Below are 72089 nucleotides of genomic sequence, written 5' to 3' on the forward strand. Positions count from 1 at the left end.
TGCAATGCGGGGCCGACGGGCAGCGGAGGTGAAGTAGCCGTTAAGCCCTCCCCATACGTGGGCCTGCCCCGAAGAGTGTACAATGCCGGCCAACCCGCAGCGGAGGTGAAGCAGCAGTCAAGCAAACCCCATACGTGAGCCGATCCCGAAGATAGTACAATACCGGGCCGACTCGCCGTGGAAGTGTAGCAGGCGTTAAACACTACCCATACGTGAGCCGATTAAAGATTGTGCATGCAATGCTGGCCGACCTGCGGCGGAGGTGAAGCAGGCGTTACGCACCCTCATACGTGGCACGATTCCGAAAACAGTACAATACCGGGCAGACTCGCGGCGGAAATGAAGCAGGCGTTAAACACTCGCCATACGTGGGTCGGTCCCTAAGATAGTGCAATGCCGGGCCAACACGCGGTGGAGGTGAAGCAGGAGTCAAACAAACCCCATACGTGAGCCGACCCCGAAGATAGTGCAATACCGGGCCGACTCACCGTGGAAGTGTAGCAGGCGTTAAACACTCCCCATACGTAAGTCGATCACAAAGATTGTGCAATGCCGGCCAACCTGCGGTGGAGGTGAAGCAGGAGTCAAACAAACCCCATACGTGGGCCGATCCCGAAGATAGTACAATACCGGGCCGACTCGCCGTGGAAGTGTAGCAGGCGTTAAACACTCCCCATACGTAAGTCGGACACAAAGATTGTGCAATGCCGGCTGACCTGCGGCGGAGGTGAAGCAGGTGTTACGCACCCCCCCATACCTGGGACGATACCGAGAATAGTACAATACCGGGCAGACTCGTGGCGGAAATGAAGGAGGCGTTAAACACTCGCCATACGTGGGTCGGTCCCGAAGTTAGTGCAATGCCTGGCCGACCCGCGGCGGAGGTGAAGCAGGAGTCAAACAAACCCCATACGTGAGCCGATTCCGAAGATAATACAATGCCGGGCCGACTCGCCGTTGAAGTGTAGCACGCGTTAAACACTCCCCATACGTAAGTCGAACACAAAGATTGTGCAATGCCGGCCGACCTGCGGTGGAGGTGAAGCAGGAGTCAAACAAACCCCATACGTGAGCCGATCCCGAAGATAGTACAATACCGGGCCGACTCGCCGTGGAATTGCAGCAGGCGTTAAACACTCCCCATACGTAAGTCGATCACAAAGATTGTGCAATGCCGGCCGACCTGCGGTGGAGGTGAAGCAGGAGTCAAACAAACCCCATACGTGAGATGATCCCGAAGATAGTACAATACCGGGCAGACTCGCGGCGGAAATCAAGCAGGCGTTAAACACTCGCCATACGTGGGTCGGTCCCGAAGTTAGTGCAATGCCGGGCCGACCTGCGGTGGAGGTGAAGCAGGAGTCAAACAAACCCCATACGTGAGCCGATCCCGAAGATAGTACAATACCGGGCCGACTCGCCGTGGAAGTATAGCCGGCGTTAAACACTCCCCATACGTAAGTCGATCACAAAGATTGTGCAATGCCGGCCGACCTGCGGTGGACGTGAAACAGGAGTCAAACAAACCCCATACGTGAGCCGACTCCGAAGATAGTGCAATACCGGGCCGACTCACCGTGGAAGTGTAGCAGGCGTTAAACACTCCCCATACGTAAGTCGATCACAAAGATTGTGCAATGCCGGCCGACCTGCGGTGGAGGTGAAGCAGGAGTCAAACAAACCCCATACGTGAGCCGATCCCGAAGATAGTACAATACCGGGCCGACTCGCCGTGGAAGTGCAGCAGGCGTTAAACACTCCCCATACGTAAGTCGATCACAAAGATTGTGCAATGCCGGCCGACCTGCGGTGGAGGTGAAGCAGTAGTCAAACAAACCCCATACGTGAGCCGATCCCGAAGATAGTACAATACCGGGTCGACTCGCCGTGGAAGTGTAGCAGGCGTTAAACACTCCCCATACGTAAGTCGGACACAAAGATTGTGCAATGCCGGCTGACCTGCGGCGGAGGTGAAGCAGGTGTTACGCACCCCCCCATACCTGGGACGATACCGAGAATAGTACAATACCGGGCAGACTCGTGACGGAAATGAAGCAGGCGTTACACACTCGCCATACGTGGGTCGGTCCCGAAGTTAGTGCAATGCCTGGCCGACCCGCGGCGGAGGTGAAGCAGGAGTCAAACAAACCCTATACGTGAGCCAATTCCGAAGATAGTACAATGCCGGGCCGACTCGCTGTGGAAGTGTAGCAGGCGCTAAACACTCCGTATACGTAAGTCGATCACAAAGATTGTGCAATGCCGGCTGACCTGCGGCGGAGGTGAAGCAGGTGTTACGCACTTCTCATACCTGGGATGATACCGAAAATAGTACAATACCGGGCAGACTCGCGGTGGAAATGAAGCAGGCGTTACGCACTCCCCATACGTGGGTCGAGCCCTAAAATAGTGAAATGCCTGGCCGACCCGCAGCGGTGCTGAAGCAGCAGTCAAGCAAACCCCATACGTGAGCCGATTCCGAAGATAGTACAATACCGGGCGGACAAGCCGTGGAAGTGAAGCTGGCGGGAAACATTCCCTATACGTGAGTCGACCCCAAAGATAGTGTAATGTCTGGATGACCCACGGCGGAGGTGCAGTTCGCGATTAAGGCGCCCACATACACAGCTTCGCTGGTCATCTTTCTTTATAGTGTGGAAGGGCATTGCTTTTTCTGTTTGTTTTCTTTTAAATGTCCTGTAGCATACCGGAATTTTAGGAAATGGGACTGAAATTAGCATCCACATTCCTCAAAGTACATTTATTGCGCCATATGCGTTTACAGTGCGCCTGTTGTATAACTATGAAAAATATTTTGCGTAAATGATGTCTAGAAACGAAATGGTCAAAATTACAAACATTTTTGTGAAGCACGCAAAGGTTGCTGGCAAATTATTGGTTCTTAGGCGCACCCTGTAAGGATTACGAACAAAGGCGAAAATTTTTCGGCAGCATCACCATGACCGATATTACGAAGGAAATGTATGCTGCTCTCGCACGTGTATAATAAATAGGAACGTTGCATATCAATGCACGGTGGTGGCCGAAGCCTTCAAAAAGTTTGTAGTAATAGCTTTATTAGGAAAGAAATGACTCGCCATCCCGACCCCGCGGAAGTGGAGGGCCAGCGAAGCTGGCAGCAAACCACTTTAATGCCGTCGATGGGAATATGAAATGTTTTATTGTACTGCCTAGGGTTAGCACGACACCGTTGTTCAACTTTGCCATTTTGCAGTCTTCGGCGCTCGTCGTATTCACGCTGCTCTTCGAGAGTCTGCGTGGTCTATCCGTAGCGGTCTTGCAATGAACTAAATGAGTTGCTAGGCAGGTCTCTTTCTTATATATGAAGTTTGTGGACGTCACTCACTGATTCGTATGCTGTTGTTGCCCCTTTTCCACCGGAGTAGCTTACGCAACCTTAATCATTACCGAGAAACACACGCGGGGAGAAGGAACGTGCCTCACGTTGTTCACAGGCGCATTTACATCCATCAAGCGGTTTGGACGCTAGTTTTGTGCTTTTCTTCATTGAAATAAATACTGAGCTGTATGTTGTATGCCTGACTCGAAAGGAGATATGCATTTTTTTCCCGCTGCATTTCTTTTTTCTTTTTCTTTTTGCTGACGGACGCGCAAAATCTTGATCAACTATATATAGAGGCTAGTAGCTTCCCTGCGAAACATTTTCTGTGATGCAGCTCCCCTTTAAAGGACCGTGAACCACTTTTTATCGAAGCGGAGAAATGCATTTGGAGGTAAACTTTCCGCAAAAAAAGTACTTCAATGAGTTCAGTAGAAGTGGAGTTATTGGCAATGAAACACGTCATTCGCGGTGCTTCCGCTCCTTCTTCATTGGCTTGCGCTGCGAAGACAATGGCGGAGTGGGGCGTGCCCACAACGATCAGCCTACTGAAAGTCACTAAAGCGCACCGTTCAAATTTGATTTTCGCTGTTAACGCAGGCGCAACAACTTCCGATTTTGGTGTCCTCGACGCATCAAATACGCTTGTCCTGAGCTAGCCGCATGCGAGCTCACCGCAGCACTTCGCGGCGGCCGCGGCATCTACGCTACGTAGGTGACCGCAGCTAGACGCAACTGTAGGACGTATGCGTAGCATTTGCTTCGTGTACGACAGGCATTGAGGGCTCACGCTCATGTGCTTACGTGCTTACACGGATAGTAGCCTCATCCACCTTGCACATTTTGGAGCGTTATCACAAAGTCTGCCAAGGCGTCTAACCACGAGCGGCCAAAAGTGAACGCGCGCTGCCAAGCGTACGTGCTGCCTGACCTTAAATTTCGTATGGTTTGAGGCCAGTTGAGCGTTCAAAACTAGTTGAAATCAGCAAGACTTGACAGCTACAGCACCGATAAGCAGGGAGGTTGAAGTTAAATTCAGACGCGGGTGGCCGTGGTAGAGCGTGAGCAGACACGATAGCCGGCTTTTTTCCGGAAGTACGTTATTGTCATGGAAATTAGAAAGCACATCTTCGTCTACTCCATCCTGTTTACTAAACTGCTTCAAAAATATACAAGGTTTCAGGAGAAAGAAGCGCACTGATCAAGAAACCCTTCTTGATCGACGTCAGCTATTGGCCAATACTAGCCGCTTGTGAGTATCTACTACATTACGAAATCGTCCACGAATGAGTGAGGTGCAGAGTTACGTTGTAAAGACAGCGTTTGAGAGAAAGATTACTTCGCGCTCCCCTTGCGAGGTCCACGCGGCGCATAGTTACAAAACTTTGCTGAGAAGTTCGCAGGAGCGTATGCTATCCGCGGATTATATCTTTCGACAAAGGCCGAGGCGTCATTCAGGGCCCCTTTAAGGACATCTTCCTAAGAATATTTGTTTGGGCGGTGCAAATGACGTCGCCGTGAAGGCATTACTCGTTAACGTCGTGTAAACTAAAGCAAACAAACAAACTTCATTTATTTCCTTCAGCGCGGAATAATTGCTGAGGGCGTATGTAAATGACTCTCTTTCTGAGTCAACGTATTCGACACCTTCATAACAGTGAAAATTCTGCTTTTAACCAAGGAATTGTATGTTACATAATTATTGTTGACGTCTTCTTTGTTGTAGGTAATGCGCAAATGTGGTTTCCTTGCCCCAGTGAAAGCGGACCTCTATGTTACTAAGTATCTCCTATTCTCTTCTTCCAGTGCATGAACTGGAGCGAACCCTGGTATGTAGTATACAGAAACTATGAAGTAGACCCGTTGCATGGTGACAGTACTTATTGCGTCTCTGCAACTGCAATAACGAGTGACCCTGACAACTCAGCCATATGGACAAAGGAAGTGGCTAAGCATACACGGTGAGTGAGGGTAAAAATTCCTGGCAGCAATTGAATAACTGCTCAGTGTCTTGCATCCAATGTTGGCATGGTGTTGTTTTTTTTTTCTTTCAGCCAATGTTGGCATAGTGTTGTTTTTTTTCTCTGAGAAATTAGACCACTGCAAGGTAAAGAAAATTAGACGAGAGCACTTTCTTTCCAAACGCGATGCAGTAAGAAAGCGCGAGCGCAGTTTTAAAGAATCAAGGGACATTGTTCCTTCTTGTTGTATTGCTATTCTCATTTTTTATCGCGTCAGGTGCACTTGAAATGTTGTGGTGTACCATTGCACCAGCGCCTTCCTCCTGGAGCTTTCCACCGCTGCAATCTACTTAAATCTGCTTAGTTTTGCGGTGAAATGTGTTTGCACAAACGCTGTGCTCTTTTCCCAAAGTTAAAAAAGATGTTAATAATTGCTGTTTCTTCAATCAGATGATTTGTTTTAGGAATCGATAAGTATAAGGAACCACTTACGCAAGCCTATAAAACAACATACAATGACCTTGTATTTTTTTGCAACACATGACTTGGTACTTAGCCTTTGCTAATTATCAAGAAAAACAATTTGACTGTGTATTCTTAGAATTGAATGTCATATTATGCCTGGGTTTTGACTGCATTTACATACCGGCGCATACATGTGACATCCCGTCAAGGATCAGAAATGTCGAGCTGCGCGACCGGCTGCACTAATAGATTGATTAGATTGGATGAATGGGGGCCCCAAACGGGGAAGCGGCAAATGCCATAAAGCTCGTCATTTTCTACCGTTGTAATAAAAATTTGTGCGGTTGAAGTATTGCACAGCTGGAAGGCCTTTAACGTGAGAAGGTTCCCTTTTTATGTTTGCACAATAAAGAAAATACAGGTACTCAATGACACAGTCGCCATCGAAAGTTTACGCAGTGTGGACTCGGCGGCGAAGCTTAATTTCAAAGCACCTTGTGTCCTCATTGAGTAAAACTGTGCAAAAGTGTTGTCCACTACAGGCTGTAAAACCGAATACCAAGCTATGCGCTTAGGGTTGGGAGATATCAATCTTTTCTTAGACTCCTCTCTCCATAAACTATTAACGCCGACTATGCGTGCCGAAGACAGGAAGACTGCTTTGTCGTTAATACGCGATGACAAGTAGCTCAGCTTTTGATGATAGAATATTGGAGCGTAGAAGGTCAGAACTTATGGAAAGTGAACAGTCAAGCGACTTCGCGACGCAAATGTAGCGACGTACACACTAAACATTTTACACCCTGAAAGGTGCAAATCAGTTTGTCGCCAGACGAACACACTAAGGGTGCTATTACCTACACCCCACAGTTGTTGTGCAATTAAAGCACCCTAATGTAAGGGTGCCCAGCAAATAAACTAAGGGTGTTAGGGTGCTAGTCCCCGTTAACACCCTTCTGCATGGGTGTTCAAAGAATGTACACCCTTTTATTTCTAGTATGCACGGAAGGCAGGCTCGGCAGTACACACCTTCAGTTACTACTATCTAGAACAATCCACGCGTAACTCTCACGTGTGCCAGAAGGTTCACGTTCGGCTACCAAATACGTCCTCTAAGAGCTGAGCTTGAAGCTTTTATGGGCATACACAACACTCGTACGTGTGGGTCACATTAAATATTAGTAATTCAGGGTGTACACTGCGAAACCTCTCTTCGCTGCACATATAAAAACTAGAAAAGTCCATACTTTTGAACATTTATATCTACAGCAATGGTTATCATGATTTCCAGATCTGTATAACATACAACACAGACTGGCAAAGCATATGCTGCATTTTCAAGGAAACTGTAAATATGTTTAGTACATGCTACAATACAGAGTACAAGCTATAGATAAAGCAAAAAAACGTAAACATGCGTAATCACCAAACACGTTTACATTAACCATACAACTGATGTACCTTCCAGCATCAGCAATTGCATTGCCACATCACTTTGAAATTTTCCGGACCACACGGCTGAAACATCTAACTTATTTACCCTAACCGTCATTTTTAAAGAAGCATGAATATACTGATTTTTTTCAAGCAACTTTACAAGCATATCCTACAGTAAATACTATCATGTTCTGATTTCAACATAAACAATGCATCACGCCGGTTCTATAGGAAACTCATGAAACACAACGTTGGTGTGTACACAAGCCAGCGGACATTGCGTCGCCCCAAATAAAAAACAACTAAAGAATACATACTCTACGGAATCTTAGCGAGATTAGCCATCTCGGCTAGACATCTCATCCGGAATACCAACCAGCTGTATCGTCAGGTGTTTCGCAAAACGGTCGATTCATTACCAGTCGAGTAGGCAGCTGGCCGTTTTCGAGGTAACGCGGATAAATAAGCGCATTGGTCTCCACGAACCGACGTGGAGGGACATTCTCAGGGCGTTTCCTTTATTCAATTTTTTTTTGTGTACAGCATAACATACGCCATGGCGGGATTTTCAAATTCTTTAGGGTTCATACGCCACGTGGTGAAGAGAAAAAATATGCTGAACGAAATTCGCCCAATTCCCTGGTATGAGAGTTATACGGCCGTTTCCACTGTGTTTCCGAATGCCCCCACATAACACACCATTACACCAAGTTTATATTTTACGAAAATTGGGATTATGTTAAGAGCATACTTGGGCCAAGCTTTACGCTCTTGGCTCAGGTATAAGTTCTGCAAGCAATCATTGAACTCTCTTTTCTTCACTATTTTCGGACGAAGAACAAGCACTCACCCCTAGTCACAGATCGGCTCCGTGACTGCTAGCCAATTACGCAGTGCTAATTACCTCGAACGAAAGTTTTGCTTGCACCAATGTGTCCGTGAAGGCGAGTGGCCTCGACCCGATACCAGCTGACCCCAGAGGTGCGTTTTTCTTTGCCACATTTCGTGACTACTTCTACTACCGCCGTGCGAAGGATTGCTAGGCCTAGGCGTGTTCCACGGACGCTAGGCCCAACACCGTCGCACCGACAGCCGCCTGCCATACTCCTCGGCGGCTGCCGCTCGTCGGCTCCGAGATGGAGGCGCCCGCTCAGGCAAGAATGATCGTGGACAATCACATGTGGGTTCAAGTTCAACGAAAAGAGATATCACCCGAGCAATACCACAACGACGCGGGATGGACGCTTGCGGGGCAACACATGTCGAGGCTGCTCCAGCGGACCCCCATCAGCGTCAAATTGGACGGATCCGGCGGGAGCCAAACAAGCACGAGGTCGAAATTCAACACGAACGTCAGAGCATCGGTCACCAAGGCAGCACGCATGCCAGCCATGCCACTGGAAGAAAGCAACATAGTTGTCAGACCCCGAGGGGGACTGGACATCGTCAAGACCAGTACCAGCACTATCGCTGCGGCCATACTCGCTGCGGCCAAGATCACGAGCGAGGAAAGCGCCGCGGACGCCATCTGCCCAACGCGCAACAGAACATCATGGTCATCAGTACACCGAACGAAGACATCGCGTCAAGGTACGCTTAAATGCAGGAAATCTCTATTCAAGGAAATCATACAGGACAGGAAATCTCTATTCAAATCTCTATTCAAACCCTATGAGGTCAGCGCATATCGCACGGCACCTCACGACACCGTAATGGGCGTCATCAGAGGCATCCCCTTCGACGCGAGCGCCGACGAGCTAGATAGAAACTTCGTCAATGAGAAGAACTCGCTAGCAGTGGCGCAAAATGCATTGAAAGCATGACCACTGCGATCGTGGTGTTCCAGGGACCCAAGGTACCGAACTTCGTCCGATACGGAGTCACTCTCATACCGTGCCGCCTCTACAGGATACAGATCGACGTTTGCCAGCAGTGCTGTCGAGTGGGATACCGCAAGGACGTGTGCCCGACCCCCAAAATCAAGACGTGCCTGGCCTGCGGACTCGCGAGCCCTAAAGAAGACCATCGCTGTACCCCAAAATGTAAGTTGTGCGGGGACGAACACCCGACCGGAGACCGAACGTGCAAGGCGAAATACAAGATCCCCTACGTAGTGCGCAAGCGACAATGGGAGCGCCGCCAGGCCGAACGCCAGCTGCTGTCGGAGAGCAATTTCCCGCCACTCGACAAGCCGCCAGCTGCGCGAAAGTCAAGGACCCCATCGGAGAACCGCGCGCCTAAATCCAGACACAGCTGCTGCTGCAAGAGAAGTCTCAGCAGAAAAAGGTCACGATCACGTGGGCGAGTGAGCTGGGTCGACGCAGCGAAAGGGAACAATATAAGGAACGCGCAGAAAATAACCGAAGCCACGAAGAACGAATATATGAACATGGTGCGAGAAGCAAATGAGACCGTAAGACAAGAAAACGCGGCGTTGCGAGCGACCATCAACAACCTCACGAGAGAGATCACCGAGATCCGTCAGTTGCTGCTATGCAACAACGAGCCTCTACAGAGACCCACGCCAAGCACAAGCAAGACCGAGGAAACAACCACGAACGTCCAGGAGACAGCCATAGAAGAACCGGCACCGAAGCAGCGAGCCGTCGAGGCCAAGCGCAGGCAAACAGAAAACGATCGCATAGACAGCCTCGAAGCGAAATTCGAAGCTCATCATCATCATCATTATCATCATCATCCTCGTTGATGAGCTTCGAATTTCGCTTCGAGGCTGTCGATGCGATCGTTTCCTGTAACGGAAACGTTTTCTGAAATTCGAAGCGACATTCACCAAACTCGAACAGCTAATCACAGCGAACATCGCAGCAGTGACAGCATTGAAACAAACAATGGAGATCTACCAAGCCGATAACACGAACAGATTCGCTTACATCGAAAGGCCCCTACAGCCGATGGTAAGCCACCCGACGTTTGCGCCCCTCTTCGAGCAACATCCACCAAACTAGGAAGCCGCGTACATGCCAACGCAATTGTCACGTGGTGGTGACGTTGAATAACACAGTAGCAATACTGTGAACGACAAAACTAACTTTTATTGGGCGAACCTGTGCCCACAAAACAGGCTACACTTATAGCACAACGATAGCGGCGAACACGCTCGGCGATCGTCGAAGATCTGATCAACGGGTCAAGCGCGCCGGCGTTTATACAGCAGTCATCGAATGTTCCAGACTAATCGTTGGGACCCGCATGCCTTCTACAAAGTTCTACACCATTCGTGTCAAGCGATGAAATCAGATAACACAAGGTTCGAAGACAACAGACAGCGGATAGAAGCATCGATAACTTTCCAGAAACTTCGGATACATGCAGGCGCGTCCCGCGCTGTGCGATAACATTTCTTAGGCGGCAAAACGTGTCGCCCGATAAAGACAAGTACACGTGTCAATACCCCCCTCTTAAAAAACATGGACCCGATGCTGCAAACAAACCAAAATAATAAGCACTCGTAGCAAAGAAAAAACAATATAAGGAAAGTTCGTTAGCGTCCGTAAAACGGTTTAAGACGAACCACGTGGACCACTTCAGGTCGTGCGCGACGTCTCTGTAAATGCGAAATGCCGTCTCGCACGACCTCATAGTCCAGTGCGACAATACGTCGGATGACCTTCATCATCATCAGCCTGGTTACGCCCACTGCAGGGCAAAGGCCTCTCCCATACTTCTCCAACAACCCCGGTCATGTACTAATTGTGGCCATGCCATGCCTGCAAACTTCTTAATCTCATCCGCCCACCTAACTTTCTGCCGCCCCCTGCTACGCTTCCCTTCCCTTGGGATCCAGTCCGTAACCCTTAATGACCATCGGTTATCTTCCCTCCTCATTACATGTCCTGCCCATGCCCATTTCTTTTTCTTGATTTCAACTAAGATGTCGTTAACTCGTGTTTGTTCCCTCACCCAATCTGCTCTTTTCTTATCCCTTAACGTTACACCTATCATTCTTCTTTCCATAGCTCGTTGCGTCGTCCTCAATTTGAGTAGAACCTTTTTCGTAAGCCTCCAGGTTTCTGCCCCGTAGGTGAGTACTGGTAAGACACAGCTATTTAATACTTTTCTCTTGAGGGATAATGGCAACCTGCTGTTCATGATCTGAGAATGCCTGCCAAACGCACCCCAGCCCATTCTTATTCTTCTGATTATTTCCGTCTCATGATCCGGATCCGCCGTCCCTACCTGCCCTAACTAGATGTATTCCCTTACGACTTCCAGTGCCTCGCTGCCTATTGTAAATTGCTGTTCTCTTCCGAGACTGTTAAGCATTACTTTAGTTTTCTGCAGAATAATTTTTAGACCCACTCTTCTGCTTTGCCTCTCCAGGTCAGTGAGCATGCATTGCAATTGGTCCCCTGAGTTACTAAGCAAGGCAATATCATCAGCGAATCTCAAGTTACTAAGGTATTCTCCATTAACTTTTATCCCCAATTCTTCCCAATCCAGGTATCTGAATACCTCCTGTAAACACGCTGTGAATAGCATTCGAGATATCGCATCTCCCTTCCTGACGCCTTTCTTTATTGGGATTTTGTTGCTTGCTTTATGGAGGACTACGGTGGCTGTGGAGCCGCTATAGATATCTTTCAGTATTTTTACATACGGCTCGTCTACACCCTGACTCCGTAATGCCTCTATGACTGCTGAGGTTTCGGCAGAATCAAACGCTTTCTCGTAATCAATGAAAGCTATATATCAGGGTTGGTTATATTCCGCACATTTCTATATCACCTGATTGATAGTGTGAATATGATCTATTGTTGAGTAGCCTTTACGGAATCCTGCCTGGTCCTTTGCTTGACAGAAGTCTAAGGTGTTCCTGATTCTATTTGCGATTACCTTAGTAAATAGTTTGTAGGCAACGGACAGTAAGCTGATCGGTCTATAATTTTTCAAGTCTTTGGCGTCCCCTTTCTTATGGATTAGGATTATGTTAGCGTTCTTCCAAGATTCCGGTACGCTCGAGGTCATGAGGCATTGCGTATACAGGGTGGCCAGTTTCTCTAGAACAATCTGTCCACCATCCTTCAACAAATCTGTTGTTACCTGATCCTCCCCAGCTGCCTTCCCCCTTTGCATACCTCCCAAGGCTTTCTTTACTTCTTCCGGTGTTACCGGTGGGATTTCGAATTCCTCTAGACTATTATCTCTTCCATTATCGTCGTGGGTGCCACTGGTACTGTATAAATCTCTATGGAACCCCTCAGCCACTTGAACTATCTCATCCATATTAGTAATGATATTGCCTGCTTTGTCTCTTAACGCATACATCTGATTCTTGCCAATTCCTAGTATCTTCTTCACTGTTTTTAGGCTGCCTCCGTTCCTGAGAGCATGTTCAATTCTATCCATATATTACTTCCTTATGTCAGCTGTCTTACGCTTGTTGATTAACTTCGAAAGTTCTGACAATTCTATTCTAGCTGTAGGGTTAGATGCTTTCATACATTGGCGTTTCTTGATCAGATCTTTCGTCTCATGCGATAGTTTGCTGGCATCCTGCCTAACGGAGTTACCACCGACTTCCATTGCACACTCCTTAATGATGCCCACAAGATTGTCGTTCATTGCTTCAACACTAAGGTCCTCTTCCGGAGTTAAAGCCGAGTACCTGTTCTGTAGCTTGATCTGGAATTCCTCTATTTTCCCTCTTACCGCTAACTCATTATTCGGCTTCTTATGTACCAGTTCCTTCCTTTCCCTCCTCAGGTCTAGGCTAATTCGAGTTCTTACCATCCTGTGGTCACTGCAGCGCACCTTGCCGAGCACGTCCACATCTTGTATGATGCCAGGGTTAGCGCAGAGTATGAAGTCTATTTCATTTCTAGTCTCGCCGTTCGGGCTCCTCCAGGTCCACTTTCGGCTGTCCCGCTTGCGGAAGAAGGTATTCATTATCCTCATATTATTCTGTTCCGCAAACTCTAGTAATAATCACCTTGTAGGGTCCGAAATAGTGTCGCAATAGTTTCTCACTCAGTCCGTGTCGGCGTATAGGGGTCCATACCCAAACACGGTCGCCGGGCTGGTACTCGACGAAGCGTCGTCGGAGGTTGTAGTGTCGGCTGTCGGTACGCTGCTGGTTTTTGATCCGCAGACAGGCGAGCTGTCGGGCTTCTTCGGCGCGCTGTAGATAGGTAGCGACGTCAAGATTCTCTTCGTCAGGTACGGGCGGCAGCATGACGTCGAGCGTCGTTGTCGGGTTCCTGCCGTAAACCAACTTGAACGGCGTGATCTGCGTTGTTTCTTGTACCGCCGTGTTATAAGCGAATGTTACGTACGGCAGGACGGCATCCGAGGTCTTGTGCTCGACGTCGGCGTATATTGCTAGCATGTCGGCGAGGGTCTTATTTAGCCGCTCCGTAAGACCATTCGTCGGTGGGTGGTAGGCAGTTGTCCGCCTGTCCCTTGTCTGACTGTATTGCAGAATGGCCTGGGTGAGCTCCGCTGTAAAGGCCGCTCCTCTGTCGGTCATGAGGACTTCTGGGGCGCCTTGTCGCACCAGGATGTTTTCGACAAAGAATTTCGCTACTTTGGCGGCGCTACCTTTCGGCAGTGCTTTAGTTTCAGCTAAGCGGGTGAGGTAGTCCGTCGCCACGACGATCCACTTATTTCCGGTTGTTAACGTCGGAAAGGGTCCCAACGAGTCCATCCCGATCTGCTGGAATGGTCGGCAAGGAGGCTCGATTGGCCGTAGTAATCCGGCTGGTCTTGTCGGTGGTGTCTTGCGTCGCTGACAGTCTCGGCATGTTCTGACATAACGGGCGACGTCGGCGGTCAGGCGCGGCCAATAATACCTTTCCTGTACCCTCGACAGCGTCCGGGAGAATCCAAGGTGCCCACCGGTTGGATCGTCCTGTAGGGCGTGCAATACTTCTCGACGCAGTCCTGACAGGACAACAAGACGGTAGTTGGCACGCACTGGTGAGAAGTTCTTCTTTACGAGTAGGTTGTTTTGAAGCGAGAACGAAGATAATCCTCGCTTAAAAGCCCTAGGGACAACGTCGGTGTGCCCTTCCAAATACTCGATGAGGTTTTTCAACTCCGGGTCTGCTCGCTGCTGTTCAGCAACGTCTTCTGCGCCTAAAATGCCGAGGAAGGGGTCGTCACCTTCGTCATCTTGCGGCGGCGAGAGTCAATGGGGGCGCGTGATAGGCAATCGGCATCAGAGTGTTTTCGTCCGGACTTAAAGGTTACAGTTATATCATATTCTTGCAGACTTAGGCTCCACCGCGCCAGCCGTCCTGAAGGATCCTTTAAATTCGCTAGCCAACACAAAGCGTGATGGTCACTGATGACATTGAAAGGCCTGCCATATAGGTACGGGCGAAATTTCGCTGTAGCCCAAACGATGGAGAGGCATTCTTTTTCCGTTGTAGAATAATTGCCTTCCGCTTTTGACAACGACCGGCTAGCGTAAGCTATCACGTGTTCATGACCATCTTTTCTCTGCACTAGCACGGCACCGAGGCCTAGGCTACTGGCGTCAGTGTGGATTTCGGCATCGGCGTTCTCGTCGAAGTGCGCAAGTGCGGGCGGCGACTGCATGCGTCGTTTTATTTCTTGTAATGCGTCGGCCTGCGGCGTTTCCCACTTGGAACTCGACGGCACATTTAGTTAGCTGTGTCAGCGGCTCAGCGATACGTGAAAAGTCCTTGATAAATCGCCTGTAGTAGGCACACATTCCAAGAAATCTACGCACTGCCTTCTTGTCGATGGGCTGCGGGAACTTTGCAATGGCAGCTGTCTTCTGCGGGTCGGGGCGAACTCCAGACTTGCTGATGACGAGGCCTAGGAACAGAAGCACGTCGTAAGCGAAGCGGCACTTTTCTGGCTTCAGAGTGAGCCCTGATGACTTGATGGCCTCTAGTACTGTCGCAAGCCGCCTAAGGTGATCGTCGAAATTTTCGGCGAAGACGACGACGTCATCCAAGTAAACAAGACAGGTCTGCCACTTTAGTCCTGCTAACACCGTGTCCATGACGCGCTGGAATGTTGCAGGCGCCGAGCAGAGTTCGAATGGCATGACCTTGAACTCGTAGAGGCCGTCTGGCGTGATGAAGGCGGTCTTTTCGCGATCTCTCTCGTCGACTTCTATTTGCCAGTAGCCAGACTTGAGATCCATCGACGAGAAGTATTTTGCGTTGCAGAGCCGATCTACTGCGTCGTCTATACGTGGTAGGGGGTATACATACTTCTTTGTGATTTTGTTCAGTCGACGATAATCGACGCAGAAACGTAAGGGGCCGTCCTTTTTCTTCACCAAGACAACAGGGGATGCCCACGGGCTTTTCGAAGAGTGGATGTTGTCATCGCGCAGCATTTCGTCGACTTGTTGTCTTTTAGCTTCACGTTCTCGCGGCGAAACTCGGTAAGGGCTCTGGCGGAGTGGTCGAGCGCACTCCTCGGTGATTATGCGATGCTTGGCGACTGGTGTTTGTCAAATCCTCGATGACGTCTAAAAGCAGCCTTTGTATCGTTGGAGCAGACTTCTGAGCTGCTGTTGCTTAATCACGGGGAGACTTGAATTAATGTCGTAGTCTGGTTCGGGAACCATGGTCGTCAGGGTAGATGCGGCGGAATCCGAGAGGACAAACGCATTACTGGTTTCCAGAATTTCCTCGATGTACGCGATCGTCGTGCCCTTGTTGATGTGCTTGAACTCCTGGCTGAAATTTGTCAGCAACACTTGTTTTCCCACCATGCAGTCGAGCGATCCGTCTCGCGACCCAAATTTCACGGTCTAGCAGTAGACGTTGGTCACCCTCGATGACGCCTTGTACGTCGGCAGGCGTTTCGGTGCCTACGGATATGACAATGCTGGAGCGAGGCGGGATGCTGACCTGACTTTCGAGCACACTTAAGGCATGGTGACTACTAGAGCTCTCCGGCGGTATCGCTTGATCTTCCGACAGCGTTATGGACTTCAACTTCAGGTCAATGATTGCGCCGTGTTGGTTCAGGAAGTCCATGCCAAGAATGACGTCTCGCGAACACTGTTGGAGGATAACGAAGGTGGCAGGGTAAGTCCGGTCATGAACGGTAATTCTTGCCGTGCAGATTCCAGTCGGCGTAATGAGGTGTCCTCCAGCGGTCCGAATTTGGGGACCCTGCCATGCAGTCTTAACCTTCTTCAACTGGGCGGCGATGTGTCCACTCATTACGGAGTAATCGGCTCCTGTGTCTAATAAGGCAGTGACTGCGTAGCCGTCGAGAAGCACGTCGAGGTCGGTGGTTCTTTGTCTGGCGTTGCAGTTGGGTCTTGGCGTCGGATCACGGCTGCGTCGTGTTGAACTGAAGCTGGAACGTCGCGTCGTCAAGTCGTCTTTCATCGGAGTAGTCTTGGCTTCCCGACTTCTTCGGGACGGCGGCGTGTCGTCATTAGGTCGTCGAGATGGTTTATTCGTCGTCTTCGTCGGCGGCGGAGGATCTTCGTCAGTTCGACGAACAGCAACCGCACCTCCATCGGTTACTGCTTTTAGTTTTCCGGATATGGGCTCGCTGACCGGCCTCGGGCTGGGCCGGTGTATGGTCGGCGTTGCGGCGACATGTAGCGGCCTGGTGACGGTGAACGGGACGGTCGTCGAGGGCTCCATTGAGTAGCGGCGAGGTAGTCGGCGATGTGACGTGGGCGCTCTCCAAGCTGTAGACGCGGCGCGTTGACGGCGAACCCTCTCAGTCCCAAGTCGCGGTATGGGCATCGGCGATACACATGGCCGGCTTCTCCGCCGTGATAGCAGATCGGGCGGTGGTCAGGGGCTCGCCAAATGTCTGTCTTCCTCGGGTAGCTGCGCTGGGCGACGGGTGGGCGTGCTGGCGGCGGCGGCGGTGGTCGACGGAATTGCGGCGTTGCAGGGCCTTGGCGCGGTCGTGGAGCGGGACCTTGACGGCGGGCGACGACGGCGTAGGTAATCGCTTCTGGCTGGGGCTGCGATGACTGTGGTTGTAACTCGAGAACTCGGGGCGATCGCTGAACTTCTTCTTTGAAAATTTCGGCGACTGTGGCCACTTGAGGTTGCGATAAAGGGAAGATCCTTTGAAGCTTCTCTCGTACGACTGCCCTGATGGTCCCGCGCAGGTCGTCGGTGGCCAGTGACTCAACTCAACTACGGTCGTCGGTGGGCTTCGTATCATTGCGCCGAAAAGTTCCTCCTTTACACCACGCATCAGCAGGCGGACTTTCTTCTCCTCGGACATTTCCGGATCGGCGTGGCGGAGCAGACGGTTCATTTCCTCAGTGAAGATCGCGATCGTCTCATTCAGCAGCTGCGCTCTGGTCTCCAGTAGAGCTTGCGCTCGCTCTTTTCGCACGACGCTTGCAAATGATTGCAGAAAGACGCTTCGGAACAGGTCCCACGTCGTCAAGGTGGCTTCTCAATTCTAGAACCACGTCCTGGCGGCGTCCTCCAATGCGAAATAAACGTGTCGCAGCTTGTGGTCGTTTGCCCAGCTGTTAAGCGTAGCGACCCTCTCATACGTTTCCAGCCAGCTTGCCGGGTCCTCAAATGTGGAACCGCGGAACATCGGTGGTTCCCTGGGCTGCTGCAGCACGATGGCGGACGCTGGGGCTGCCATTGGAGCTGCCTTGGACACAATCTTCTTGGTCTCAGGTAGAAGTCCGTGCTCCGGGGGCAGCTGTTGAAGACGGCGGCTTGCTTGGTGTTCCGGGACGGCGCTGGTGTTGTCTTTGCGGTCCGGGTTTGAATTACGGCTTGTCGGGGGCGTCCGGTACATGAACGTAAAGCACCTACACCACATGTCACGTGGTGGTGGCGTTGAATAACACAGTAGCAATACTGTGAACGACAAAACTAACTTTTATTGGGCGAACATGTGCCCACAAAACAGGCTACACTTATAGCACAACGATAGCGGCGAACACGCTCGGCGATCGTCGAAAATCTGATCAGCGGGTCAAGCGCGTCGGCTTTTATACAGCAGTCATCGAATGTTCCAGACTAATCGTTGGGACCCGCATGCCTTCTACAAAGTTCTACACCATTCGTGTCAAGTGATGAAATCAGATAACACAAGGTTCGGCGACAACAGACAGCGGCCAGAAGCATCGATAACTTTCCAGAAACTTCGAATACATGCAGGCACGTCCCGCGCTTTGCGATAACATTTATTAGGTGGCAAAACGTGTCGCCCGATAAAGACAAGTACACGTGTCACAATCATGGCCGCCAACGCAACACCATCAGCAGCAGGTGTAACAGCGTGGCGGTGGAACTGTCGCGGCTTCGAAAGGAAGAAGGCAGTCCTCCAACAGCACATCGTACATGCCGCGCACAAACCAGACTTTATACTATAACAAGAAACACTAACCGACGCGCCGTCCCTCCCCGGCTACAGAGTGCACAAGGGACCGCCCGACGGAGAGGCCTGTGCACCCTGGTGAGGAAGGGACTCACGTTCGTCGAACACGGGCTGCAAAGCAATATCAAGATCGAGCACGCACTCACCGAAATCATCGCGGGCAAGAAGAGAAAAGGAAGCATATTTCTGCTCAACGTCTACAGCAACCTATCGCAGAGAAAACAGAGATTCAAGACATTACTGCAGAGGGCCAGCACCGCAGCGGGCCGCAACACACTGATCGCGTGCGGAGACTTCAATGCAATGAACCCTGCCTGGGGCTACAACAAGTACACAGAAAAGGGCCGTGACCTGTACCAAGACGCGACTGAACTCGACTTCACCCTCATCACGGACCCAACACATCCGACAAGAATTGGTAACTCCGTGTCCCGGGACACCACTCCAGACTTCACGCTCATCAAGAACGACATCCGGGGCGCGATCACCTGGAGAAACACGGGGACCGACCCGGCAGCGACCAGACCATCGTGGAAATCGGCATACCGGAACACGACACCAGCATCAAAACACACAGATGGATAGACTGGGAGGCCTTTCGAGACGCCAGAAGTCGGAAGAGAGACGGTGACACGAAGGTCGAAGACATCGATTCGTGGAGGGCCAAAATCACCAAGAGCGTACGCGATGCGATCAAAGAAATTGAAGCGGGCCGGATATCGACAAAGTAGACAGCCGGCTTGCGCATCTCATCGAAGCCAAACAGTCGATACTCAATCGCTGGAAGAAACAACGGCTTAACCGCAGATTCAGACAGAAGGTGGTGGAGCTGAACCGTGCGAACGAGGATCACTGCCGCACGCTCTGCACGCAACGGTGGAACGAGATCTACAATGCGCAGACGGGCAGATGCGCAGTGGGAAGACGTGGAACCTGCTGCGGCACCTGCTCGACGAAACCAAGACCAAGTCGGACCGAAAGGACAGGCTCGCCAAGCTCATACATCGGGCGGTCTCGGTACACGGTGCCGACGAAGTCACCAGACGCATTAACGACAAATACCTGCCGACTACACCCACCGAACAACACGCTCTGTAAGGCGGCCTACCTAACGCGATGCTCGATCGTGACATCGACGTCGAGGAGGTACGCGCGGCCCTGCACGACCTCAACAGCCGGTCGGCAGTCGGCTCGAACCTCGTCACGAACAAGGTGCACAAGAACCTCGACAACGGCTCAATTGAGAACCGCTCAAAATACTTCAACAAGTGCTTGAGAGCAGGCGCGCTGCCAAAGCTGTGGAAGATTCCCAAGCCGGGCAAGCCGCCGGACACGGATAACCTCCGGCCCATCTCGCTCACGTCCTGCGTGGGCAAGGCGCTGGAGCACGTCCTGCTCAACAGGGCGCAAGACTATCTGGAAAGCGAAGGGCTGTTCCCGGCCACGGTGATCGGCTTCAGACAGTACCTAAGCACGCAGGACGCGATGCTGCAGCTCAAATACGAAATCATCGACGATGGCGGCAGCGCCCGCGACAACGAAGCAATACTAGGGCTCGACCTGCACAGCGCCTTCGATGTGGTGAAACACTCCGCGATTCTGTCCCAAGTCTCTAAGCTCAACATGGGTGAAAGATCCTACAACTACATCAAGGACTTACTCACGGACAGGACCGCCGAGCTACGAGCAGGCGACCTACATACGCAAGAGAAGAAGCTCGGGAACACGGGCACACCGCAGGGATCGGTCATTTCGCCGATGCTGTTCAACCTGGTAATGATTGGGGTGGCCGAAAAGCTCGCGGACATCGAAGACGTTAGGCATACCGTCTACGCGGACGATATCACGCTGTGGGTGACCGGTGGCAGCGACACTCAAATCTAGGGCGCGGTGCAAGCCGCCGTCAACGCAATAGGAGACCAGCTGGTAGGCACCGGAGTGAGATGTTCGCCGAGCAAATCGGAGCTTCTCATACTCCCACCTATCAAAAACAGCAGAGGCAAGACCAGACAACGCGAATACGAAAAAATCAGAATCGTAACCAAATCCGCCAACCTGATCCCCAAGGTCGGCAAAATTAGGATCCTAGGCATGGTCATCGGAAAGCACGGAACAAACGGCGAAACCATCACCGGTCTCACGGCAAAAGCAGCCAACGCGATTCGACTTTTCAAACGAGTCACTTCCCGGAAGGCTGGAATGACAGAGCACATCCTAATTAGGCTCGTCCAAACCTTCGTCATCAGCCACGTCGTGTACGTTGCAGCCTACCACAGATCGCTCCAACACGAACGTAACAAGATCAACATGATCATCAGAAGAGCTTACAAGACGGCACTGGGCCTGTTCGAGTCCACGAGCACGACCCGCCTTTTACAACTCGGGATACACAATACGCTCGAAGAGATCGCCGAAGCGCAACGGACCTCTTAAATGGAGGGGCAGTCCATGACCAAAGCCAGGAGGAAGATACTGGACGACCTGGGAATAGCACGATCGAAGGAGGAGGAGAGGAAGCTCCCCGTCCCCGAAGAGGTCCGACGCCAGACCAGAATCGACCCCATACCGAAGAACACGAATCCCGAGTTCAACAAGGGAAGAGGAGCGGCGAGGGCCAAGGCTCTCATTGACCAGCACGCCAACGACGAGCACACGCGGTACGTGGACGCAGTCGAATACCAACGCGACGCCTTCGTAGCGGTCGTCATAGAGGCGTCCACCAGCGCCACCAGGACGGCAGCGAGCGTGAGAAGCGCCGGAGCGGAACAAGCGGAACAGGTTGCCATCGCCCTGGCCATCGCCGACGTAGACTGCCACACGGTTCTGAGTGACTCGAGACAGGCGGTGCAAAACTTCGCCAAAGACCAAATCTGCAGGGAGGCCGAGCGCGTACTGCGAGCGGCCAAACTACAAGACAGAAAAGTAATATTCAAGTGGTTCCCGGCGCACGCGGGCAACGCGTCGAAACGCAGTGAGAACCACAATGATACGGCACACGCAGCGGCACGAGAGCTAACCAACCGCGCCCCGGCGACTGACCGTGCGACGTGGTTCAGAACCAAGGACCGCATGACGGACTACAGCGAAATCACGAAGGCCTACCGCCTGGCTCGCAGAACTCGCCAATCCCCGCGCCCAAGGCTGAGTCGAGTGGAGGCGGTACTACTCAGACAGCTCCAGTCCGGATCGCTACCGAGCCCGGGACTGATGCATCGCATGTACCCAGAGACATATCCGACCGATAAGTTCAGAGTCTGCCGGAGGGAGACGGGAGATTACAGGCACATCTTGTGTGACTGCGTTAAAATTCCGGAAGCAGCAAAATCAAGAACGATCCCACCGCTGCTCGAGGCAGCCGCGAAGAGCTACGACCAAGACGAACAGCTTTGGGCCGTCCAGCAGGTCCTTGGGGCGCTCGAAATACAGGGACCGAGCGAGCCGGCAACGGCGAGCGGAGACCTGCGCCAAGTAAGGGCGACTTCGTAGCTGACGTAGGCCCTCACCGGGGCGCGCGAGCGCCCAACTGAAGGCAGAAATAAAGTTGGGCCCAATACAATCCTATCACTATTTTCATGAGCCGTACCAGGCTCGCGGTCGCTTTATCCGGTGTCCTCTGTGAACTAAACAAGAGACCTTGTTTATATTTTGCGAAAGCCGGGGGCTCTTTATGCATCATATGCGGGCAAAGTTCAAAGTGTGTGGGTTATTTCCGGTTTTTCGATAGGTTTTGTGTGCAAGTTCTCGGGAGCGTTATCTGGTTTAGGAGTTGCAGAAAATTTAGCACGCAACCCAGACATAACTACAACGCCGCCAAAGTTGACCGAAGCAAATATGGGCAGAGCAATATGAGAAACATGTGTGCGAACTTGAATTAGGGTGGGACAAGTACAGTATAACTGCCTTTTCAGTAAATTGCGTTTACAAGTGCTCCAGACCGTTATAGGTCTCTGCGGAGAAGCACAGGCTTGATCAACTTCCCTTAGCAAAACCACGAACTATTGAAAATGTTAAAACTAAGTTAAATGCGTCTGTATCAAATGCAACCTCTGAAAAACGTTTCTCAATCAAGCGTTATAGTCCAGGAGTGCCCAGTTTTGGGCTAGTTGGTTAGTTGCATCAATTGAAGTCATAGCGCTGGATTCACAGGGACATAAAAAAACGACAGAACGTAGCGCACGTCCTGTAGTCTTTCATGTCCCTGTTAATCCAGCGCTATGACTTCACTTCATGCAAGTGTTCGAAAGTGTGATGCAGCCGTTATCACCTATGTTTACCAATGTCTGCAAATGAATTTCCGGTATTCGAAGTTTATATTTCACGAAACTGAGGGTCGTGTTCAATGCATTGTGCGGCGGAACTCTAGCGTTCCCGGCCTAATTAAAAGCGCTGCTACTAATTACCAAAGGCTCGTTTGTTGCTCTTTTATAATGCCTTATTGGAGGCTCGTAGGTATGTTTCCCAGGTGTCTTTGGTGATGTAAACATGCACTTTGTTTATATACGTTAAAATTAGAGGCGTGTTATGGGTTATGTATAAGCGAAGCTCGAAGCGATGGGGCTACTTGTGGACATTTCAGTTGCTTACCTCTGCAAGCGATCTGAAGTGTTATGTCTCGTACGAAAATAATAGAATTTATCCTGCTGCCCTCAAAGAACTGTGAAATCAACTGACCTATTGAAAACGAAATAAAAGGACGGGGGGGGGGTGCAAGTAGGCAGAGTTCTGGAGAAGCAACATATGCATGAACAACTACTGTTCTTGTAAAAGTTCTTTAAAAAGGATAGATAGCAATATGTGCGAGGGAGATTTCATACAGACCAGTCATACACGGGAAGTATATTAAACTACGTAAATTAGGTTAACTGAATTTCTTGTTGCAACTGGTTAATAGGAACAGCCTCGCAGGAAATTTGCTTGTGAATCTGTTGTCGTTTTTTTTTTCTTCTATTTACGGCGACGGTGAAGCTGAGATGACAAGATGGCTTCATGACTTGAAGATATCGGCGTTAGCGATACGATGGACGTACCAAACCGTAGAAAGCGATGAACATCCAGTCCAGCTGCGGTTGCAGTAAACCTTAAAGCGGTTACCACTATTGTGATACTTCGCACAATTTTCCCTCGGCTATCAATCGACGTCAATAACCGTATTCTAGCCAACTTGGCTCATTGCGTAGCCGATTGCCTAATGGGTAAAGCTTCGGGCTGCTGTGTCGAGGGACTTTGCGCATCGTTGGTGCAACCTGGATCACTGGGTGTGTAGTACTGCGTATGTGCCGCTCTTCAGTGGACCTGTTCGACGCCAGGTTGGGTCACTGGGAATATTGCACGGCGTATGTGCCGCTATTCACCGACAAAAAATTATTTAAGTTCCTCCGGTGGTGGGGCAGAGTCAAACCCGAACTCTAATTATTCCGACAACCTTGTCTGAATTTGCATTCACACGCGCACCACGCGGAAACTTCGCTCCACAGGCGACAGATGGGCCAGCGTGTCCGGAGGCAAGCGCGGGAAAGCGTCCTGGCTGCAATATATGCGGAGGATACGTGGTGCGTTTAATTAAGCGGTTGCAGTATGCTGTGCCGATGCATTGCTTAATTGCTAATCGCAGTTATCTCGACACTCATCATGAGATAGATTTTGAAATATTCTTTCTTTTTTGTTGCTCCTGTAGACATGTGTGCACATACATGAGCGTTTCTGGGGGAGGCATGCTACCTTTTAGCTGGAACCCTTCCGTACAACTAGACGGCACTGTAGTTATCATGTGTACAAAAGAAATGTAATCACTCAGGGCGGCCAATGTGACCACGAGAAGCTAAGGATACTTTTTTCTGTGTAAAGCTGCGCATTCCATTTCGCGATGTTTTCGTGATAAACCTTAGTGTTTTAAACACAACAAGCAAATAGAATTAAATAAATTCGCATGTTATGCGCTTATTGATTTCTTCTGAGGCTCAGATTTCTTGGCGCATTTCATGCTTTTCATGCTTGAATAAAATGTTCAAATTGTTTTTTATCTCTTTAGGTTTCTCAAAGATACCCTTCTATCTTCACCTGGGTACACGACGAAAAACTTGGTTCACGTCCAGACTGCAGAGCCCGGAAAGCAACCCAGCAAAAGTAGGTTTGATGACGTATGCACAAAAAGTGCCTTTTCAGTGGACGATGAGGTTCAGTGCTTTAAAAAAGTTACATGACACGGACAACAGTAATACGATGATAAAAAAATTATGCTTACTGCGACATTATACAGTGACTGGAAACACCGCCCACTGATGCGGTTAAAATTCGTTTGGCACATGAGACGTTAGAATATAGTTCGAGAGCCAGTTGCCTTTTCTGATTGGCAAATTTAAGAAACTGTCTAAAAAAATCCTTAGAAACTCTGCGAGAAGCAATGTGCACAGCGTATCAGTGTATTTATGACTTTACGTATTTGATCTTATTCAGCATAGATTTGTTACCTGTTGCTTTATCAGACAATAACGAAGGAAACAATATTTATCCCACAATCGTACCTTTTTTTTCCAAGTGGGCAACGCTGACTTCATTTCAAAGCTCGTTTGTAGAATGAGGAATCTGATATTTAGGACATAGAAATCTAGAAGCGAGCCGTCGTAACACATAAATTTTATCACAATTGCTTTTTGTATAGCGGTCCGTAATGATCCTCTCGTACTCAATTATTAGGTGTATTGTTATCTTGTATATTGCTGCGAGACGCTGCAGTCGCGAACGATGATGAGAGGACTGACGAAAACGGTGATCGCCGGTAGTCATGCGCACGAGCTCCATCTTGTATGCCTGTCTTCTGCCCGCTGTATATACCTTGTAACTATAATCGCAAGCGTCTTTTCTCCCCGTAACAACATAATTGTTCGCCTTGCTCAAGTTTCAGCAAAGCAAGGATCCAAAACGCATTACTGGCCTCGAAGCAAGCTTGACGTAGAAGCAAATTCTGTCTCAAACAAGAGGTTATTGACAAGCCTAAATATCTGTCTTGCTCGTCTGTGACAAATTTATGGCAGTTTATAATGTACGTGTTTATGAGGTACCCTTTGTTTATGCTTATTGAAATCGTTAGTGAAAATGAATGCAATAGGCGAGCAAGGTTTCTTTCTTGAATTTTTTGAAGAATAGATCTCTGTGCTACTTCATCAGGACGTGTAGTTGCTGAATTGCACAATGCACAGTCATCCTTTTCCAGAGGAAGTGGTACCGTAATATTTTTGACCAGATCACTAATAAAACAAAACACAAATGACTAAGAGCGTTACAGTGTTCTTCCTGGGTGTAACTATTAAGGGAACGTTTGCAACGATTGTTTGTGGCAATATGAGATATCGGAGGATAAAATTGCGGCAATGTCGCCGCGAGATTAATTATAAGAAACTGAGACACAAAGGAGGGCAACATACCAGTCATAGTAGTCCATCGAAACATACATGGACAGCATGCTTCTGGCAGCCCTGTTCGACCGTTTGATGCCTATTCTTTGTCGCGTATTGCCTAGTCATTAGTAGCGACGCTATCACCGTAATAGATGGGCTGAAAATTAGAAGTTCAGGTTTTGTGGTAATCTTTCAAAGACTGTACTTCTTTTTTCCTGAGAGCAATGTTGTGAGTTTCATTCTCTGCCCGGCGGACGCTTTCAAATGTAGGTGGACAAGCGCTCGTATCTTAAGGGATCATCTGTGGTTGAAATTCATCGCGATCTTATATACACGGCGACCTTTCTCACAGCCGAGATGTAAGCTTCGGCGCATAAAGCCGCTCCAGGTACATTTCATGCGTAGCATTCTTTGGCTAGGATTCCGGGGTCAATTTCTGCTTTGTTCTGTTATTCCTTCCGTTTCATCTCACGAAAAAATCCATACCGCCACTAAGGCTTGAACAAGTGAATTTCCGTGTATAAACAAACTTCTTTACCCTTACCGCCACTTACTTTCGGGCGCACGAACCTCCGACATTTTATTTTGTCAGCCAGCAAAGAGACTGACAGTCAAAATATATATTTGCCTAAACTTCGTCCTTCTGACATAAAATGCCTTTATGACAATGTAAACTCGTTATTTTAAACAAAAACTGTTTTATAAACATTTGAATGCACACCATTAAAATTGCCTGAAGGCAAGATTAGAACATATGACGTCTAGTACAGAAGCGCAATATTGAAAACATGAAGTCACGGAATATTTCTTTCGTCTTTAATTACGCAATGGACACATAATCGACAATTGACATAGGACACCCTTATGTACTATTCCTCGCGGGCAACAAGCGCCTTGACAAGCTTGGAGCGTTTCGATTTGGCCTTACCGAAGGGCAGCTATAGAACGCAGGCGAGAGTTTTCGCGTAGGCCCCGGTGAGGAAAGGCGGAGCAGAGCGAACGCACCTCACATCGGCTCCGTGAATTTTTCACCTAAAAGGCAGATATTTCACCGTAAATGACCTGAAACCGGTACCCAAAGGTCAGTGAAGGAGCCCTGCACCCACCTTCACCTTCTTTCCGAACTTTCCGACCAGATTTTGTGCCTCAAAAGCGCCTTTCTATCTGAAGCGGCGGCCACTGCGCCATAGGCATACTTTAAGCCTAACGCAACGAGCGTCTCGCCACGACAGTCGGTTTGCTCTTTGCCAACGGGCGTCTGTCCCGACGCCGTTTAGCGCCATGGAGCCGTCCTTGGAGATGGCTTACTTTGTCGAGGGAGAAAATATCCCTCCAGAAGAGTTCTCAAGTGACTCAAGGTGGGAGAGTGCACTTCAAGCCCGGAACGATGCAAGCTCCAATACCTGGCGCCGACACTGCTACCGGCGCCACGGGCCGGTTCTACCTGCAGTGCTTCTAGTTCATCCACCCGCCGATGGCTTCACTGAATTCCGGCAAGCCAAAAAGGCACGCTCCTCTAACCAGGCTACCCAAAACGGACCTCAAGGTCATATTCCGACCCGGCAGCGGACTGTGCATACGACTGTGCAACGGCGGAATGCTTCACCCACGCGTGTGCACTGCCACCCGCAGTGACTAAAACACCACCGGGCCGCAGAACAAGCTGCGCCTGAACCCATTCAACAACTAGCTCACGGTCCGTACCCCTGCCGAGGACCGAGCGATGAGGTATCTGTCTGTGTACTCTTTGCTACAAGGCACCGTGCAATATCCACTCCGCGCTTACGTGGCCACCCCTGACGACGCGGTACTTGGCGTCATTTACAATGCGCTGTACAATCAAACTCCAGAAGAAATCATCCAAGACTTGGTAGCCATAAATAAGAGCTCCCAGTACACGATCACTGACGCAACTTGACGTCTGGGCAAAACCAAGTATATTCTAATCACTTTCATCGATGTGCAAACGTTCCCGAAGCAGCTGAACTTCTATGGAACTCTGAATGCCTGCGACTCTTCCAAGCCCAAATTGGAGGCATGTCACAATTGCTGGAGGGCAGAACACAGATCGGACGTTTGTCCGCACCCCGAGAACAACCACTGCCCTGGATGCAGGGTGGAGCAAAAACTCGTCGAACCACCCACCTGTAACGCCAGATGCATCCTCTGACGAGAGGCGCATTTCACGGGGTCCCAAAAGTGTAAAGGGAGGTTTGACCGCACCGGCAAGAACAAATCTCCACTTACCAACGGCAAGGTGGCCTTCGTGACCGAGAAAAAGGCTACCCCGACTGCACCCAACAACGCAGCTCCCGCAGTCGCACGAGGCTGCTCTCGGACCCCCAGAACAAGACGGCCAGGGCCTCTCGCTCCAGGATGCAGTCCAGGACTAGGTCCAGGTCCCGATGCACTATCTGGCGCGGTCGGACCCGAAGCCGCTCCACCTCCTACCCCCCTCTATCTGGGGCCGAAACTCAGTATACGAAACACGTGACCTGGGGGCGGCGGTCTCCGTTTCTCGGGCGGGAGAATAAGGAGGTCAGGGCGGAACTACCTGAATAAATCCAATTACTGCTTAAGCGCGACATGCATACGATCAGAACCGGCTCTCCTTATTCACCACCCTCCGCTAGGGCTTCCTCTGTCAGAAAACCCCCTGCGCCGGAGGCATGTAACCCTCCATCGCAAGCAAAGTCCCCCACCAGGAATCCTTCCAGACGCACCGGGCACAGACTGACGGCAGCGGGGAAAATTCCCAAAACGGAACCATTTCCATGACAGACTTGGCAAACGCTATCCAAAGCATGCAACAAAGCATCATGGCCATGCAGGAAGACAATGCACCCTTGATGGCAAGCATACCTGATAGACTCACGGCGCTCGAGCAACGGCAGGACACCCAAAAAGCAACCGTGTCTCAGATACAAACTCAGCTCAATGGGCTGCTAGCTTCAAATTCTACAGCGTCGGCCTCCGTGGCCGAATCCCTCCATAGTCATCATCACGGCAGCACAACCTAAGGGGCCGTGGTATGGCAGTAGAACTGCCGGAGTTACGGGGCTAAGTGCAGTAACCTCCAACTTCACCAACAGTCCCTGCCCACAGAATCATAGGACTTCAAGAAAAACGTGGGCCCGCAAAACTCCTTAATTACACACCTTTCCAGATAGCCACTTTTGCTTCAAATTTCGCTGAATGATGACGGCGCCTGCAGTCAGCACCTGTTCTTGCACATATTGACGATGATGCCGATACAGAGGTGCATACCGACGCCAGTAGCATTGGCCTTGGCGCAATACTCGTCCGGCGTCGAGGTGAAGTGGAAGGAGCTGTAGCCTATGCCAGCCCCTCACTGTCCCGTGCCGAGGTGAATTATTCGACTACGGAGAAAGAATGCCTCGCAGTCGTGTTGGGGATTATCAAGTTTTGCCTCTACCTCTGCGGTCGTCCCTTCAAAGTAGGGACGGACCACCATGCACTCTGTTGGTTGGCAAGCATGCGTGACCCTTCTGGAAGACTGGCACGGTGGAGCTTGCGGCTACAAGAATTTGACGTCACTATAGTTTGTAAGTCTGGCTCTAAGCACGAGGACGCTGATAGACTGTCCCGCGCACCCATTGATCCTGTCAGTTAGGAAACAGAGGACGATGACAGCTTCCTGCGCGCCATTAGTTCGTCGGACTTGATCAGGCGGCAGCGTGACGACGCTGAGATTCAATCGATGATTGATTATTTAAAGGGCCGCGGCACAGCCATACCACGCCACCTGTCCCATTCGTTGACGTCCTTCTGTGTACGAGACAACGTGCTGTAAAACAAGAATGCCCGTTTGAACAGCCGTGCGTACCTTCTGGTGGTTGCATGAGACATGCGAGACGGCGTCCTCTTCGCTTGTCATGCTTAACGCACATCTGGCCATTTAGGCTTCTCTCGACCACTCGCCAGTGTAAGTGAGATGTACTATTGGCTCGGGCTTTCGACAAACGTAAAACAGTACGCTAAAGGCAGTCGGGAATGCCAGCGGCGAAAGACGCCATCCGTTAAGCCGGCTGACTTCCTTCAGCCAATTGAAGCACTTCGCACGTGTTTCGACCAAGTCCACATGGACAATCTCGGACCGTTTCGTCTTTCTGCCAACGGCAACAAATCCGTGATCGTCACGACGGATTGTTTAACACGCTACGCTGAGACGGAGGCGTTCGCACAAGCCAAGGCTTCAGAGGTAGCGCAATTCTTCGTGCGCCACATCGTACTGCGTCACGGTGCTCCCGCCACTGTCATAACAGACAGAGGGACAGCATTCAGAGCCCAAAATACGGATGAAATTTTTAAATTAAGCAACACCAGGCATCGAACGACGACCGCGTATCATCCACAGAACAACGGACTTACCGAGCGACTGAATAAGACGATCACCGACATGATCTCCATGTACATTGACGTTCAACACAAAACATGGGATCGGATCTTGCCTTATGTGACCTTCGTGTATAACACCACTGTGCAAGAGACGACGCGATTCGCACCATTTCGCCCGCTCTATGGTCGCGAAGTCCAAACGATGCTGGATGCTATGCTGCCGTGTCAACACGCCGACCAATTGACAACTGACGCCGATGAATTTGCTGAGCGTGCCGAGGAAGCTCGGCAGCTCGTGCGGGTCCACATCGGCCAGCGGCAGCAGCCGACGCACGACGTTACAACATCCGCCACAGGGATGTCTCCAACAACCCCGGAGACCATGTTTGGGTGTAGACTCCTGTTTGCTGCGGTGGCGTCTGTGAAAAGTTGCTGAGCCGGTATTTTGGTCCGTATAAAGTACCACGCCGCGTCAATGACGTTAACTACGAAGTGCCCCCGGACATATCATCACAGACACGGACCCGGGCACAAAGATAACCGTGCTCGGACATAGTTTATGTTGTGCGCATGAAACCGTACACTACGCGTTCGTAATATTTTTTTGTCTCATTCACCCTTCTTTGTTGCTGCTTTTCGTTTATTTCGTGAGCTTGCCTCTTTGTTGATTCACTGTGCCAGCAGAGCATTTATTATTTTTTTTTGTACTTTCGCTTTCTCTGCGTTGTGGTGTCATTTTTTATGTTTTTATTACTTACGCCTATTTTACAGCATCGAGACGATGCTTTTGTCTGGAAGAGGGGATAACTCTACATGTAATGGTTCGAGGGCAAGAGTGGGTAGAGCCCGAAAGAACAAAAAAGACCACGCACCTTCCCTGCTCGCGAGCCAACGCCGACGTACGCGCTTTCCAAGAGCTAGCTGCGCTGCGGTTTATTAAAACCCCAAGAGTACTTCTGAAGGCTCGTGACAATATAGTGCATACATACCACTATAATAATTAAATTACGTAGAGCCCCATATTTCAAATAATGTTTAGCACTTCTGCCATGCAGCGATGTGCCGTGTGAGGCAAGGATAATGCTCAATCGTCTCAGACGTTACGAACAATGACGCACAACAATTCCTCAACCAAACACGTCGCCCTGTGTATTCTCTGGACTATACAGCGGTTCGCGCAAGGTAAAGTGCAACATCACCTCGCCATTCGCGTGTTGGACTAAACGCTGAAGAAATTACACATTCGTCGCTAATATCACCACTAATCTTCGTCAGTCAAAGCAAACAAAATGCAAAGCTTCGCTTACATCGATTCCAAGAGTGCGTGGGATCCCCATAATTTGTCCGTTGTCCAGATACACAGCCATCATAATTTAAAACTGCGTGTAGGTACGTCATGTAATATTGTTACGGTGAAGAGAAGGAAGAAGTTGAATTAGACTAGAGGAAGACGAAGTCTGGCAGTTGCCTGACCGCCATATACCTCAGTTGTAAATATACATTATTTTACACTCGTGGGCCTGCTTTCTTCCTTGCAACAATAAATATAATTATGGCGCCTCCTCGAAGAGCTAGCCTGTAGATATTCGAGTAGATTTGCAAGTTGTGCCATATGTGGCATTGTAATGAGGACTTGTATTCGGTACACAATTTTCTTATCGCCGCTTCACGCATTGTACTGTCGTAGTCTGACACCAAATGGCGACAATACACGAAGGAAAATGGCTATTTCCTGTACATTGCCATCAAATTCTGAATTGTATTGCTCTTTTCTTTTTTTCCAGATCCCGAAATTGACTTTTGTATGGCTGCCGTCTTCATCAACTGCAACAGTTGCAAGGTGTTTCGTCACCTCTATGTTGATGAAGGTACTACAAAGCTACCATAGAGCTCTTGTTTAGATAGGTAGCTGATGCTACTGAAAGCAAACATTGTCTCTGGATGAGCTTTTTTGTTTTCTTCAAGTTTTAAATATTCGTCTAAAAATTAAAATGATTTCGCTTTAGTTGCAGTAGTTCTATGGTTGATACCCACCCTACTTATGCTGCCAGTTTCTTCTCAGCCCCCCTTCGGTTAGCCTATGGTGAAGACCAGTATTTCTCTATTCCAGTTCCAAGAATAGACGCGGCAAAATAACTTTATATTTGCACCGGTGATACCATATTGTCTCACTTTTATTGATAGCAGATGACGCATCCCCAACCTAATTCCCAGAACCCCGTTTCAAGCTTTTGATAGTCATCAACACTGCACCGAAGAAACGCGACCCTACCGTGTATCTGACCGCGTGTCGGGCGTCAACTGATTCCTACGCTGTCCGTATAGGGCTAACTGACACTACAGCCTGTGATAACTACGATGACAAAACGATTCAATATCTTCTACGCAAGTGCCCGCGATAGTGTGCGCAGAGGTTCTCACACCTAGCTGGGCTCAACAAGTTGTACAATCGGCCTCGGTCGGAAGTGCCATTTCTGGAATGTAACGTGGAAACGTGGTTGATCATTAAATCAGAAAGCCGCTCAAGTATAACTGTGTTACAAAGCGAAGCACTGCTTAACCATCTTCGCGGATTTTCTGCACTTTCGACGGAATTGAGAGCAGTTGTTTTGTCGAGACGCCATACGCTATCTTCTCTTTATACATCGGATGGCACATCTAACTTAGGGTTGTGCATTCTACGCCAGAAGGCATTACGGTGTCTCAATTTGCGTAGCAGACGCAGCAGGTAGTCTCAAAAAAACTGTGGTTAATTAAATAATTGCATGTCTTGCGGTGGGATGGGGACAGCGGAACAGCCCAATGCTCTACCGATTAGGCCACAAACGCTCTTTCTTCTCTCTTTTGCCTCTTTTGCGTCATACATTACATGCCGGAAAAGACAACATGAGAAAAGTGGACGTTAAACGCTAAATATGGTTTGTTTTATATACATAAGTTCTTCGACATTTGAGAGCCAGTCAGGTATTCGATTTTTTGTGCATCAAGGTGGCGCATGCTGATAATTACTTCCCTAACGCAATCGTACATGCTGTGACTAGGTTTACTGGAGTCATCAAGGCGGCAGCCAGAAGCGTAGCAGCAGCAACGTGAGCTCAGTTGAACGGCCGGGCGAACCGGCCGCGTGACACGGGATGGTGACGTTGATTTCAAGCGGGCCAATCTTCTGACTCCCAGACACGCGATGTCGTCGAGAGATCCGAGTGTGACGTTCTTCTTCATAACGGAAAATATTGACGTCAGCATGCAAAATGCCCAGGCGCACGCGAGATGGGATTTCGAGCGCCAACAACATAACGGCGTTGAAGTCTACATCATCATCATCCTAATCATAATGATGATCATCATGATAAAAAGTGATAATTGATGATGGTGATGATGAAACCTCAATAATTCGATAACTGTCTATTAGCGGATACTTCTTTAAATGTTGGCGGCGTAAGGTTTCAAAAGGACACGTCTTCTCAACAGTGAAAAAGAAAAAAAACAGATAGAGTTGCTTCCGACGTCCAAGCTATTTAAGGGATTTCTTCAAGGACGAAATAAGTGAATCAACCGCATTCTTGTAAGGTTTAATGTGGATATATGAAACGTAAATAGAAAGAAGATAGCGCCTCATCGCGTATTGAACCATTTTACCATTTACAAGAGCTACTGTCCTGGTATTTTAGTGCAATTACTCTGATACTGGGAGAAATATGTCAACAGTGACTTTATACAGCTTTCTACGGGTGACACTAAGTTTTCACTCGTAAATCGCGCTTGAAATAGACTAAAGAAAGCAACAACGTTGTTCAGCAGTACATATCACGTGGCATGTCCTTAGGGAATACAAGAAAGGTGGGTAGAGCTCTCTGGCCTTAAAACTATTATCAAGCGTAGAAAAAACGAAAGTTTCATCCTGAAAAAGAATGAGAAAAAAATAAACAGTCGACACATTTTTTGAACAATATAGGACTTAAGGCAAGACGCACAATCTGAACGCACCGCAAGGAACTAGTTCTGCTTCAGATTTCACGTAAACGCCCATACAGAGACACTGAATATGCAAAGAAATTTTTGTTTATTTGTCCACGAGCGAAGAATGACCTTTAACGCGCACCACAATCTGCCAGCAAAAAATTAATTGTCAATGGTGGAACGCGTGAACATGGAGTTTTCTTATGTTTTAAATGTGCTGTCGCAGCTCCATTAGTCCCGAACCTGTTAAAGCTCAGCGTTACTTGGTGTTGTTTAAAATTTACCTGAAATTCAAGGACACGAATTCACGTAGGAGCTTTTCAGTAGCCGTTACAAATGGCTTTAGCAAGAGAGAGAACATTTCAACGTGAAAAAGAGTAGAGAGGTTGGTCGGGTGAGCTTTTGTCTCTGGCCTGCTATTCTACGTAAGGGAAAGGGGGAAGCGGATGGAAAAAGATACTGTCCGGATGACGATGAAGTGTACATTTAACTGTATACAAATGCGATATGCATACACGCTTTGCGAACACACGACTCCCACGGGACAATGCGCAGGCACCTGTCATGCAGTTTTAGAGTCTGGAGCCTACGAAAATAATGACGGGTAAACGCCACCCCGAGTCTCAGTATGTGTATTCAAGTTGCATGACTTCTCTTGGCCTTTGTTAAATTATGTATGGTTAGTGTTGGTCTAGCTAAAGAAGGTGATCCCGGGCTCAACCCAGTGCTGCAGCGCAACTGCAGGTGCCTAATATTGCATAGGAAAGTAAAGCCATATCCTTGTCTGGAGAAGGCGATGACAAAGTTGCTGTCGGTATGTGCAAGCCTTGCTTCCGTATGTGTTGGCGCAGTGCCTATCAATCTGCAATGGTGGGTTTCTACATAAGCACCATAAAGTTGTCCTTCTCATGTGCTTCCTGATAGAGGAAAGCTATGGGTATTAACAGTTGCTGTTACCCTCATCTCTCCACTGGTTACTCGACGCCTCGCAGATCTGACTTGCGATCTGAAAATGTTATCTACTGACGCATTACCTCAAAACAGCTTAGTCTTAGTAGCTTGTAATGCAAGTGCAGCAATCTTTCTCGGTCAGTGACTGTGAATTAAATTTGCTAAGCGTGTTCTTGTACACGCTTCCGTCATCTCTTGAAAACATTATGCTTGAAAATTGCATAGATTTTTACAGATGTATTTCGTTCATTCCCCCATACCACCTGTCCTGCCTGCTCCTCAGCTACTTGCCACATTGTGTTATGACGTTAAAGGTGGTTACGCAGAGCATGCTGGGAATGAGTGGCAGACGTCAGGGCCGAGGAGGGACGATAGTGAGCTAGTGTTTGGCGTGAGAAGTTGCTGTCGTGAAAAGTTGCATTTTATTTGGACAGGCAAGAGATGGATGGTAAGTGGTGTTGCGTTGTTGGCTGCACGCACTTGACCTTCACCATCCGACCACACAGTTTGAGCAGAGGTCTATGAAGGTTAAGCCTATCACAGTCGCTGAGTCCGTGCGTCTACTGCTGACGGACCTGAGCGACTTACCTATAGCTAATTTAACCATTAGGATGAAGAAAACTGTTTGTGCAGTTCTGTTTTGTACATACGTGGCACTATAACGTAAAACTATTCCAAACTTTTCTGTTCCAGTTCTGTAATTAACTCTCCGCGATTGGTCAAAAACCTTTTTGGACCACCCCCACTTCACCTGTCTGTCACGCGATGTCAGGAAAACCGCGATAGCTCCCCATCTGATATGACGTGTGCAGACGTAGTATGCATGGTTTGACCGAAAAAAGAAAAATAGTTATTTCCGAATCGACGCCTTTTCGCCATTAGCCGCTGGATATTGGTCAAAAGTTTTCGGGCTGCACCCCCTTCACCTGCCTGTCACGAGACGTCACAAAACCGCAAGAGCTCACCGTGTCAAAGTGACGTGCAGGCATTAAAGATACATTAATATGCCAAACAAAACAAAATTTTCTTCTGAATAGCCGCAGGCTTCCCCATTCTAAAAGGAATAAAATATGGCTGCCGCCGATCGCTCAGGCGCTGGGTACTCGCACCTGCCGGAGAGCTCGGGTTTATTTGCATATATAATAAAACTTTTTGCGTGGCCACGTAACGTTTTCGTGCACTTTCGGCACGTTTACGACCTCATTCTGCAAACTCTTCTTTGCTGAGGTTCCATTTTAGCGTCATTCTTAAGCTTCCGTTGCATGCCGCCGTGATTTTCGACCAGCCACCGCAGCCAAGTAAGGAAAAGCGGACCAATCGCAGACGCCGGCACCGCCTTCATCCGGTTGTCGACTTTCAGCGCCGTGGCTCGGCCCTATTGAATCCCTCTCCACTTGAGCGTGCTCATCGCCTCTTGTCAGCCAATTAGATAACACACAAGCTACTCAGTGTAGGCAATGTTATTCGTATTGCAAGAAAACAAAAGGAACCTCCTATGACGAGGAGAGCGTTTGATTGGTCTGTCCAGACAACCCTGCGGGTGACCGCCCAGTGCTTGCGTCGGCGGTTACGCAAATTTGACGTCAGGAGACTGGAATAAAAACATATTGGAATAGTTTTGCGTTACAGGGCCCATGGATTCGAGATAAATCATTCTTCATTTAGTAGCGTGCACACACAGAAAAGCTAGAAGCAACGACACTGCAAGCTGTCCACATCGGTGCGTTGTTGTTCTCGAAGGCTACCACTTGCACTCGCTGGCATTTCCCTAAATTAAATGTGACTACGTACTTTGATTTATTTCGACGTAGTGTTATGCTGGGACTGATTATTTAGCTTCCGAGTTGCACTGTTTGCCTCGCATCCCAAACGGGCAGCAAGCGGAAGTCCCTTCGATACAGCAGCGTAACCAAACGACTCGTCCAGCTGCCACCGGTGCCAATACTGGCACAGGCGTTTCCGCGAGAAAAACTGCGTATTCTCTTAATGTACCATCATTCGCGCAATGTCCTCATCTATGTCTACTTTACGAAACAGTATACTTGTGTGCAGAATGATAAGTTAGCAGCATATCAACGCTGCCGCACAACACTGTCGCGCTCGCCGTTTTAGAAGGCATGTAGTTGCTATCAGCGTGACTCAGAGTTGAGTTGTTGTAGGCTACTAGTGGCATTAGCCTTGCAGTTGCTGCCGGCAACTGCTCCACCGTAGCGACACTTCAAATAAGTAAATCACAACAACTCAACTCAACGACTCGGAGTGACGCAACGGTGCTTACATGCAGAAAATCTGCATGCTATGCTATTTTTGACATTAATTGGTGTGATTTATGAGTGGCTAGTATTATATCTAAAGGTAACGACGAGCGCTGTCTGTACCTGCCGCTGTAAACCAATGCGCCAGTCGGGGCTATGGAATTTCAGTGGCTCTCTTACGGAATACAACTGCGGAATGCCTTGCTCAACATATTATAGTGAGGATTACAAGCACTTCCCTGAGAATACATAAAACACCTAAAGAGTCACCGCCCGCGCCCTCTGTGCCCATTGTTAACCAGCGAAACTGAAACGTGCACGATGCCCCGGTATGTGACGGGGCAACAACAGTGAAATGTAATGCTAACCATTGTGATTAACGCATTACTAAACACAATGAACAGCTCATTGCAGTCCTCTATGATGGTTATCATGCGACGCACAGTGTGCAGCATGTGAAATAAACGCTGCGACCAAAGCAAGCCAGACGTTTGTGTAACCTAATTAGGAAAGACAAAGACGCAAGCAATAACTCAGAAAGACTTTAATGAACTGTCAGGCTTAATCCATTGATAACCACCGGGGCCACACGTTTCTTCTTCGCTCGTTAACCATGTGTACGGAGCGGTAGGGCGGTGACATTATTTTTTTTTCGCGCATGCGCATGGGGTTGTGCCCGAGCAATTTTCGGCGTACAAGCGACAGGCGAATGGATGGACGGATAAATAGGCCAGCCACATACAGCTTCGCTGTAACGACACTAGCGCGTATAAAATGAGGGGTTACGGCTAGCCTTGGTCTTTATGTTGCAGCGCGATGTCTTGCGCATCGGCCTTGGCTCTCGTGGGGCGGGTCGAATGCGAACGTTGATTCGTGGCTTTTTAATTTGTCGTAGTCGTAGCTCTGACTTTTTGACAGATCCTAAAACCTGGTGCAGCTGCCATTCTCACCCAAATGTCCTGCGCGATAACGAATCACCTGAGCGAACGCTCTTCGACGCTTTCGTTCGCCCTGCGGGCGAGGCCGGCACGCCTTGCTCACCTTCCCCGCATCTGTGCCTCGCGCGACGTCACACGATTGGTTTACTTGGCTGCTCGGTCGGGTTTCGGTTTCGTTCTTGCGATTCTTTTGCTTATTTAAAATTATTTTCGAATTTGTCGAATTCGAAAGACGCGCGACAGGGGAGCTTCGCTAACCTAAATATTCAATTACCTGGACATGGTAAAAAAATCTCCAGGTTTGCCCTTTAGTGCCAACTGTTAATACAGAAATATTGAAGAAGGTTTGTGTGTGACCTTGAAGCGTCGGTTTGTACTACTTGTAGGCTACACCACTGCTGCTGTTCGAGAACCTTGTGTGGTGGAGTCATCTATGAACACAAGGAAAATGTCACAGTATTTCTCGTCAATTTAGCAAAAAGCTAGCTTTTCGGGAGCGGCTGCCAGTATAGTTTACTCCTTTCCTATTCCTGGACAAGAGAGGGAGACCTGGGAATGTGGCATAGTCCGCAGTGGAGTCATTTAAATTTGGCAGAGCGAATAACAGCTGGCTCAACTACTGAAATATACTTAGGCACTTTATTATATTTGAAAAATTACCAACGATATGTTGATTGCGTAAAATATCTCATGGACGGCTTAGCTTCCTCTGATATCATTACTGCGTTATTCTAGTTCTGCGTTAAAGTCGATATCAATTTCATGTGCAAAATAAATTGCATTCAAGGGGACGAACAGAGTACAGTCTATTTAGTATCTTCTGCAGGAGCTGGCTGCACTCTTTGGAAACCTGCAAGCAAAATAAACCAGACAGACGCTTGCTGTGAATTTATTTACGACCTGCTGTGCGGCACCTCACCAAAATACCACATCTCCGACAACTGTTCCTGAAGTTCCCGCGTGCTTCGCCTTACCACAGTAGAAGTCAAAGCTCGTTCTCCGTGGCTACGCATGTGTGGTCAAAAACCCTAATAAAAAAATAAAGAAGAGTGTACTCATCCACGATTATATTTTGGTGTCTGTTCAGATTGTACTACATTTGCGCAATCTCGCATCTGTACATGAAATGTAATAAGCGGCACAGACGAACAAAACAATCTAACATCTTTAATACATCTTTGTTCTATTTATCATCATAATAATACATCATCATAATACATCTTTGTTCTATTTATCCTTTGATCGTTTGTGTAGTCTTTCCTAGTTTCAGTGAGTTGTCGGTCATGATAGCGTTACATGTTGTCTCACTTCAGGTTGGTGTAACGAGGCAAGCTTACCTGTAAGTTGCTCAAGATGAGCCCGTAAATCACAAACACCCTTTTCACAATGTGAGCGGCCTCATTTGCTAAAACACGAAGGAACGTGTTTGCCTATGAATAATATAGCCCTACAAAACGTCATCAACAACAGCACCATGTAGTCCGTTTGGGCGCTCGTTCGTGCATGCCACTTTGTGGTTCGGTGCTCACGTCAGGCAACATCACACAGACATGCGCGCAGCGAAATGGCAAGCCATAACGCCGCAGCAGCACGGCCAACCGCCGCCTGTCAACCCACCCTTAACCCCACGCCACTTAGCAAGAAAGACAGATTACGAAGTCTTTTGCACGTTACATATTCTAGTGATCTTACTGTAGGCGTGCATATAAAGGCTTTCAAAGAAAACCAGATGTTTGGCACGCTCCCGATCACAGCCCTTTTTCCTGTTGCTGTGGAGAACGAGACACATCTGCTGCAGATGCCCCAACACTACCGAATACTATTGCGAAGGTTTGTCGATAGCGCGCATAAGCGCGGTGAAGGATTACGAGAAATCGACGATTACCTAGCAGGGACTCCGTAGATACATCAACGACTGCCCTACATGGTCAGTGTCGCATGATCCCTAGAGTTTCTGCCAGAACCGATTGCACTTTGACTATGACCTTGGCAGGTCCGTTAGCCCTTATCGAGAAAACTGAAGGAAGGAACTCTTCAAGAGCGAACCATGTCTCCTCGCTTAAACTCCAGATAACTTCCGCAATACGGCTTCGCAGCAAGGTCGCGACATTGTACCGATAGGGGCGCGGCGATGAACCTACGCGAATCGACGACCCGAACAGCAAAGTGACATGGTAATATGGCAGCTATGCAACCCGGTCGCGATTTGCCTCCAGGTGCGCAGTGCATTGCGAGATAAGGAATCACCAATTATCGAGTATTAATTGACAGCCGAAATGTTTCCACTACAGTACACAAAGAAGGCTGCGAAAACATAATTCACCAACGAGTGAAAATTTTATTCAAAATGTCCGGTGATTTGGTTGGGGTGGAGCCATATGTACCGAAGCCTTGGTGACGGCCAAAGGTGTATCTACAAGGGGGGAGGGGGGGACAAGGAAGGCACTTGCCCTGCCCCCACTTTTGAAAGCAGGCACTTTTGGCTGCACTCTGGAAAGTCCAACAAAGATACAGCTGAAGCTAAATTTTCGTATTATAGCGGCCACATAAGTAGTGCTATTCTTTACTACGCATCCCCTGATTGGACATTGCCCCTCCCCCTCTTTTGAACGCAGGCAATTTCGGCTGCACTCTGGAAAGTCCAACAAAGATACAGCTGAAGCTAAATTTTCTTATTATAGCGGCCACATAAGTAGTGCTATTCTTTACTACGCATCCCCTGCTTGGACAGCGAGCATTGTTTTTCGTGCCTTCTCGGGACTGCCTGTAGCAAATGACGTGCGGGATCCGCCATGCACGCTCACGTTGCGGAGTGTGCCTGGTGCCGGGCAGTTCCCGCCCTAATAAATGTCAGCTTGTGCAACTTGCACTATGCCCAGCTTTATTTTTTTGGGCCCGCTATATCCGTAATTGAAGACACAATCGTCTTGCTACATTTGACGTGCGGGCGACGGGGAGGTCCGGATAAAATAACATAATCAGCTGCTCCCAACGACTGGTGTGCCTTACGACATGAAATCGCTGTATTATCAAATGCTGGAACTATTTCATATATGCCCAGAGATAGCCTACACAGCGTTGCGTATCACCATCAAAAATCTAATCAAACCTCTTACCGGTATAACTTGAATTTTATTAGGTAATCACGACTTATCGCAGATGTGCTCATGAAAGTGACCTTAGTCGAACGCGCAGAGCCATTTCAATACGAACAGAACACTGACTTGATTTTTTCTAAAGGCATGTGTCACTTCTGATTTTGGCGATTTCATTTTCAGGCGGTTTATAAGTAAGAGCTACACTATTACTTGCTCCCCAGCAGGATCAAAAACAGTAGATATTTCGTATTGTGAAAAATTGGGGCCATATTTTGGCGATGTGTACCGAAATTTAGCCCCGTGTAGGTGGTACAACATAGATAGTACGCCACTCGTGACGGACTCGAGTCCTTGGACACGGGCGGCTTTCTCGGCTTGCCGGAAGGCCCACAGGGCCACCTCCCGTCGCTGCCCGCGGTTCGAGACTGCCATGTCTAGCCGCTCGTCGGGGACTCCTGCAGCTCGCTACCGGTGCATTCCCACAGCATGTACTGCAGCGTCGCTCTCGATCAGCACGCTTTACATTTGTCGGCTGAATAAAGGTCGGGGTAGCAGTGGCGAGTGAGTGAGTTAGAACTTTATTTGGGTCCTGAGGGGAAATAAATCCGGCGGCTCCACCGAGGTCGGGGCCGGTAGACAGAGTCCTTCGGTGACGGCCCGGGCCCTCTGGACAGCCTTGAGCTGAGCGATGAGCTCTGTGCTTCTGAGCGCTGAGTCCCAGGAAGACTGGTCGGGAAAGTCCTTGCTCGCATTGGCAGGGCACAGTCAGAGCATGTCTTTGAAGTTGTTGTATTCGTGTCCGCAGTGTGGGCATTCGTAGGAAGGTCAGGATTGATCCTGCTTAGTGTTGTTGGTGTGATGTATGTCCTAGTCTGCAACTGTCTCTAAATGACACCCTGTACTTTTTTAGCTTTGGGTGAGGAGGAGGAAAAATTCTTCGTCATAACCTATGATTCGAAGTGATTTCGTGGTATGATACGAGTGGGTCTTTGTTGTCTAGGTCCCTCCAAGCTGGGTTGAAGCGACAGGGCGGAGCGCTGACGCGGAATCTGAGCTCTCGCGCCAGTTAGTGTGCCCGCTCGTTCGGATTACAGTCAGGAGGTCCGGAAATATTGCCCATGTGGGCCGGGAACCATGTGATGTGTGGGGACGTGAGTTTGTTTCCTCCCGTTTCTTGGAAGAAGATGGTTTTGATAACCGTAGCGACGAGATGGTTCTAATAGCGGTTCTTGAGTCCGAGTAAATGACTGACGCTCCTTTGCAGCTTCGAAGGGCCACCGCGATGGCCATTTCTTCTGCTTCGTGAGTGAAGTTGGTAACTACCGTGGCTGCGTTGACGAGTGACCCATGGGCGTCCACCACAGAGACCGCGTAGGCGCTTCGATTCCAATATCTGGCCGCGTCAACGAAGAGGACTTGCGTTTCGTTACGTTTGATGTTGTCAAGTATTGCCTTCGCTCTCGCTTTTCTCCACCCTTCGTTGTGGGTGGGGTGTATGTTTCGTGGGATTGGATCAACGGTTATTGATCTCTTGGCGTTCGTGCATAGTTGCGACTTCTCTGGTGGCATGAAGAGGGGCTGTATGCCTGCTTCTAGTAAGATCTCTATGCCCACCCTTGTGAGTGAGTGCCGTCTAATTTGGGAGTTTCGCTGCGCCTCAAAGAGTTCGGTTGCCGTGTTGTGTAGCCCCATTTGGAGGAGTCGTTCCGCGCTAGTGCTTCTAGGGAGGCTTAGGACATTTTTCAATCCCGTTCTGATTAATGTATCAATTTTATTTAGATCCGTCTTCTTCCAGTTGAGGAAGGGGGTGGCGCAGGTTACGTGGCTTATGAGGAAGGCGTGAAATGCTTTCAGTCCGTCCCTTGTGGTGGCGACCCGTGATACGACCCTGGTGAAGTTGAGGGTGCTCTTTGTGATGCGTTTTAGTGCCTCCGCGTTGTCATTGCTGTAAGGCCCAATGACCATGCCCGGGACCTTGATTGTTTTACACCTGAGGATGTTTCCTGCGTCGCTGGTGCGAAGGTGAACGGGGAGATAGCTAAGGGGCTGCCTCAGCCTGGGGCCTTGTTTGCACTGAAGGAGCTCCGATTTGCTGGGGGAGAGCTTCAGTCCCGTGTTTGCAAGAAAAGCTTCCGTGATGTCCAGCGCTTGCTGTAGGTTCTCCTCCAAAAGTGCCTAGCGGGCCGCTCGTGGACCAAATGGTTATATCGTCGGCGTAAATCGCATGCCCTACCCCCGGGACTTTCGAGAGTTTGTTTGCGAGATCATGCATTGCGATGTTGAAAAGAAGCGACGAAAGCACTGACCCTTGAGGGGTACCCATGTTACCTAGCATGTGCTTTCTGCTTCTGATTTGTCCGACGTTTATGGTGGCCGTTCGGTTATCCAAAAACGTTCTTACGAAACTGTGGAAATTTACTCCGAGGCGTAAAGTGGAGATTTCGTTGAGGATGTGCTCGTGCCTGACCGTCTCGAAGGCCTTGGTTAGGTCGAGCGCCAAGATACCTTTTACATCCCTGGATTTGTTGTCGATGACGGCGTTCCTGATGAATAGCATGGCGTCTTGTGTGGATAGTGATTTTCTGAAGCCTATGAGATTGTGGCGGAATATGCTGTTTTCTTCAATGTGCTCTCCAATTCTATTGTGGATGGCATGTTCTGCGACCTTCCCGAGGCACGACGTAAGAGAGATGGGTCTCAGATTCTCTGCATGAAGCGGTTTTCCGGGTTTGGAGATGAGGACTACAGTGGCAGTTCGCCATTCATCCGGGACCCGGCCTTCAGACCATACGTCGTTAATTTCGCTCGTAATGATTTGTATGGCTTTGTCATCTAGATTTCTGAGTAGTTTGTTTGTTAGTCCGTCTGGGCAGGGGGCGAGCGTCCGTTTACTTCATGAAGGGCGTGCACAATCTCCGAAACTTCGAAAGGACGATCCAGCGATAGTTGAGGTGCCCCTTATACTCGCGTGTCCGGTCGTCCCACGGGACAGATTTGCGCTCTACTGGTAGGTAGATGTCTGCCAGGGCGTCAGCAAAGTCCCGCGGACTCGTGCCTTCTTTGGTGTGGAGATGAAGGAGCCTTTCGATCATTAGTCGGGCATAACTCTTCGTCGGTTTGTTGTTGTCGGCGAATAGGTTCTTAAGAAGGCTCCACTTACTGCCCCTTCTCATTTTACCGTCCGCCTCATTACACACTTCGTCCCATTGCTGCGCATTCAACTTTCTGGAGTGTTCTTAGATCTCTTTGTTGATTTTCGCTAATTTAGACCTCAGCCTCCTGTTTAGCTTCTGCTGTTTCCATCTTTCTCTTAGCGCATTCTTGGCCTGCAGGAGGTGTGCGAGTCTGGAGTCCATGGCTGGCACCTCCAGATCCACGCTTATTTCTTTAGTGGCATTGGCGACCGTAATTTTCAGATTTTCCAGGAGCTCTTCGAAGGTTTCTTCTTGTTGGTCCGCATTACCCCTCATTCTTCTGAAGAGGTCCCAGTTGACGTAGGTGTAATTCTTGGGAGAAGTGGGTGTGATGCGGACGTTGATTTCTAGGATGTAATGATCACTAGCAAGGTCCTCCTGCAGGTTGTCCTACGACCCGTCAGCGTTTCTGAAGAACGTCAGGTCCGGGGTGGTGTCCCTCTGAACCAAGTTGCATCTGCGCGACGGAAACCTTGAGTCCGTGATGAGTTGCATGCCTAGGGTGTCCGCACACTCGGCAAGGTTAATTCCTTTGCTGTAATTGGTGGCGTAGACGCAGTGTTGTGCGTGCTGAAGTCCCCGGCAACGATCAGTGGCCTGTCCTTGGCTTGTGACGCGACCGATGTGAGAAGTTTGTTAAAGTTTCTGAGTCTGTCAGTCGGAGAACTGTAGACGTTTAATATGTAAAGGTTGGCCTTTAGGGCCCGACTGGGGATGATTTCTGTGAGCATGGATTCCAGGCCTTTTTTGTAGGTCGGGGCGCCCCTTTCCACAAAGCTGACATCTTTGAGGATGAGAGTGGCAGCGCCCCTAAATTGTTTGAACTCGGAGTGCAGGGTCGGCCTCGAAACCCTGTACCCCGAGAAGGACATGTTTTGAAAGTTCTCTTCCGCCCCGCATTCTTGTAGGATGATGGCGTGTGGCTTTTCTTTACATAATCTGACGAATTGCATTAGGTTAGATTTCTTTTTGTTGAATGAGTTACAGTTCCATTGCCAGATCTTCAAATATTCTGGTGCGTTATCCATTGTACTGGTTTGGCATGGCCCCATTTATGCTGGGCTCACTCATTGGGCCTGGCGGCTTGGAGGCTACGGGCGGCGCAGGTGTGGGTCCCAGGGCAGACATGGGCCCTGGGTCCGGCGTAGGGATTATTTTCGTGGTTTTGGGATGAGCGATTAGTCTTTCTAGGCGGTCGAGTCTGCCGCGGATTCGAGTGAGTACCTCCTTAATTTCAGTAATTGCCGATTGAAGTACGTTGTACTTGCTCCTCTTCTTCTTGCTGTGCTTCTTAGCTTTGTTGTCACTGACGGAGGCGTTAGAAGGAGCCTCGCTGACATCAGACATAGAAGCGTCCGCGTCACATGTGTCATCGGTTTGGATGATGACCGCCCTGCATTTGTGTGTGCTACACGATGCGACCATGGTCCCTGAAGAGTGAGGGATGGATGTCGGTGTGTTGTTTGTTAAGATACGGCCTTCTAGCCTGGCTAGGGTCGCCCTGAGTTCAGCTAGTTCCTGTTTGAGTGCTTTGTTTTCCCTCTCTAGTGTGTGTATTCGCGGGTCTGCCACGTGCTCTGACTGTGCCTTACCTGGCTTTGAAGTTGGCAATGCAGAACCGTTGTTGCCGACCATGTCGGCCCATGTCATTTTCTTGCCGGGCCGCCTGGAGCTGGATCTCGACCGGGATCGGCCCCTGGAGCGTGAGCGCCCTCTGGATTGGGAGCGCCCTCTGGATTGGGAGCTCCCTCTGGATTGGGAGCGTCCTTTGGATTGAGAGCGCCCTCTGGATAGGGAGCGCTGCTTGGGGATGGAGCCACCTGCCGGATCCTGCTGCATGGCCGCTGGGTCATTGACCTCGTACGGGTTGGCATCTCTGTCGGAGCGGTTTCGTCTTCTTCTGCAGCGTCTTCGCACGACGTATGGGATGTGAAATCTTTGTCTGCACGAACGGTCGCCCGTGGGGTGATCGCTCTAGCAGAGCTTGCATTTCGGGGTGCAGTTGTGTAGTTCTGCAGAGCTGTTTGGGAGCGCCGCTCCGCAGTTGCGGCATTTACTTCTCTCTTCTTTGCTACTGTGGCATACATCGGCCCTGTGCCCGACCCGACCGCAGGCGTGACAAACGTCGACTTGTCGTTTGTAATGCTAACATGGCAATAGGGCCGTTCCGCACATGACGCTGTTTGGGACGAAGTCCGTCGAAGAGGGTCCCAACGACATGCGTGTTTTTGATTCTCTTGACCTCAATGGTGGTCGGGTTCCTTTGACTTACAATCAGGCTTTTGAGGGCATGCTCTTCTATCGAGGGGTCAACGTTCCTGATGACCCCTTTGCAAGTGTTTTCAGGCGCGGCCACGTATGCAGAGACCTCGAAAGCTCCGACTTCTGTGTGAATTTTCTGGATGCCGGCATAAGCGGCAGCGTTGGATGACACTGGAGTCGAAATCACAATAATATTTTGTACCTTATTGGGGCAGATCTTGTCCTCCGATGCTTGTTGGTCGGTTAGTGCCGCGGCCATGGTCAGAGCCTTCGCCAGCAGCACCAAGTCCGCCTTCGAAACGTCGAGCCCTCCTCGGGGCCGGCCAATGATCTTAATCTCGTCTCTCGGCAGCCGGGGGAGCCGCGAAGCGGCTACGACCCTCTGAACTGTCGAGCGGGAGCGGGCGTTGAAACCGTTCTTTGTCGCCGTGCTTGCCTGCGTCGCGGCCTTTGCCGGATCCCGTCGTCGTCTGGCGCCTAAGGCGGTGGTCCACCCAGCTCCGTCGAAGTCTTCCGGATTGATGTCCATGCCTTCAACCGTCACCGTTTCGGGCATCTTCGCCGTCTTTTCAGGGCGACAGGGGCCTTACGAGGCCCGGCGCCGCCTCGAAAGTGCTGTACTCGAAGCTAACCCTAGCTCCGTACTCGTAACTAACCCTAGGCACCGTTTCACACACTCAAAGTTCAATAACTCGCCGAAAACTTTACTCACCCCAACGAAAAAGGTATCGTCGGAAAGCTCGCGCTAAACTGGTTTAGAAAAGGCCAGAATATCGGTGGCGAGCACAAAAATGGCTCGAAAATATTCAAAGAAGCGTAAACCGACGCAGCTGCGTCTGCGCTCATTTGTAACTTCCTCTTCTTCCCTAGCAGTGGGGAAAGATCGCCGGGTTCGGATACGTGTGTCTACAATTGCGACCAGGCAACCGCCTGTTTCTTGTTTAGTTTGGAGTCCGGTTGTGAGTATTTCCGTCTGTTTAACCTGTAGTGTTGCGTGATCTCACTGAAAGTGGTCATGCGATGCTCTACTCCCGCCTCGCTCTCGCGGTAAGCAGGACGTAGGAATTGCCGGCGGGCGCCGTGGCTCGGCATGTAAGTCCTCGAGCCGCGACGTGGGCCGTCTCGTTGCCTGGGAGCGGAGGGTCCATGTGGGCCCATACGAGTAAGCTGTAGTTCTTGCGGCAAATATTGCCCTCGTGAATTTGGAGAAGGCGGGCAGTCTGCCAACCAACCGGCTCATATGAGCTCCTGGAGGAGAGCGTGGAGCGTCAGGCGTTGAGTGTCCAGCTTCCATTGATCTAACGAGGCGCGTTGGCCTAGAAACGACAAGATGGTTACTAATGCAATTTGATGGCTTGGATATGTTTGTCCCAAGACCCAAGAAAGCGCTCTGTTTTCTGACGTCTTATTATGCTGGCGTTCCCGTGCAGTAAACTCAGCTGCGAAGGGATGCGCACAGTAACATGCGGTAGAGTTGCTTGCGTTTAACATGTCTCCTACGTATGTAAGCGGAGAAACGCTATTCAAAACTGCCTGTTTAGAATAACGTTTTGGTGAATTCATATATTTAGTATTCCGACAATCGCAACAGTCAATATGAATTGTTCTCTAAGTTCTAAGTTGTCACGACAACGGACTTGCAATTCACAGCGCCTGCCGCTAAGAAAATACGCAACGTAGTATGGGCAATGACGAAATAATTGCCAAGAATGGTATTCAGAAAGCGTTTATTACCTTTAACTGCGGGCGCATATACCCCTGCAAAGGAGGGATGTTGGGTGGTGACTGCAATCGTTTGCTCCCCACATGACACATCCACACTTGAATCTAAGTGGCTTGACCAATACCCTCTTGTATTCTCTAGACTGTTTTTTTTTTGTCTTCATATACCCCGCCCTTTCGCAATGTGCTAAGTGCCTCTGCCGATGTTCGGTACGCCATTTTCTTATTGGTGGATTCATTCAATCATTCCTTTATTGCTGCGGAAAACAGGGCCTCTTTAACTTTGTAATCACCCTCTCTAACACATGGACTCTCCCATCGCAAAACGTTGTTGCTGCACTGCATGTGGCTGCGTATCACATTTGCAATTTCTTAGGAATTGCCAGCAGCGTGGTGTGAAATTGGGTCACGAGGCAATAATGCACTTTCTGTGGCACTTATAGACCCAATGCTGGGATCCGTGAGCTATTATTAGCAGCTACGACGGTAGACCGCACTCGTGAGAAAATATCCTGGAAACTTGGTGTGAGCACTATTGTATGCACAAGGTCATAAAATACCAACTGTGCTTACTGAAAGCTACTGTTCTGTGTGTCTGAACGCTTGTGACGGCTATCGGTTAGTCCTCTGTGAGTGTATTCACTAACACTAGCTCTACATTGTTTTCCTTAAATTACTATTCCTTATCTATTTTTGTGCTATTAATGTGTTAGCGTTATGCGTGTATAACGTGCGCCATGTGTGTGAAGAACGTCACGCCTGCTATGCGTGTGTGTGTGTGTGTGTGTGTGTGTGTGTGTGTGTGTGTGTGTGTGTGTGTGTGTGTGTGTGTGTGTGTGTGTGTGTGTGTGTGTGTGTGTGTGTGTGTGTGTGTGTGTGTGTGTGTGTGTGTGTGTGTGTGTGTGTGTGTGTGTGTGCGTGCGTGCGTGCGTGCGCGCGTGTGTGTGTCGCATTTACCACCAAATTCCCGTTAATTCTCACCTTGTTTCCATTAATTCCCATTATTTACCACCATTCTCACGTTGCTATTTTATGGTGTTAATCCATCCTATTTCTATGCATGTGTCATTTTGTATTTGATGTATTTGGACCGTGAAAAACTCATGTTTTATTGTCTATAAGGAATCCCACCTGCTTGGCCTTATTTATGACCCGCGTATACCTGGAAATCAATAAATAAACTTTTCCGTCCCTATGGGTAAGTTAGCCTACCAGGCACGTCCATGGTTATCTTCTTGACTTTGCTGTTTCATTCTCTGTTATTTTCTTTATGATGCTGTGTTTTGTCGGCGACCTGCCTCGTCCCTACTAAATATAACAGCTCACGGGAAACATGTTTGTGGTTACGTGTACAGTGCAGTGCTTTATGATGGCTGTAATTGCGATAATAGCACCAATGGAATGGTGACATTAAACTGCCATGTTACGCAACTGTATGTGCGGTCTACATAAGAACAGCAGAAAACCAAATGATAGGCAATTGTGCGTTCTTTCTATTGTGAAACAGGTTATTCTGTAGTCAAACGCCTTCGCGGTTCTCTGACATCGTAGCACATAAACCCTGCCAATTGAAATGTTCTAGAGCATTAACTTTCTTTGGCTCTTTCCCCTACTTTGCCGTTTGTATCTTTTAGCCTAGTCGTTTGTTTTACATTTAGGTGCACCTTGACACTTTAAAACGTTTTAAAGGGATAGTGAATAAAAAATTTGTCGCCGAGATTTCTGTCTCCATTGATAGCTGTCGCACCGAGAGCGACCAAAACAACACTCTTTCTGAGGAGAAGTGAGCGAAAAGTAATTATTTTAGTGAATATTTCTCAAATCACAGCACCTACCGGCCTCCTCCGAAAGCTCTGGCAAAACCGGATATCACGTCACGCTTACCCACCTCGAGGCCCATTGCGAGCGATCGTCCACACTGAGCGCGCGAAGGGGCGAGTTGACGTTTGCAGCAACGCGCTTTCTTTGTTCGACCGTCCTATTCGTACCGCTTCCTCGTGTGAACTGTTCGAAAACCTCGTCTTTGATCTCGTGGATTTGTGGTTTGATGTGTGGAGCAGCCATGTCAACGCCGCAAAATGCCGAGGGTCTGCTGTGCGCATGTGAAAACGGCAGGCAGCGGTAGTCTTTCTCGCGTACTTGTTCACGCTGTAGTTTTGCGCACAGGTGCCGTTTGACCGTAATTTGTCGTTTGTACGACGTTCTGAGCCAGATGTTTGGCCAATTCTGCCAGAATGAATCGAAATCCGCATCGTCTGAAGCGACGGCTGACGAAAAAAAATTCGCCGACATGAGACTGGTGGCGCCATCTCGTGTGCACCAAGGGAAGGAGTGCTCGGCTGCGATGAAACAACGGGACGCTGAAACCGCTGCGCATGTACTCGTTCACTTCGTGAATAACAAGGCGTTCCCTGCTTACAGAGGCGCATTTCAGTCACTGCACATGCCTGGCTCCAATCCTCACCCGTTGCTTCATCGCATCTATTCTCAAAACAGCTACTTGCGCGCATCAAGCACCTGCCGCGCGAGAGTCGGCAGCCGACTGTTATGCTCACGCCGCCGGCCACACCTGCTCCGATGGCATAGGTACAGGGAGGTCTACACGCGTCAATATCTTCAACGATTTCTACGTTTTTTTTTTTCAACAGTGTGTACTCACGGCACCTGTATTGTGCATTGATGGCTTTCATGTTTTACGCGCTAGCAGCTACCCATCCAAGCGGGCGGAGCAAGCCGCTTTGCGCAGAACGCAGAGTAAATTCCTTACGTCGCCTGACATTGCATAGCCTGAGGCATAAGCGTCCTCGCTCTGTTGAAACCAAACATGGCAAAGCGTTCGCGTGAGTGAATCACGCTGGGCGCACCGCCTCGGATGCAACACTGTCAATGAGGCGTGCACCTCTCGTCTCGCTAACTCATTCGTGACAGGTGCGAGCTTGTGATCCGAGCCGCAGGAACCGCGTTTAAATCTGGTTTCCACCTATGATGCCACCCCTGATCTCTCGAGGCGAACGCGTGTACATGGAATGCACAGTGTAAACACCACTTTGCTGGTCCAGACTCTCTTGGCACCACGGAGGGGGACTGCTGCGGCGGGTCGTCGTCAATTTCGCTTGACGACGCGGACGGATCTTAGGCATACGCCTTTATCGTTCGTGGTCGTTCAGTAGGCCGCTCATCCAAGTCGGAGTCATAAGTTCCGCTCATGCTATCGCCCTCACTAGAACTTTGCATTTTGCATTGCGCAGCGCGAGAAAAACAAAACTGCGCAGCCGGCCAGCTCGCTCCGCGGCTGCTAAGGGTAGGTGTGACGTCAGATCCGCCGGCTTGTTGTCGGGAGCGCTTTGCGAGTTACGCAGTGGCCGCTCATAGAGAGTCAAAAATAAAGCCATCCGCTCAAAAGTAACCCGAATAATGACTATATACTATAGCAATCGTGTCTTAGGAATGCAATTGTGGGGTTTTCTCTATATTCTCCGATTTTTATTCTGTATCCCTTTAAGGCTGACTTCAAGTTTACCTTTCGCTTCAAGGTGACAGAAGCTAGGTGGCTCAGGGATGCGTTCGTTAATAAATCCTGCAGTACGTCCATTCCGTTATTGCCCCATTCTTGCCTCTGTGGCTCATGAAATGTTGAGGAGATATATTTCGACAGTGCATGGGATCTCCAAAATTCCATTCTATGGCAATCTTGGCCTGCCGATGCAATGCACTTGAGACGATGACATAACAAACGACGCATGTGCATCAGAACTCAGAAATGCTTACGCTTTACAGAAATATAATTAACGGCATCAGCACAAGTCTTGTTGAGGTTAGCTGTAGTAATTATTTAACGCACCCTATTCCTTTCATTCTTCCATTTCTGGCCAATCGCCAGTGCCAGTCGACGAACATAATCAAGCTAGGGTACCTTCATGAGTTTTTATTTTTCCGCCCCCCCCCCCCATTGGTTTCCCTTTCAATTTTCTCCCTTATAGTCTAGCTAAGATTCTGAGATATCAATCTGGCGAAACATGCCCAGGTGTACAGCCGGTGCAGCATTAACTTCACTGCTTAAGAGTAAAAATACGTATACTTCCATATGCAATGGCCACAGTAAATCATCCTGTCATAATGACGTGTTTTTCTCTGCGCCGTAGAAAAATAGAAATTTACGCAGTAGACACATCATCATGAATGCCAACGTGATGATTATTGTGGAAGCAATCTGTCCGTATCTAGACTCACTTTCTACTTATGTGTTGACAACTTTTTAAATTTTGCGTTACCGACATCTGTATTCATGTACGTTTTAGCGTTTCTCACTCAATGCACGTTCTGTTTCCTATTTGTTCGCATCCCTTCTTTCTCCATACTCGCCTGCTTTGTATGCCGACACATTGTTTTCCAGCTGACCGTTTTTGTTTTTCTGTGGCCGAATTCTTCCCTTCAAGGCATTTTTTCTGCTTGTTTTCCCAGGCACGTACCAATTTGCACATACTGAATCTGAAGCACTGGACAAGATGTTCACCCACCTATTATCACATGGGTAGTTGCGCATTCCCAATGGCCCAACTTGTCTATTGAGCCACGGTTACGATCGGCCTGCAGGAGTACCGACCTACAAAATTTTCCCGGCTAGTTGCGATGACTCGCTTTGTAAAGACAACGATGTGCCTCCTCAAAAGTCCTACGGCGCCGGCATGTCTAGCCACGTTCGAAGGACCAAGTATCTTTATTCGATCCGCTGTCCCCTTCACGGTTTGCTTGGAGCGAGAGAACTCCTGGAAAAGGATGTTTGTCAGTGCTTTCCATCGGGCGCGAGAAGTCGTCAGAGTCAATGGACAGACGCGGCGGCTACTTTTGCGGGGTAAGTTCTGGGATCAAGAGGCGCCTGCTCGGGTCAAGACCCTGTCTACAAGAACCCTCGGTGTGTTCAGTGAAACCAAAGTGCGGAAGGGAGTGTGTGAACCCTCCCCCTCAAAGGCGGGCCGACTACGATGATTTTGGACGCTCCCATTGGTCGAAGGTTGAACGGCCGTTTTTTCTCACGTAGGGATCTGGGGAGAACAGAGTGTATATAACCAGCCGTTTAGCGGCTGCTCAGCGTGCTTTCTTTTACAGTCATGCTAGACTGATGAAATGCAAAGTTCTCCACCCTTCATGTAGATACCGTAAATAAAACCCATATTCCTCGTTCTTGATGAGAACAAGTCCCTCCCTTCAACAACGTCCTTAACGTAGATGAGTCGGACGATGACATGGGTCAGCTGCCATCTAATTCAAGCACGATCCCAACTCTTACAACTGGCTGGCAGCGGTGAGACGGACTTTGCGTCGTGGTGCTGTGTCTGCGGTGAGTGCTTGGTTCTTGCTTTGACACTTTAGGCTCCATTTCGTGGTTGTTCTGCTTAGAACAGTAGGAAAGCAGGATTGTTGATTGTTAGCTAGGTTGTGTTTACCTAGGTATGTTTAGCGAGCAGGACCAAGGCAGCAAATCAGCAATCATGGAGTTCAGGACACTACTGACCGACGAATTGTTGATTGTTGGTGAGGAACTGGGCCTAGAGGTACGCAAGGAAATGCTAAAACGGGAACTATTGAAGCTGATTCCCGAAAAGGCCAGTGAAACTGGGCTAGAACTTTCTAGGAGAAGAGAGAAACGGGACAGAGAGGTGCGCGAGTTGAGAAAAACGCAACTTGAGCCTGACAGAAAACGTTTGGAGTTGCCTCAAGGAAGTGAAAAGACTCTGGGATGATCAAGTGAGGCACAATCATACTGCATGGACAGGCTGTTAAAGCCATTTGAGGTCGGGAACGACATAGGATTGTTCCTCGGAAATTTTGAAAGGACTTGCGAGAAGATGAACTTCGGTCCGAGTACATGGCCACAGCGATTGCTGTCCATGTTGCTGTGTGAGGCTACGGAATTAATCGGCAGACTCAATGCGCAAGATGCGCATTGAGTTCTGCGAAGATTAAGGCTAGTCTTTTGAAGAAGTACTACTTTCGGCCGAAGCTTTTCGGCAAAGGTTTAGAATCACGGGCAAGAAGGATAGCGAGGGATAGCCTGAGTTTGCATATGGCTTAAAGGCAAACCTAGTCGAACGGTTGAAAAGCGCGGAAGCGTACGAGAGCACAGACATGATTATGGAATGCATGTGTCTAGACCAGTTTTGCAAAAGCATCCCACAATCTGTGAAGCTGTGGCTGCAATACAGAGGAAACGTAAACACTGTGGAAAGGACGGCTGAATTAGCCTAAGAGTACGCAACGCGTAGAAAGCTGAACGCCGAGGACGGAAATAGGGACGGTTAAAATGGACCGCCGCAACCATTTCTGTTCAAAAATGGTTTGCAGACTAGACGATCGGAACTTGTAGACGTGGAGGAAAAGACCTCAGAAAAGAGCAAGGTGAAATACAACGGGGAAACCGGGCAAAAAGTGCAGAAAAAAAAATTCGAATATTTTAGACCGATCCGCTGCTGTAAGTGCCACAAACTCGGACATATCACTGTAAACTGTGGGAATCCTAGTGTAGTTTTCCCCTACGTGGATGAAAAAGACGAGAATATGGAACTTTTAAGCCCATATCTTCACGACCTGCAAGTTAATGCAAACCATGCCGCGTGCTGCGAAACAGTGCTGCCGCGATGGACATTGTCCATCCGTCTTACGTGACGGTAGATGACTTCACGGGAGAAGTAGCATGCATCAAACAGGTTGTAAGTGAACACAGCGTGTGTCTGCCCACGGGCAAAGTCAAAATCGGTGGACCGTTCGGGGGGCTCGTGACCGCGGCTGCAGTTTCCTAATTTTTGTCACTGCAGTACCCTCACATATTTTCGAATCATTTGAATCAGTTACTGTGTGACAAAGGGCTTAAACTGGCAGAGGGCGTAGTACAGGCGTTGACGCGAGGCCAACTCGTAAAATCGCGTCCCTTCGGCTCAAAATGCAAAAACTGCTCCAGCGGAAGTAGCAAAAGAGGTAACTTCCGTAACCGAATCCGAGCTAGGCTGAAGGGACGAGAAAAACGCTTCAGTAAACCCTACCAGGTGAACTCAATGAGCGCGTATCACTAGGGTGTCAATGTCCACTGCAGGAAAAGCGACCCTGTCTCACAAGCGAGACAGGGTCGTTACTATCACCAGCCTCAAAGAACTTTGATCAGCTTTTACGTGTGGACACAGAGAGAGAGAATCATTGACAGCCGAGCAAAAGAATGATGAGAGCTTAGCTAAATTGCATCGCACAGCTAAAGAAGGCATTGCTAGGTGCAACGTGACGATACAAGAGAGAGGAGGAATGTTGTATCGGCACTACAGAGACCGAAATGGCTGAATTCTAGATCGCTTAGTCGTACCTACTATGTACAGGGAGTACCTTTTGAGTCTGTGTCATGGAAATGGGTGGTGTGGCCACCTAGGCATAAACAAATAGAAGGAAAGATTGCTTATGGAATACTACTGGCCTGGCTTTTCAAACATGTAGAAAATTTTGTAAGATCATGCGACGCCTGCTAGTGCTCGGGTAAGCCAGGAGAAACCTGGAAAGCTTCAATAAAAGTAGTGCCCTTAATTTCAGAACCTTCCAGACGACTTGTGATAGAAACGGCAGGGCATCTTCCAAAGACAACCTCGGTTTAGAGGTACTTGTTTACCATGCTGTGTCCGGCTACAATGTTTCTGGAAGCAATCCCTCTGAAAGAGCACAGCTCCACCGAAGTAGTAGACGCGCTTTTGTCAGTATTCGCTCGAGTTGGGTTTCCAGCCGAAATTCAGGCGGATCACGGGTCAGTGTTCACCAGCGCAGTGACTTCTACATTTTATTAGAAAAGTTCGGGCTAAAGTTGATACAGAGTTCCGTCTATCACCCTCATCAGTCAAATAGTGCACAGAGGTGGCATTCAGTGCTTAAGCGAGTTTTGCGGGCGCCCTGTTACGAGCACAAGGAGGACTGGGAGAATTGCCTTCCGGCCACTTTGTTTGCTTTGTGAAGGTTCCTCATGAGGCTACAGGGTTCTCGCCAGCAGAACTAGTGTATCGGAGGACACTCCGTTCTCCAATGAGAATGTTAAAAGAGATGTGCGAGGAAAGAGGAGAGAGTCCAACAGTGGTAGAATACGTGCTATATCTGCTAGAACAGCCAGGCGCAACCAAAAAACTAGTCGCAGAGAATATAAGAGTAGTTCAAAAGAACGCCAAGTTCTATTACGACGAGAATGCGAGGCGTCGTACGTTTAACGCCGGGGACCAGGTATTCTTCCTCAAACCTTCAAGAAAGAACAACCTTGAAGTTCACTGCGACAGACCTGTTAAAGTGTTGTAATATTTTCAGATACTAACTATGCTCTGAGAATGCCCGGTTGCAGGAAGGGGGTGAGGATATACAACTGGAAATTGATGAAGCCGTATGTGGAGCGGAGTGGAGTCGGTAACTGTACCATCAGGGAGCAGAATGACACTAGTACCGATTTTAACGAGTATAAGGCGACCTCCAACTCTGAAATCAGCGCGGAAGAAGTGGTAAAAGACTCGGTAAGCTCGCACGCTGTAAGACCCGAGCAGCTAGATGAGCTAAGAGGGCTCTTAGGCGAATATCTCGACAGGTTCAGCGATCGGCCAGGTAGAACCGAACTAATAACACATGAAATAGAGCTGACATCAACCGAACCCATTAGATCAAAGCCTTACAGGGTGTCTCCACGACAGAGAGAAATTGAGGCAGAGGTACAGCGCATGCTAGAGTTGGGAGTTATTGAGCCCGCTGAGAGTGACTACACGTCACCGCTAATATTTGTCGAAACCCCTAATGAGGACTCTCGTCAGCGTGTTGACTACATGAAGTTAAATGCCATCATTAGGTATCAGCTGTACCCGATACCCGACATTGAAGAACGAATCGAAAGACTAGCGCTCCTAGATACATTTCAAACATAGATCTTGTGCGGGGATACTGGCAAGTTCCCCTTTCAGAAAGTGCCAGCCGCTATGCCGCATTTATCACACCTGTAGGCACTCCTCGCCTTCAGCTTCGGGCTGAAGAACGCGCCGTTTAGCTTTTCTAAGTTAATGGATATTGTCCTAAAGGACTTGCAGGAGCTCGCCTTGCCATGTCTTGATGATGTAGCATTTCTTTTTTGAACAGCTGGAAACAACACGTATCGCACCTCAAACTGGTGTTCTCAAGATTGAGGGAAGCCGGCTTAAGGACGAAGGCGGAAAATTGTAGGTTTGGCTGCTCGCGGAATACATATCTGAGGCATGTTGTCGGCCATGCAGGACACGGCTGGCCGAACTGAAAATAGCTACGATTGGATATTTTTCACCGCCGCGCACGAAAACAGACATTCGTTCATTTTGGGGGCTTGTGGGGTACTATCGACGGTACATTCCGAATTACTCGCAAATAGGAAGTCTTCTAACGGACGCCCTCCGAAAGGGAGCACCAAATAGCGTGCACTGGGATAAGGACAAAGAGAACGCTTTCCAAGGTTTGAAAACGCTATTGGTTTCTCGTCCTGTGCTTCGCGCACCAGACTACACAAAAGAATTCATAGTTCAGAGAGACGCCAGCGACAGGGGCATGGGCGTGGTATTTAGTCAGTTCGGCAAAGATAATGAGGAACATCCTATCCTGTATGCCAGCCGTAAGCTAACTCTAAGAGAGGAAGCCTACAACGATTCAGAGAAGGAATGTGCTTGTTTAGTTTCGGCAGCCTAGAAGTTGTCGTGTTCCTTGTACGGAGCGAGGTTCATCTTCGAGACCGACAACGTGTCTCATTCAAATGTCACACAAAAATGGCCGCTTGATCCGATGGAGCCTCACTCTCCAAGGGTACAACTTCTCCCTTAGATATAAGAAGGAAAAGTTGCATAGCAATGCGGATGGTTTGAGCAGGCTAATTTGAATGCTACGTTTAGGCATCCGGCCTAAATTTTGGGGTTCTTATTGTTAATTTTGTTAAGCGAAAAAGATCCCCTCTCATTTAGCATGACTCCGTCCATGATTCCTGAATTTGTCAGCGCGAAATTCTTTCAAATATTGGCGTAGCGAAATGCAACAGTTGTTGTTTCTGCACTTTTGTCTTCCTTGAAGCCTAGCGGGTCTAAAGTGAGATTCAAGATACGTCATCTCGGCGCAGAGGCGTGTTGTGGGGTTCGATTTGCAGTTGCCTGTCCTTGTTGGATGTTTTGGGGCGGTGTCATCATTTCACAGCTGGTCTCTGCAAGCCAAGGCATCCCCTCCTTGCCACCAGGCATTGTGTTCCTGCCCAGTGGTTATCAGCACTGGCTAGACGAGATTTTGCGGGTCATGGAGGAGTTGTTACGATCGGCCTGCAGGAGTACGGACCTGCAAAATTTTCTCGGCCCACTGCGACGACTCGCTTTGTAAATACAACAATGCGTCTCATCAACAGCCCAACGGCGCCGGCATGTCTAGCCACGTTCGGCGGATCGAGTATTGTTAGTTGATTCGCTGTCGCCTTCGCGGTTTTCTTGGAGCAAGAGAACTCCTGGAAAAGGATGTTTTGCGGTGCTTTCTCGAGGGCGCCAGCAGTCGTCACAGTCAATGGACAGACGCTGCGGCGTCTGTCCATTGTTCATTGTCTATCAAGAGGCGTCTGCTTGGGTAAAGACCCCTGTCTACAAGAACCCTCTCACCTCGGTGTGTTCAGTGGAACCAAAATGCGGAAGTGAGTGTGTGAACAGTCCCCCTCAAAGGCGGGCCGACTACGATGACATTGGACAATCCCATTGGTCGAAGGTTGAATGGCCGTTTCCCCTCACCTAGAGATCTAGGGAGGACAGAGTGTTCTTAAGCAACCCTTTTCCGGCTGTTCAGTGTGTTTTCTTTTTCAGTCATGCTAGACGGATGAAATGTAACGTTATCCACCCTTCATGTAAATACTGTAAATATAACCCATATTCCTCATTCTCGATGAGAACAAGTCCCTCCCCTCAACAACGTTATTAGCGTAGATGAGTTGGATGACGGCATGGGCCAGCTACCGTCTATTTCATGCCCGCCCCTACTCTTACAGCACATACCCAGATGCAGATGGTCGGTTACACACATCCGGTGGCCCAAATTATCTGTCCTTGTAGAAAGCCAGGTGCAAATGGCCAGCCGAACCTGCCCTATCACCAAACTCTACATTCCTAATTGTTTATTTGATAGCATAGAGTGACCTGTGCCCCATACCTAGTGGCCCATGCTGGCATGAAAGACTCTAGACTAATATCACAAAAAGTAGAACGAAATTCCCAAAAATGCTAGTCGAATTAGTATATATCTGGCAGATATGCGTCTTCAAACAGGTACATCATGACCGAGTGATAAGACTGGCATGAACGAATTCCAATGAATCATTCAGGGACCGGGCAATACAGTAACGGGTGCTTTACACAAGAAAGCGGCTGTTAGGATCCTGCTGTATAAACTTGGCCCTAGTTGCACTATGGGAGTGGCGGCGCTCTCTGAAGTTGGCTCCGTCCGCAATGGGCGGCACTCTCTGACGTTGGCTCCGTCTGGGTTGGGTGCGGTGCGCTGAACTTGACACGCACCGCATCAAATTGTTTTCATTTTTGGGCCACACGACATGCTGTTTCAGCAAATACAAAAACAGTTGTAGCTACCCATTTTTAATTTATATGCCAGTTTCTCTCAAAGCCTTTCTCATTCCAATGGTGCTGCGGCCATTGGTGGTAACAATGGCCGTGCATTGCATTAACACGAATGCAACGACCGTCTAGGCTCGAAAGCTTAATCAATCAAATCTTTTGCTCAACGACTTGGTGCCCATGAGAGATCAATTTTAGGCTATATATAAGTAATTCTTGTAAACGGTAGTGAGCTGCGTACTCTAGAATCTATGCACTGAGGGTTGCCTACTCAAGCAAGAACTGTACATGAATGGGTGGCAATGTATATTTATGGTACCGTCAAAAGCGCTGAGTTACTGTAGGAGTCACAGTCGAAGATTTGCGGCTACGAGTCTATTGCACCGCGCAAAGTGCACGATTCTATTCCTGCGGCATGCTTTGGAAGCAGCATTCAAATAAGTTTCGCCCTAAGTGTTTCTGTGGCAGCACATGAAGGAAAGGAGGAACTGAGTGCTTCCTGCCGTAGAAGATTGGTCCAATCTAAAACGTTTGGTGAATCTTTGGGGCAGTGGGAAGCAAAGAATGCACCATGGTTTCGTAAAGTGGTTGGAACAGTAGGATTTTTAGTAGTTAGGTGTATCCCTTTTACTGCACGAAGTCAAGTATGCGCGTGATGATTCATGCTGTAGGAAAGACTTTTCAATTTTAAATGATTAAGTGTTTATGTGGCACCACAGGAAGCGAAGGACTGGCAAACAAAGGCCTTTGCTGTGTGCTACTTTTCAATGAACGCCTTTCACGCCAACGCTTTATCGAGCTACTTTATAAGTATACTCTTTGATCATTGAATGCACTTGAATTATCGAATGAACCTGCATGCAATTGAACGTCTTCAGTGAATATCTCGTCAAATTGAGTCACTGAGTATGTACTGAATATATGCTGTATGCACTGAATCAGCGAGGGAGCAATTCCAACTTTTCGCAGGCACCGGCACGTCAAGCACCTTGTCTCAAAGGCCAAGTGCGCACTTCTTGGCCGCGCTCCAATACAAAAAATGCAGAAACTCACTGGTATTGTCTAAGTATGCGTAAGCATGCAAATAAATTTCAGTTGGCATACCTACAGATTTAAGTTGTCCAGCCGTCAAATTTCAAGTTCGCCCACCACAAAATTTTGGATGGCCGATGCCCAAATTTCAGGTTGGTTCACCCACAAACTTCAGTTGACCTTTCACCAAATTTTTGTTGGAAGACCTCCAAATATCAAGTTGACGCACTCCCATGTTTGAAGTTGACGTAATCCTTCTGCGGAAACCCGCAAGTTGGAGACAAGTAATTAATTAAGGGAAAATGAGACACCCACCTAATCATAGCAATTGCTACAAAGGAAACCCATACGGTTTCCTCAAAAGAAAAGCCTCGCAGTTGAAGAATTCGTCCCGGACCAGGACGAATTTTTTTCAGCTGTGAGGCTTTTCTTTCGAGGAACCCGTATGGGTTTAGTTTGTAGCAACTGCTACGATTAGGTGGATGTATCATTTTCCCTTAAGTTTCAAATTGTCCCCCTCCAATATTTTAATTGACCCACACCTATTATAAGCTTCCCCATGTATTTTCAATGGAGTCCTATGTGTCTGTATGCGTATCTCTTTTAATTGTTTATTTTGGTTGAAATTGTTGTTCATCCACTATAAATGTACCAATCACCTACCTTTATACTATTTCAACAACTAGATGTCTTAATTTTGCGTATTAAGCATTATTGTGCAGATACGAGGTACCACATTTTTCAGGTGACACGTCTGCAGAGCACGCCAAAGAATGCGTACGCAATATAAGTTCAATTCTGGGGTTTCACATGTGGGTACTTAGATAGTAATAGTAAGTACGTCTTAGCGAGGAACTCCAGAGTAATACTGACAACGTGGGGTTCTTTAACGAGCAGCCAGTGCCGAACTCACGGCTGTTTTTCCACGTCGCCCCCTCGAAGTGCTGCCGCCGTGGGCAGCGCTACTGGATGGGGAAGCGTATCAAAGAAAGAGCCGGAGAGGGGAGGCCCGGTGGCCGCGAGACGCGTTTCTAAGGGTTCGCACTCACATACGCACTGTGCATTTAGAAGGTTATGCGCGGGCTTCATGGCGACGGTGCTAGGTAGCGCCTAGTGTGCTTAGGGAAGCATAAAAGAGGACCCTCGTTGGAGTCCGCGCTCCATACAAAGCTCGTTTTCGCGGTTGCATTACCTTGGGTCGCTACATTGTATCAATGTTAAATGCGATACAGTTGACGACCATCATAAGATGGGTTGTTCCGAATTTTGATAATGCAGATTTCTTTCGAGGACATTCTCGTTCAGGTGCTGCCTTTTGTGGGAGGAATGTCCGCGCCTGGTATTAACATCCATCACCGCGACCACGTCAAGTCGAACGTCCAATCGACCAAAGTTCTCGTTCGCTGACACGGCGCATATGACATTTGAAATGTAGACTTCGTATTGGTAATCACTGTAAGCGGCAGCTAGCTACGTGCTCTAGAAGGGACGCACAGAGGGCTGCCTAGTGGGAGAGGTAAAGTCAAAGACTATGCATCTTATGGCAACGCCAGAAGCACAGACTTAGTGTAAGAGGGATAGTCCAAGATTAGTCGGGTATATGTTTTTCTGCGACAATGCAGAGAGCACAAGACGCATTTCGGTCTGGCAGGGAGGACGCCAGGTGGCGCCGAGGAGTACAGACTTGTTCGCATCGGCTCCGTCAATAATCTTGCCTAGTAGCGGTCAAAATAATGGGACCACCACGGAATTCACAGGATTTGTGTAGGAAGACACCAGGAACACGCTGATACCCCCTTTTTTGACAAGTGGACCCGGCTTCTTCCAAGAAGATAAGACCATCGCCCGAGCATGCCGGCCCGCCACGCTAAGCCTAACGGCGTAGCGGAGCGCGGACCCCCGGCAGTCAGCTCCCGGCCCAAGCATAGCGCCGCCACGGCGCAACTTCCAACGGACCACGACCCGGAACTAGCCCCGGACACCATGGACACGGATGACCAAGCCATCGAACACCAAGCGGGATCTGCGGCCGACGCGGAAGAGGACTTCCTCTCACCTGACGAGGTGATACAGGGGGAATCAACCAGCGACGCTGACGAGAACGAGGAGAAAGACTCAGCAAGGGAAGACGACGAAGCCAAGAACGGTCAGTGGCAACTTGCACTATCTTTGCGAGCACGAAAAGGTTTAAGAAAACAAGTGCGAGCAGCCTCTGATGACAGCGGAGCTCGAGGCGGCGGTGAGGACAACAGCAGCTGCAACGCCAAGGCGCCTGCGGGAGAGCGAGCTAAACGCGGAGTAGCGTCTATAAGAGCCCGACGTCGAACGCGTGCCGCGCCGCTGCCCAGAAATGACATGAAAATTATCATGCGTCCCAAGGCAGGGCTAGTTGTCAAAGAACTTAAAATCTACGATGTTGCGCGAGCGATAGAACGTGCAAGCGGCGACCCGGAGACCTGCAGGAGCGATAAATTTCTGCTTCGCCTCCGCAACGGGTCAAACATAATCATTGTAAGTACCCCATACGAACAAGTGGCGGAGAAGTTCGTGAAGATCAAAACGCTGGAGCTCAATGGCACTAAACATCCGATGAACACCTACATAACCACCCCTGAAGGGTACCTTAAAGGAGTGGTACACGGACTGGAACGCGAAACCCCAGAAGATGAACTTTTAAGTCATCTCCGAGTGCGCACTCAAGGAGCGACAATCGTCCAAGCCCGGATGCTCGGCAAGTCTGAAACCGCAATGATAACGTTCGATGGACCGATAGTGCCACGCTTCGTCTACTATTACGGTGGCGAAATGCCATGTGTGCCTTATCAGCCCACGAGACAATACTGCAAACTGTGTAAAAGCAAGGGACATAGAACGGATGTTTGTCCAACGCCCACGGCAAAGGCGTGCAGCAATTGTTGGCTAAGGGACCCTCCTGAGGACCACACCTGTGAGCCAGAGTGTGCCCTGTGCGGGGGGGCTCATCCCACGGCGGCATCGGAGTGCACCAAGAAACTCAAACGGGTCCCCCAAAGGGGCAGGCCACCACTGTCGCAACGCCTACGCCGACCACAAGCCAACGGAATCCTCAAGAGACGCTGGTTCAGCACGGACCGTGAGGGCTCTGCATCACCAGACGGGGCCCGTTCCAGGTCCCGATCCAGTTCCCGATCCAGGTCCAGCTCCCGAGACCACTCCAACTCCAGGGACAGTGGCCAAGAGAGGGGCCAAACAACAAAACAACAGCAGAAGAGCAAGAAGACGCCGAACAAGGAAGGCAAAACCAAGGTGAGCTGGGCAGCAACCGCCTCCCAACCCCCACACCAAACAACACAACTCACACGCCTAGAACGCGAACTAGAGCTAATGCGAGTGCGAATAGGAGACCTAGAAAGAGAAAATAGGCAATTAAAAAAGAAACAAAAGCAGCAACCACAACAAGAACCTAAACCAGTCCAGACAGGACAGAAAGGACAAAAACGACCGAATTTAGAAGGCGACACCGTAATTACCTTGTCGATATTGAAAGAAACCATAAAAGAAGTTATACCCACAATCATAGAGCAGGTGATGATTCAGGTAGATCGAAAACTAGAAGCTCTGGACAAAAAAATCCAGGCACAACAAATAGAATTTACGAAAGCATTGAGAAAACATGCCACAGGCAGTAGCATAAGAGAAAAAGCAGAGAAAGTATACAACAGGCCAGGCCTGTCGGCCATGACCCAGGCGACACTTAATGCCTAAACATCAAAAGCACGCTTCCGAAGAGTGCGAAATATGGCAGTGGAACTGCCGCGGGTTCCGGCGTAAAATGGGACAACTGTCGCAGCTGGTGATGACACAAATAGGTCACCAGCTATCATTGCATTGCAAGAAGCCGGAACAAACCCAAAATTACAGGGATACGAAACCTTCAATACCGAAGGTGAAAACTGGAAGGTCGCAACATTGGTCGACAAGAAAATCACAGCAATATGTCACAAATCCATAGAAGGAACGGACATTCCGCATATAATAACAGAAATCACATATAAAGGCACCAGAGGAAAGAGTGCCTTCATAATTAATGTCTACAGCCCGCCGAGTCAGAATAGAGCAACGTTCGACAAACTATTTCAAGAGACAGCAAAAATGGCGAAGGGGAGACCTCTAGTGATAGTTGGGGATTTTAATGCCAGGCACTCAAGCTGGGGGTATCCAACCCAGAACAATAAAGGCAAAAATATTATGGGACAAATAGAAGCACTCGGAATGACACTTCTAACAGACCCTGCAATGCCAACAAGAACAGGGAATAGTATCTCCGCAGACACAAGTCCGGACCTAACAATAACCAAAAATTGTCCAAATGCGGAGTGGTGCAACACCCTCGAAAATCTAGGAAGTGACCATTGCATTATAAGTACCACAATCCGCACAGCTCAAATCCGCAAACAAATAGGTACAGCTAAAATAACAGCCTGGCGGGCGTACAGAGAATCGCTGAAAGAACAAACCACGGACATAAATGATTTAGATAATTGGTGCGAACGCATACGAAATATAAAGCAGAAACATACCAAAACGATCACCAGGACGGAGAAAAGACCTGAAGTGGACCCTCACCTATTGCATCTGTGGGATGCAAGACGAAGCCTGACCAAAAGATGGAAGCGACAGAAATGCAACCGCAAACTCAAAATGAAAATCAAAGAAATAACCCAGAAGGCCGAGGAATACGCTAATCAACTCACAGCGGCCAACTGGGAACGCTTCTGCGGATCACTTAATGGAACCCTAGGGACGGCAAAAACGTGGAACATCCTCAGAGGAATGATTGACCCGCTCAAAACCAGACGCGAAGGACAAAAGAACTTGGAGAGATTGCTACACTCGTACCCAGGCACAAAAGAAGAACTCCTTCAGGCAGTCCATAGAAAATGCTTCGGTAACAAAGCCCCGATACCCCCATACCAAGCTGATTACACCGGACATCCAAACCCAGAAATGGATGAACTCTTCACGGTGGCAGAAGTTAGAGCAGCGATCGCCAGTACAAAACGGAACACAGTGGCAGGGGCGGACCAAATATCAAATACCATGATTAGAAACATGAATGATGAAGCCATAACAGCCCTTACGAACTTTATAAATGACCATTTGGTCAAAGTAACGATACCACAGCAATGGAAACACGCTGTGATAATCATGATTCCGAAACCAGGGAAGAAATTTACTTTAGACAACCTTAGGCCCATCTCTCTTACATCATGTCTAGGAAAGGTGTTCGAAAGATTAGTAAACACTAGACTCCAACGTCATCTTGAAGAAAACAACTTAATGCCTGACACCATGTTTGGCTTCAGACCACATCTGTCAACACAGGACATACTCCTGCTTTTAAAAGAGGAAGTATTGACGAACGTCCCCAAGGCAGGAGAACACATTGTCATGGCTGTCGACATAAAAGGGGCCTGAAGAATACATTGTTGCGCCAAAAAAGGAAAATAAAGACTTGAGAAGGAAGAGTACTCTTCCTTCTCAAGTCTTTATTTTCCTTTTTTGGCGCAACAATGTATTCTTCAGATCCCAACCAACTCGCCCAGCAACAAGTTCTACTCGAATAAAAGGGGCCTTCTACAACGTAAGTCACAAAGGGATACTGGATGGACTTGCAGAGACCAGCTGCGGTCAAAGGACGTACCAATACATCCGAAGCTTCCTCAACCAGAGAACAGCTGTTATCAAAGTAGGAAACGATCAATCTGAAGTCATCCATCCTCCTAACAAAGGAACGCCACAGGGTGCGGTGATTTCGCCTACACTCTTCAACATAGCCATGATTGGACTAGCTAAAAAACTCCAAGAAATCCCCGACGTCCGTCATTCCCTGTACGCGGATGATATAACGATATGGATAACCAAGGGCAACTTGGGAGAGAAGGAGGAAAAGCTCCAACGGGCAGCCAATATAATAGAAAACTATACGCAACAAAGAGGACTGCAGTGCTCTGCGGAGAAGTCAGAACTCGTTCGCCTCACAGAAACCAAAAAACAAAGAACTGACCCGAGACTCAAACTCGAGATCAGGCTGGAAGGGAAAATTATTCCTGAGAGGTCAATAGTAAGAGTGTTGGGGATATGGCTGCAGTCTAATGTCAGATGTTTACACACTTTAAACACGATCAGAAAAACAACGCAACAAATTAACCGGATGATAGCCCGTGTGGCTCATAATCGGACAGGAATGGGGGAACAAGACACCCTCAGACTTGTGAAAAGCCTGGTCATTAGCAGACTAATGTACTCCCTACCTTACCATACCATGAACAGGGAGGAAGAAGAAAAGGCTGATAAAATAATAAGGATGGCATATACGACAGCCCTGAGGTTGCCACGCAACACTTCAAATGAGAAACTTCTAGCCCTCGGCCTCCACAATACATTTGATGAGCTGGCTGAAGCCCAACTCTTAGCGCAGAGGAGTCGATTGGCGCAAACGACAGTCGGCAGAGCTCTTCTTCAAAGAATCGGCCTTGGAGAATGCATACAAATATATCAGAACGCCAAAGGTCTACCCTGCCAGATTAGAGCTTTATATGGGGTATCACCAATACCACAAAACATGGATCCGACATTACACGCAGGAAGGAGAAAAGCTAGAGCAGAATACATAGACAAAACTACAAAATACTTGGACACTGCACGATTCACGGATGCTTCACCATATCAGGCCAACGCAAAGAACATGGTGGCAGTTGTCGTAAACCGTAAAGGGAAAATCACGGCCTGTGCTTCGGTTTCCCGAGCAACCATTTTAGAAGCCGAAGAGATAGCCATCGCCTTAGCTATAAGAGAAGGCATAGAGCGCAATGCTCCACTAACAATAGTCACGGATTCTCAGGCTGCATGTAGGAACTATCAGAGGGGACAAATCGGCGTTACGGCACGCCGGATACTTACCGAAATCAACAAAGACCTTGACATCAGGTATACCCAAACGATAACATGGGCCCCGGGACACGAGGGTGTTACTGGGAACCTCCATGCAGATGAGGCGGCTCGAGGTTTCACTAATTGCCGAGCTGCCCATGGCAACATCGTAGAGGACCCGACACCCATCGATCCAAATTATAAAGCGATCTTGCAACACTACAGGGAATTCAGAAGGCTCTACCCAGCCCGGCATAGGAACCTTTCAGCCGTGGACTCAGCGACGTTACGCAGGCTCCAAACGGACACATACATAAACCTACATAAATTGCACATATACTACCCAACAGCATACAAGGACATATGCCCGTGGTGTGGGAGCACACCAACGCTCTACCACATCACATGGGAGTGCACAGCTCACACAGAAGCACGAGAAGATAATAACACGAGACCAAGGTGGGAGGCATTGCTATCCAGCTCCGCCCTCGGGGATCAGCTCAGGCTCGTCCGGAGGGCAGAAAGGATGGCGAGGGCCAGCGGTGCCTTGGAATAGGGGCCCGACCACACGGCGTTACCCCGTTTTAGGGGCAACGAAGTTCTTTCTACTAATAAAGTTTTGTTCTTCTTCGGTCTGGCAGCTCTGGGAGGCGGTCCTATATTATTTGCCTCCGTATTTCCGTGGCACTGCAGAACCAGTAACAGGAAGCACCGAGTAATTGATGCTGTAAGAGCAAGCGTCCAAGATTAGATGGCTACGGCCAATGCGTAGCGCTTATATATGAAGCCTCTAGAGTGGCGCCGAAGGGGGAAGACGTGCCACCTGGACGTGCTTGCTCAGCGCAGAAAAAGTAATGCGCTAAACAATAAGATCAGGTTTGATTTTTACAGCGAAGCAGTATGCATCTACCCCTCTGTGCATTTGTCGTGTGTGTGGGCAAACACTCCAGCAATCACAGCGTTAGTCATGCGCCGCCCTCCCCACTGCGTTCTTTGCAGCGCCACCAGATGGCGCACACCTTGGGGTGTATATAAAGCCCGTTAATATTTCTAAAGTAGCACAATTCTTTGATGTTTCCGCTACCTAACTCTCCCCCGCGTTTCCTCCTCGCCGCGTTCTGTCGCCCCAGCCTGGGCCGGTAAATTCCTCGTTGGCATTTCGTAATTCTCCTCGCACGGACGCGCTAGTACTGCGTCATAAGCTGGTGCCTGGCTGTGTTTGTATTTCTTTAATAGATTTTATCGAAGCGCTCAAAACGCTAGTTTTACAGCTCGAAGATCGAGTGACTTTCTCGGAGCAGTATTTAAGGAATTGGAACCTTGAGATTAGAGGGATACCTTTCTCTGAAGATGAAAGCTTTCCTGATGCTGTTGATAAAATAGGGGAGGTTTCAAAGGAACCTATTGCGAAAAGCGACATTGAAATTTGTCATCGCGTCCCTGCGAAAACCCCAACACTGTACCCAATATCCTTGTACTGTTCAAAAGCCGTTCCAAGCGAGATGCTTTGCTCCAAAAAGTACGTAAAATGCGCTTATCAATTGAGGACCTGAGTTTTTCACCAAGCTCGCCCCTGTTCATCAACGAGCATCTTTGTCCAATTCTAAAACGAGTACTTGGCATGGCTACATTGAACAATAGAAAGCAAAAGGGTGGAAATTTGTCTCGACAAGCAATGGTAGGGGCCTTGCCAGGAAGGAAGAGCCGTCATCAATTCTGTACCTTCGCAATGCTTGTCGCAAAAATGGTTTAAGTGCCTTCACTTGTTTATATTTTGCATCTCGCCTGTAAAATGGCTCAGTCTCCGAACGACATAAACACCACATTTACTAAATCGAGAAAAATCTTCTTGAGTTCTTTTCATCTGAATATTAGATCAGCAAGGCATAAAGAAGACGAGCTTTCTATTCTTCTAACTGAATTTGCTTTTGATTTCGATGTAATAATGTTGACAGAAACGTGGTATTCATCGAATACAGATGTTTACAGGCGTGATGGATATAATAGTTTCTTCCTAAACAGAAAAATAAACATGGTGGTGGGATTGAAATTCTCATCAAAAATAATCTAGAATGTGAAATAATTTCCGAACTGTCTCTGTTAACTAAAGATTTTGAATGCTTATGCTTGAAATCGAGAAGATACATCTACTGCGTGATCTACCGACTGCCAAACGGTCAATTCAATAAATTCATTTCCCACATTGAATTGCTATTCAACTGCGTGAATGTAAATAATTTGGAATTGTTACTTGCGGGTGATTTCAACATTGATGTGCTAAAATCTTGCCCTGCGCAGTAGACCGTTCTTTTGACAGTAGAGGCAAATGGTCATACTATCACTACTAAACCTCCAACACGTGTTACAACGTACACAAATACTTTGATAGGCCTTTTTATCACCAACATTTATGCAAAAATGTAATATCAGGAGTTCTATATAATGATATAAGCGACCACTTTCCGATATAACTTTTTGTGGAATGTGAAGATAAAAGAACGCATGCGCTAATTTCGATGAAAGTAATTATCCAGAACATCACCCCTGTAACTTTGGAATCTTTCTACTCGAGTCTCGTGAATGAAAACTGGGATGGTGTTTTCCACTGTGACACTGCAGATGAGACGTATGAAACATTCATATCCATTTTTAAGCGAATTTACTGTGATCGATTTAGATAAATTATTTTAAAGCCATTTCATAACAACCGAAAACCCTGGATAAGCAGTGAATGTTTAAGACGAAAGGAAGGCTAGATTATGTAAAAAGTTTGTCAAAACGAGGTCACTTTTAGATTTAAAAATATTGAACCAATATAGAAATAAGCTGAATTCCTCCTTGAGAAATGAAAAGCGGCGTTACCTGCAGCATTCGTTCCAACAGGTATCCTCTAAGGATAGTTCAGATGTATGGAAAAAACTAAACAAGTTGCTAAACAGAGCCTCATCGTCGCCAGTTATCAAAGATCTCGTTTTTCAGGACCGCCGCATACATGGCACAGAACTTGCCGCAGAATTTAACACCTTTTTTAAAGATGTCAGTAGTTCTCAAAACCCTCAATCTCTGAGCCGCACAATTCGTAGGAATAACCGCAGCATTTTTTTGTGTCCGACAGATGAACGCGAGGTATGTAATATCTCCAACTCGTTGAAAAATAGCACATCACGCGATATTGATGGCACACAAATTATTCCATTTAAATATGTGCTGAATGTTATTGCCCCCCTACTGACTTATACATATAATCTGGCGCTATCAACAAGTTGCTTTCCCAAATTGATGCAAATCTCCAGAGTAAGTGAATTTTTCAAAATTGGCGATAAAAACTATATGTCAAACTATCGACCGATTTCTATTCTGCCGATTTTTTTCTAAGGGCCTAGAAAGAGTAATTCATAGAAGACTCATGAACTTCTGCAATAAGCTTAAGCTCATTATTCTGTCACAACATGGTTTCCGCCCAAACCGGTCGACTGAAACAGCCTTACTAATGCAAAACGAGATAATCCTCGAGGCACTTGAAAACAGGGAGATGTGCACAGGTGTTATTGTGGATTTCTCGAAGGCTTTTGATCGCCTAAACCATCAAATACTACTCAACAAGCTAGAAAAATATAGAATACGTTGCACTGCTGCTTGTCTTCTATAGTCACACCTACGACATCGATATCGATATGTAACAATAGATCAGAATGTTTCAACCCTTGAACCTATAACCACTGGAGTTCCACAAGGAAGTATTTTAGGACCGCTACTGTTTATTGTATACATAAACGACATAACAGATATCATCAACCTTCCAAAATATCTTCTATATGCAGACGATACGAGTCTCTTGTTTAGGGGCA

General features: G+C 48.6%; 1 pseudogene; it reads left to right on the plus strand.

Moving 5' to 3' along the window:
* The first annotated feature begins 20040 nt into the window (after positions 1-20040).
* LOC142578411 (uncharacterized) lies at positions 20041-39465 on the plus strand (annotated as a pseudogene).
* Positions 39466-72089: the final 32624 nt, after the last annotated feature.

Source organism: Dermacentor variabilis, chromosome 4 (assembly GCF_050947875.1).
Source record: "Dermacentor variabilis isolate Ectoservices chromosome 4, ASM5094787v1, whole genome shotgun sequence".
Lineage (NCBI taxonomy): Eukaryota > Metazoa > Arthropoda > Arachnida > Ixodida > Ixodidae > Dermacentor > Dermacentor variabilis.